The 70,961-nt window shown below is 38.4% G+C and overlaps 4 protein-coding genes, 2 long non-coding RNA genes and 1 pseudogene across 8 annotated transcripts in view; 2 read left to right on the top strand and 5 right to left on the bottom strand.

The window, feature by feature from the left end:
* LOC116709117 (mucin-17-like) overlaps positions 1-2,645 on the top strand; it is a 45,271-nt gene extending 42,626 nt beyond the window's left edge. The window contains exons 18-23 of the mRNA XM_032547464.1: positions 133-265; positions 350-489; positions 900-1,023; positions 1,198-1,356; positions 1,588-1,750; positions 2,019-2,645. Of these exons, the coding sequence (XP_032403355.1) occupies positions 133-265; positions 350-489; positions 900-1,023; positions 1,198-1,356; positions 1,588-1,750; positions 2,019-2,107 (808 nt within the window). The 3' untranslated portion in view covers positions 2,108-2,645. The remainder of the gene's footprint in view (positions 1-132; positions 266-349; positions 490-899; positions 1,024-1,197; positions 1,357-1,587; positions 1,751-2,018) is intronic.
* Positions 2,646-2,791: 146 nt separating this feature from the next.
* rtn4ip1 (reticulon 4 interacting protein 1) lies at positions 2,792-11,450 on the bottom strand. 2 transcript variants are annotated; one of them, XM_032547467.1, is made up of 10 exons: positions 11,334-11,450; positions 10,916-11,283; positions 10,071-10,222; positions 8,473-8,541; positions 8,092-8,216; positions 7,376-7,424; positions 6,681-6,817; positions 6,385-6,568; positions 3,312-3,404; positions 2,792-3,228 (listed from the first exon to the last, which is right to left on the bottom strand). In XM_032547467.1, the coding sequence occupies exons 2-10, from the start codon at positions 11,196-11,198 to the stop codon at positions 3,109-3,111; spliced, it is 1,212 nt and encodes a 403-aa protein (XP_032403358.1). In that variant the 5' UTR covers positions 11,199-11,283; positions 11,334-11,450; the 3' UTR covers positions 2,792-3,108. The 2 variants fall into 2 exon arrangements, with proteins under 2 accessions (XP_032403358.1, XP_032403359.1); XM_032547468.1 differs by having other exon boundaries at positions 10,916-11,291; positions 11,342-11,450.
* An 89-nt stretch (positions 11,451-11,539) lies between these two features.
* qrsl1 (glutaminyl-tRNA amidotransferase subunit QRSL1) lies at positions 11,540-19,821 on the top strand. Of its 2 annotated transcripts, none has more exons than XM_032547466.1 (11): positions 11,540-11,654; positions 12,550-12,709; positions 12,787-12,885; positions 12,964-13,060; positions 13,143-13,304; positions 13,381-13,556; positions 14,656-14,768; positions 15,210-15,402; positions 15,498-15,615; positions 15,717-15,922; positions 16,787-18,901. In XM_032547466.1, the coding sequence occupies exons 1-11, from the start codon at positions 11,631-11,633 to the stop codon at positions 17,002-17,004; spliced, it is 1,566 nt and encodes a 521-aa protein (XP_032403357.1). In that variant the 5' UTR covers positions 11,540-11,630; the 3' UTR covers positions 17,005-18,901. The 2 variants fall into 2 exon arrangements, with proteins under 2 accessions (XP_032403357.1, XP_032403356.1); XM_032547465.1 differs by lacking the exon at positions 11,540-11,654 and adding an exon at positions 12,269-12,375 and having other exon boundaries at positions 16,787-19,821.
* A 12,083-nt stretch (positions 19,822-31,904) lies between these two features.
* On the bottom strand, positions 31,905-33,097 carry LOC116709121 (uncharacterized). Its single transcript, XR_004336823.1, has 2 exons — positions 32,981-33,097; positions 31,905-32,478 (listed from the first exon to the last, which is right to left on the bottom strand). It is a non-coding gene; the product is annotated as an uncharacterized LOC116709121 (long non-coding RNA).
* A 4,626-nt stretch (positions 33,098-37,723) lies between these two features.
* LOC116708420 (uncharacterized) lies at positions 37,724-38,651 on the bottom strand. The gene is made up of 2 exons (XR_004336682.1): positions 38,516-38,651; positions 37,724-38,216 (listed from the first exon to the last, which is right to left on the bottom strand). It is a non-coding gene; the product is annotated as an uncharacterized LOC116708420 (long non-coding RNA).
* Positions 38,652-49,358: 10,707 nt separating this feature from the next.
* LOC116708539 (GTPase IMAP family member 9-like) lies at positions 49,359-52,421 on the bottom strand (annotated as a pseudogene).
* Positions 52,422-64,272: 11,851 nt separating this feature from the next.
* On the bottom strand, positions 64,273-67,708 carry mgst1.2 (microsomal glutathione S-transferase 1.2). Its single transcript, XM_032546249.1, has 4 exons — positions 67,586-67,708; positions 67,180-67,309; positions 66,740-66,831; positions 64,273-64,649 (listed from the first exon to the last, which is right to left on the bottom strand). Exons 2-4 carry the CDS (start codon positions 67,291-67,293, stop codon positions 64,403-64,405), a joined length of 453 nt encoding a protein of 150 aa, XP_032402140.1. The 5' UTR covers positions 67,294-67,309; positions 67,586-67,708; the 3' UTR covers positions 64,273-64,402.
* Between the last annotated feature and the right edge of the window lie 3,253 nt (positions 67,709-70,961).

Here is a 70,961-nt window from a genome sequence, read left to right as displayed (position 1 = left end):
TCCATCTAGAAAACTATCAACTTAACTTAATATTTCTCGTTGATATTCTTCCATGGCATTTCCATTGATATGTTATATGTAGCAAAACCAAAAATCAATGTTAAAACTAAAATAATAAATGTTATGTTTCAGCTGGGTGGCGTATGAGGAGACTAAGTTCAAAGGGAACATGTATGTCCTGGAGCAAGGAGAGTACCCTAACACAGAGGCCATGGGCCTCTTATCGTCAGACTCCATCATTCGATCAGTGCAGACAACTGGACATGTGTGTATTATCTTTAAAACTGAAGTGAAATGTCTAATAAATGTTTCACATGCATCAGTTATTAAGTAAATCTTTAATCTGCAGGAGTTCTCTCTGCCCTCCATCATTTTGTTCAGCAAAGTGGGCTGCAAAGGTCGCAGGGTCGCTTTGACGAGCGGAACGGTAAACCTGCTGCAGACTGGCATGGATTCACGCATACGCTCCCTGCTGGTGGAGGGAGGAATGTACGTAGAATCTGATTTTAAGTTGGGTGTTGGTGTAAATGCTAATTGCTCCTATACATTTGTTTTCCAGGTCCAGATAGTTATGGCAATTAAAGATCTGTCATTCCCTTTTGTCTGTACATATTTCCTTTTTTTTCTTTTTGTATCCTACTGTTCTTTCTTCCTATCGTCTCTTTTTATTCATTACTTCCATCTTTTGTACTTCCCTCCTTTTAGTTTTTTCCTGGTTCTATATTTTAATCCAGTCCACTAAAGAAATATCTGCTAGAAAGTTATCATGAGCTATATTGATATATTTTATAATGTTTGAAAATTAACATAAAGGACTAATAACTCAGAAAGCTGAGCCTGGAAAAGTCTTAAAATAAATACAGAGACTAACCTCACACATCTAATGGCGTTCTCTGCAGGTGGGTGCTGTATGAAGGAAACAACTACAGAGGCCGACAGCTGTTTATCCGTCCGGGTGAAGTGGGTGACTTTTGCAAGCACAGCAACTGGCAGCGAATAGGGTCCCTCCGTCCACTGATGCAGGTGTGGAAGAAGTGATATGCACCAATCAGAAACTGGCTTTTGCTGATTTCGATAATGAACAGAACAGCCACAAATCATGTTTTTGAGATGGAAGTTGTTTGGGGAGGGGATAATTTGAGTACTACTGTGTTCAGATAAATGAATCCCAGTCATTGTCATGTTTTCTTCCAACAGAAACCAATGTACTTCCGTCTGCGGAACAGGGAGACGGGATGTCTGATGACTCTGACTGGAACGCTGGACGACATCAAACTGATGAGGATCCAAGCTGTGGAGGAGACGGGAGGAGAAGAGCAGCTCTGGCTCTACCGAGATGGACAAATATCCTGCAAGGTACATCATCATCCTCCAGAACGACTAAAATATTGATGAAGCCTTTCGTCTATTCATATCAGTGGAAGATTCCAGTAAATTCAGTTTTAAAAAAAAAGAAGAAACAAAGGCGTGTTTTAGTAATTCCACAAGGAAGCAATTATTTTAACTATGCCTAATTTTGTGTTGTTTTTAGGCAACTCCGCTCTGTATTTTTGAATTTTATGCCAAATCCATCCTCTCTGTCCCCAGCTGATGGAGGAATGCTTCCTGGAGACGGCAGGTAGCGTGGTAATGTCAGGTACACGACTCTGCATCTCTCCAGAGCGAGGCAAAGACAACCAGTTGTGGAGTATCACCCAGGACGGACTGGTCCGCTGCCACCTTAACCCAAATCTCATCGTGGAAGTCAAAGGTCAGACACTTCCATCTCATCATTGTTTGATCAAAATGTTCATATAATACCCTTTATCTTTCAATAAATAGTTGTACTGTGTGTGTTTAAAACAAAACAAGTTCACCAGAGACCTTTATGTGCTGTTGTGGTGATTTAGATTATGTCTTAATCCAACAGCACCATCTCCTGGTCTAAAAATGCAGTGCAGCAATGACTAACTACAGTGTCAACCCTCAGCGTTTCAAATTGTGGTTGTTGTTTAACGCATATCGCTGTTTGTCTGCAGGAGGTCATCAGTACGACAAGAACCAGATCATCCTGAACGACTTGGATGAAAAGAAGTGGATCCAGAGGTGGATTTTAGAGATTCTGTGATCTGATGAGGACCAATTAGCCAGCTGCTTTTAAGCACGTCTGTCGTGGATATTTTCACCTGTTCATTCTTTTAGAGAAGGAAAACTGTGAGCTGGTGTTTGCTGTTTAGATGATTTAGATTTAGACGATAATGATCTTTTCATGTGGCGAAAACTCTGCCTTGTTCTGATGCTGCATACTTTATCACCTGTGGTACTTTTCATTACAAGAGTCATATATCTCTCATTTTCCTGAGGATATGAATGTATACATATCTTACTTTAGGATGTTGCAGAAGGCATCAAGAATACACTCCAGAAATGGTTTCTTTGCATAGATCAAAATGATCTTGTATAAAGTTTTTATATCTGTTTAGGACTTTTTGACAAACTGTGCCTTGTTCATTACACTGTACATAATTCGCCTCGATTGTACAGACTGATTTACAATTTTAAACAAAAATGCAATTAGAATATTGCCCCCTAGTGGTTGTAAATATGTGAGAAAACGTTTGATGTTACAGGCTGTTACAATAAAATAAAAATGATTTTTCACTGTTCTGTTAACTTCACCTGAAGTCAGATTTGAAGAGAATCTATTTTACAACCTTGTCTAATGTCAAAACTTTTTTTAAAAATGTTTACAATGGTGTGAGAAAATACAAAATGTTTAAAATGTCACATTGTTACAAAACAACAACCTAGCTGATTTTGCTAAATCTTTGTTTTATTTAAAGCTAAAATAATTGCACATTTGTTAATGCAGCAGAAAGTTAGAGTATGACATTTATTTAAGTGACAATGGCAGAAATTTAGAAAAGTGCATTTTCCAGACCTATTTCCTTATCTCTTTGTCCAAATGTCACACTGCAGTAGCAACAAACACCTTGACCTTGCTTAAGGTTTTGTGTTTTCTGCTGTAAAAAAAGTAGTGCAGGCTGCAGCATTTCATTTATTTTCAAGTAGTTTGTGTCATAATTGTTCAAACACATACACATTCCTGTTGAGAGTCCATTTTGTACATCAATATCCCCCTTTGCTGATTTCCACCACAGTCTTTCCTCGGGCGTGGCCCTTCTCTACCTTATCGAAGGCCTGAGGGACTTGGGAGAAACTGAACATCTCCTCCACCACAGCACGGATCTAACAGGAGAGCAGGAAACATGCATGTTCGTCATGTGCTCTTCCATTTATAACGTTGGCATGAACAAAGCGTGGCCTCATACCTGTCCTGCATCCACCATTTTTCCTATCTCATCCAGAGCTGGACCACTTGGTGCAAAGAAACCCCAGCGGTAGTGAACTCCTTTGACTAAATGCTGCAGAAAAACAGAATTGAGTTGAGTGTTTTTACTGAAATCCTTATAATGAATCATTAGATAGTCAAGAGTTACCTTTTTAATGAAACATCTTTTTAAAAAATATCTTTATAAATGCATGTATGAAAGGTTTGATGGGCTCAGTTCCTGCTAAAGCTTAGAATATGTACATTTTGATCATGACTTATGTTTCCCTATATGGACAGTTGCAAAATGTAACCAAGTAAGAAGTTTTGAAAACGACGCCACAACTTGCTTCAATTTCAATATTATACATGATCTCATGTCATAGACAAAAAAGTAATGGGTTAAAAAAAAAAACACACAATGCTGTGGAGAGATTTAAAATGAATAGTTTTGCAAGGCACCAGTTTGAGACAAATCCATGTATGTATCGTGTACGAGAAAGTACACAATACACATGACACGGAATAGCTACGGTGCTCATGACAAATGGGGCTGTACCATATCAGTGCTTCCCCTGAGAGAACGCAATGTCCAATTTACAAACCACAAAGTGTCACCAGATCAAATGACAAAAAGTTGTTTATGAAACTACTAACACATCTAAATGAGTTTCAAATGACACACTTGATACTTTGCATTGAAAAGCAGAATTTTCTAAACACATCAATATGTCAGGGCAAAACTCTTTACTTAAATGCAGCCAAATCAGTCTAGATTCAACATGAGAAGAACCAAATGTTTCTGTGGGGCTGTCCCAGCCACCCTGCAACACACGTCGTTATCACAATACAAAGGTTAGTGAGGAAACAATCCAAAAACAAAGCTTCATTCCAGCGGAAGTCGTTCAAATACTTCTTGGGAGTTTCTATTCCACTCATTTTCTTTTTTTTTTTTTTTTTTTTACCCCTCCAGGGGGTCTTTTTGTGGGCTCTAGTGTCCCTTATATGACAGTAGACTGGCAGGAATGGGGAAGGAGAGGGGGGAAGACATGCGGCAAATGTCGTCGGGTCCGGGATTTGAAACCCGCGACGGCTGCGTCGAGGACTCAAGGCCTCCAAATACGGGTCGCGCTAACCGCTACGCCACCACGGCACGCCTTTTTCCACTCATTTTCAACAGCTCAAGTCAAAAATCTAAAAAAAAAAAAAAAGAGTAGCAACATTTCATCAATCTTGTACCTGCTTTTATAAAGGTTTTAGTCTTATGTGTAGTTTTCTGTTGAGAACTCCCAGGCAAAAAAACCTTTTCAAATACTGCGCAACTTCCTGGTACTAGCTTGTCTTACTTTCAGCTCTGGTCTTCCTTCCTTGTTACCTTATAAAGAAGAATTTAGTGTAAATCATTTTTAAAGTCATTACACAGAACTCTGTCAGTCCGGAAATGTTTTATAATAAAAAATAAACACAGATCACTGTTGAAAGGTTTACAGACAACGTAGTATACAATGTCATTACAATTGTTCAATGACAAAGATAAAAAGCAAAACTTCACTTGATTAAAGAAACATCTTAGCATTATTGTTCCCCGTGGACAATTGAGCCTCAGAAATCTGCTCTGTGTAACTTAGTTCAACAAGAAATGAAAGCAAGGCATTTGGTTTTGTGCAAGTGAAGTTAGATTACAATAAATTCAGAAACAAGTAAAGGCCATCTAGAATTTTTTTTTTTTACATATGTTGTGATAACTCTTAAATTAAAGACAGTGTATTTTTTTCCCTTGTGACATACATTTTCCCTAAAACATCTACTTTCACAGAGGAAAGACAAATATTTACTGCTCTTGTGATAGCAGATAAAGAAGTCATTTTTAGCAGAATGACACTTTTGTATGTTTTAGTTCTACATTACACCTACGCATGTGAGACTCGCGTCTGATGAGCTTTAAGCTGGGTGGTGCAGCGAGTGAGAAGAGACGTAACGGTGAAGTACAGATATGCAAACTGCATGGTTTGATGTTCACCGCAGAGAGCAAACTGACAGGAAGTCAATGTGTGTGTGTTGCCTTGTTTTTAAGACAGGGTAAAGAGCATTTTACACCCCCGCAACAAATACTACGTTGCGGGGACTGACTGCCTGTCAGTCCCCGCGAACAGTCAACGTGCTCCTTGGGGGAGCAGTCGCTCATTGTTGGGAGCACAAAAAGTAGTGTTGTTTTGGGAAATGGGTTAGGTTTAGGACTAACAAATGAACAGAGTTTTAGGTTAGGTTAGGTGAGGCATGTACTGGTAATGGCTTGGTTCAGGGTATGGGGTAGGCTATAAAAAGAATAAAAAATGAATAGTAGTCAATGCAAAGTCCTTATCTTAATAGAGAGACATATGGATTTGTCCAAAACTGGACAGATAAAATGAAAGCTGCTTCTTCTTCAATGTGAAAGGAAATTGCCAAAATACTCCCTACAGTTTTTTTTATACACCATCTGTAAACTGCAATTAATCACACAATAAAATAAAATAAACATGATCTGATGCTTAAGATTTTTTGAAAGGCAATTTTGTTTACAAACACCATGATCCATCTCGGTTATAATTTCGGTTGTGTGCAATTTTTATTTTAGTTTTATTTATTGTTTTTGGTTGTTGTGTTTTATTTTGGTTATTTAAAATATCGTACAGTCCCAGTGTTAATCCCAAAATTATAGTTTTTTTTTTGTTGTTTTTTTTTAAGAGGGTGAACGGGATTAATCATGCTTTTATCAATATATTAATTGAAAATGGTCTCTAAACAGCAGTCACTTATCGCAATAATTACTGGCACAATTTATCATCAAGTAATATTTGTGGCAGGCCTACTAATATATTCTTGAGAATAATCCTAATTGATTTCTCTTTCTCAGTCATAACTGTTTTTCTGCCAAACGTGCAGCATCAAGTAGTAGCAGATCACTAATCTACCGTAAATATACAACTATAACATTTTTAATATTTTTATTTATTTATTTTCTTGATAGGAGTCGGTTCAGATAAAGAGGTAGTACAGTAGAGACTGTTTACATGTCACAGTGTCAGAAATACCTTGATGGCTTTGGTGGCGACTGTGGCAGCTGTCTGCAGCATGCCGTCAGCTACACCCAGCTGGTCTGTGTTCCGAAGAAAAGGTGTAACAAGAGTGACGTATTTGGCTCCAGTCCATGGTTTAAGCAGGCCCAGGGCCCATTGCTCAGTGTCACCCCCTATGTTATCAAGGACCAGGTCAAATCTAAGAGTGCAAGAAACAAAAACAGAGATAATGACTGAGGAGTGATCATAAAAAGTGGGACAGAATTGGTTCAGATAGTCAGAAAATCAAAGGTAGGTCAAAAGTGATTTACTTCTCAAGCGCACTTAGCGGCTCTTCAACAGGTCCAGCTGTGTAGTCGACCACATGATCTGCCCCGAGTCCTTTTACGAACTGCTCGGCATTGTGGGAGCAGGTAACTGTCACATGAGCTCCCCACGCCTTCAGCATCTGGACAAAAGTTTAAGCCTCAAATGGGATTGAATTTATAGGGTTTTTCCAGTTATTCCCATCACTCATAGTGCTTTTACACTGCATTCCGATTCATTCACCTTCATCCAGATTAGAAAGCAACATGGGATTAAATGCTTTGTCCAAGGACACATCAATAGGTGGCAACTCCATTGTCACAGTGGAGTTTTATCCACAACTATATCCACTTAACCACGTCTAAGTCATCCATTCATCCATTATCCATCCACCAGCTATGAAGTAAAAACTTTTCAAAACGAACAATTCAAAATCAGTCTACAAACAAAACAAATAAGAAGAAAATGATTATGCCTGTTTGAAAATATTGACCATTTCCTGATGAAAAAAAACAATGTACTATGCTGTATAATTTATGCACTTTTGTAAGAAAAAAATCCTAAACACTGGGAGTTTTAATTCAGATGCCGATCTGGACATTAGATTATCATCCACACAAAGATTGGAATATTTTGACATAAGAATCAAATGAAAATAATTAAATAAAAAATTAGCCCTCGTCAACATCTAAATACACACCTGGATTGCAAATGTTCCAACTCCCCCAGATCCTCCAAGGATCAAAATTCTGCAAAAAGGAGAAAGAGTGGACAAAAATACACATAAAAATGTTGATTAACCAATAACTGACAGGATTTGTAGCCTTACTGAAACTTCATTATTAGCAAAAACAGTTTTAAATAAGACAGAGGTCTGATTTTGAATAGAGAAGGCTTAAAGGGTGGTATTGTGTATTTTCAACCTTGAAATCTGGTTTTAGCTTTGAGAGACATAGCTTAACATAGGAACATAGCGCCATTTCATACCACAACCTAGTCTATTCAAAAATGCTGCATATATCCTTGAATGGCAGCCACAAGATATTCAAGAAAAATGCATGAAAGAATCAAAGCAACACTCCAGGTATGTTTTTAAAGATTGAATAAGAGTACAACATAAAATAAAGCTAAAGAAAAATACATAATACCTGTATTATGTACCAACTGTTGTTGTTTTCTCAGGTGCCCACAGTACTTATTTTCTGTCATCTTTACAATCATCACAGATGCTTTTCTGTTGACTGAACCAGATGCATCTGTCTAAGTTAATGAAATCAACCATACAAGAGAGGTCTTAGCTCACTTTAACTCCGCTACAGATCAAATTTACCCTGGCACCATAAGGCAACCTGACCCACCATTCTGTTTGCCTAACGTGTGACAGTCAGGCTTTTGTGTGTGTCCACGTTTCCTCACCGTTTATTGGCACAGTTGTCTTTACTGAGTCCACCCGTGTTCACCAGTGCAGACCAAGCAGTGGTCGCCACATAGGGGATGGCTGCTGCCTGTGTGTGACTTATTGACTTTGGTTTATGGGATATCTGAACAGAAGACACAAGAACACTAATTTCAGTGCAGCTTCCTAGGTTAAACTGACTTTAAAAAGAGATGGCTGTGCTCCACTTATTAACATTTCTAATAAGTTAACATACTTTAATTATGGCTTATTTATGCCTCCATGAAGAAAAAAAAAAAAACAGGGAACTGATTTCTCACAAAATTAGACAATATGTCAGAATATCTTAATAATAAGGTAATACGTTTATGTCAAGAATACTTCAGGAATTAGATTCATACCTCATTCGCACTAAGAACCACAAACTCAGCTAAACTGCCCTGTTTCCACGGTGGGATTGCTGCCCATACCTGAAAGAGAAACCCACCAACAATAAAAAGTAACAAGGAAATGCAGTAATGCACATACTGTAAGTCTTCGGTTACTGAAAACATCTTTATAATTGGCTTTTGATAAGTTATTTTTTCTTGTAACCTATCAAATTAGTCACTAGACTAATGACTAATTAGTCTAGACTTCACCTGAAGTTTTCCTTTCTTCTTTGAGTCCAAGTCAACTAAGAACTAGTAATGAATTTTAAATATCTAGGATTTTTCACTGATGTCAGTTAGACGTTTGGTTTAAAAACTTATGCCTGTATCATAGCTTTATTATGGAAAATCTCCTGCTTTTCCTTTGTTGTTAAATCAAAATAGTTGTCGAGTTGATTTACAATGAATATACTCCACATAAATGCATCTGCTTACTAGCTTTGCTTGTTGCATAGTGTATATCAGGGGCACTGAAAATGTATTATTAATTGTGATTACTGACACTAAAGTAAACTGGTCATCTTTACCAACTCATCTACTCAGTATGTATTTACATGCAAAACTATTCCAACTTACAACATTTTGAGAGTAGTGCTTTTAGGTTTTGGCATCTGACACTTTGAACAATCTGCAAGTCTTTTACAATTAATAAGAGTGATACACCACCTTTTTAAAATGTTTTTTAAAGTTTGATTTCCCTGAGATTGTTTATTCTTATTTTCTTTTAATGAAAATCTTTCACAGGATTCTGCTTGCTCAAAAAATACGAGCAAGCATATTTTTAGTAATAATTGACTATTATTACTGCATGTTCTACATGTAGCTGCAAGAACTTTAGGAGATGCAAAAACTTCCTGTGAGGCAACATATGAACCAGAAAAATGGTTTCAATTCATGGTGACATACCGTATTTCTGGTAGGAGGCTCATTCTTGCAAAGCATGATGGTGTTGTGATACGATTAAGTGCTACTTCTTTTGTCACACAACTCTATCTCCATCTGTTCTTACTAACATCACTTCTACCAAAAACTAACTATGTAATCAGAAACCCAATTTTCCTGTATTACAAGACATTTTTCCCATTTTATTAGTGAAATAATCTGTCAGTGGAACTAGTCTTTTATATATATATACAGTATATTAAGGATTTATTGATGAAGTCAGAGTTTAAAACAAACTCTTACTTCTACCAAGCTAGTTTTGTCTTATTTCAAGTGTACCAACATATTTGCACTAGAAACCAGACCAAAATTACTTAGCAAGATTTTGTGTTTTTGTAGTGAAGGAATTCTCATGGAAAGCCAAGCTATCGGTGACCATTCAAGAAAAACTAAATAAATAAAAATCACCCCCTTTTTCAGCTGTTCAAGCAAAAAAAAAAAAATAGTCAAGGTATTGGGACAGATGTTATATTTCTTCTATTTTCCATGCCGAACAATAACCTACACATAGATGAGATAAAGCTACTCATGTATTACAACTACATTCATTTAACACTGGGTTAACATTCAGAACTCTCATAAAAAGTTTTGTTTCTGTCCAAAACACAAAAGCTTGTTTTTCTTACCTCATCTCTCTCTCTGAAGTACTTCACATCCAGGCCACATTCCATAATGACACCAGAAACGTCTCTTCCCAGAATGAGAGGAAACTCGCTGCCTGTCTGTTTGATATTCAGAGGATCTCTTTTCATAGCCATCGTAGCAGAGCCATAGCCACCTAAATCAGACAAAGTCGTTTTATCACTTTAGAGGAAAAAACTCTTATTTACTACAGTGGAGACACGAAGACAATACCAAAACAATCTGGAACAGGAGTACAGTAGCTCAAAACCAGATTTTTCTCCCCCACATTTTTTCTATTACCACTGCAAAAATAAAGCCATACGCTCAAATCTAAGATGTGTATATTTTTCAGTTCAGGGGTAGATTTAAAATACCCCTGAATTCAGACACAAAAATGAACATAAGTTATTCCACAAAAAGAAGACAGCAACAAATCAATTTCCTTGGCAAAGAATGCAGGCCCTATAAACCAAAAAGTATTTAAAAAACTGTACAACATCAGAGGTATTCTGTTTTGCATGATTCTGCTGTCACAATAAAAAAATGGAAAAAAAGGTATATTAAAGATATAATAATCAAAGAACAAGGAAAAAAAAAACGAATGTAAACATTTTAACCAAACAATCTGAGGATTCTCTCAGTTTAGCCCACAGTCATGCCACTTTTCAAAAACACAAATTGTCATTAGAAGCTGTGGCTAAATATGAGTGGTTGATTGCTTAACTGAAAAGACGAATACAACCACAGGAAACATAAGATACTCAGTTCTGATGTCCTCTCTAAAACGGAACACAAGTTAAGGAAGTCCTCAAAGTATTAATTTTCATCGGTCTCGATTTAAACTGACCTCTCATGCTGACGTCAAGCGGGTTCAATCCAGCTGCAAACACCTTTATAATCACTTCATTGGGGTAATTGATGATGGGGAAGCTGGCGTTATTTGTGAAACGCAGTACGTCATTATTTCCATATTGATCAATAACCCAAGCAGGCATGATGGTCATGGCTTTGCTGGAGGTCCGGATCAGTCTGCTCTGGTTTCTTTGCCAGCCACGGAGTCTGTGCTCACACACGGATTTACTGAGGTGTCGAAACAACCTTCTGTGCATCAAATATCTAACACAACTCATGTTTACAGACTCGATACAAATAAAATGTTCGTCTGTTAAACGGAGAGCTAAAGCAGTTAATCTGTGCAGCTGTAAACTATTCTATGTTCTTATCTTCTTCTTCTTCTTTAGATTTTAACGGCAGCTTGCATCCATGTACTTATCTTTCAAACTGTACGTTATTATAAAACATGCATAATATTTGCAGGAAACGTAATAATTAAAATATTTGAACCATTTCAAAACCACGTCCTATTCTTCGGTAACTTTCTTCCTGCTACCTAACACGGCGAGTAACTCCACCAATCACAACGCTGTTTCTTCAGCAGCCAGCCAATCACAGACAGCGCTGTTAGCTGTCCATTGTAGACCCAGACATGGCGGCTTACAGGTAGAACACACTCTGCTAATGTAGACGTTAATTTGAAGGGTGACCGGAGAAAATCAGCAGATATGCTCGGACTGACATTGAAAGAGGTTAGTTGCTCATTTACCGATTCATCTTTTTATATTGAAAAAGGCATTTTTTCAATGTTACGTTGGTAAGAAAGAGATATGAGAGATAAAGAGAGATGTCTGGTTATAACGCACGGCACAAAAACAGTGAGCTTCATGGGATGGGTTTCGTGGACATGGCCAAAGAAACTGGATTAAAAAACTAATTCTCATTGAGTCACAGGTCTCCAAGTCCTGATTAGTAAATTCCGCCTAATTAGGTGGAGGTAACTTGCGTATAATTTACCTCCACGTAATTTGAAGCATGAGGTTTGCGTACAAAATCTCACCAATACATTTGGGAAGATTAAATAAAATATCCACTTCATGAATTAAAATGGAACAACGCATGACCTAATTTTTAAAATTTAAAAATATGCAAATTAATTTTCTATCACAAAAAAAATAACTCAAAGATGTAAAGCATAATCTAATTTATTTTATTTAAGCTAACTTTCAAAATAGCATTGAGAATTTTTTCTCCCTTAGTTTCAACATTGTTGCTGTTTGGGATTTGTAAGACAAGAAACGTTTCCAAATTTAGTCCTTTGAGAAAACCTTTTAAAACATTAAAAAACATTGTAGAAACATGTAGACCCAGACATGGCGGCTTACAGGTAGAACACACTCTGCTAATGTAGACGTTAATTTGAAGGGTGACCGGAGAAAATCAGCAGATATGCTCGGACTGACATTGAAAGAGGTTACATGGGAAATTATAAAACATACCTAGTGTAACAATTATTCAGATATATTGGGTTTCTGTTGTACATATACAAGAAAGTCCTAGAAATGTAAACAAAACACCACACTATAGAAATTAAATGTTTACTTGTGTAACTCCCTGCTTTAAGCGGTGTTTACGTCTTTCCTCCAGGTGTCTTTGGCATTCAGGGAGGGGAGAATCTCCCCAACTGAGCTCTGTAGGAAGTGTCTGAATCGCATCAAAAAAACTCAGCGCCTGAATGCTTACATCACTGTTACAGAGGAATTTGCTATGAAACAGGCTCGACAGTCGGAAGCAAGGCTGCTTCAAGGTGTCTGAATTACATGAGTTCTTATCTCATTTTGATTTTGGTCACAGGTGTTGACGCATTCATGTATTTTGTTCTAGGCATCCCCAAAGGACCCCTGGATGGGATCCCCTTTGCAGTCAAGGACAATTTCTGCACTGCCAATATCAGGACAACATGTGCCTCCAAGATGCTGAAAGGTTAAAGCATAAAATGTTTCTTATATACAGTATAGTCAAAATCAGTGCAGGTATGTTAAAATATTTTTCTTTTCATAGACTACACTCCGCCCTACAATGCTACAGTTGTACAAAAGCTTCTTGACCAAGGGGCCGTACTGATGGGGAAGACTAACATGGATGAGTTTGCGATGGGGTAAATCTAAATGCAGAAAATATTTTGGAAATGTGTGGTTTTATTTTTAAGTTAAATTAGTGTGGGTGTGTTGTCCTCTCAGTGCAGGCAGTACCGACGGGGCATTCGGTCCAGTCAGAAACCCGTGGAGCTACGCAGCCTCATACAGAACACAGGGGGGAGCAGCTTCTGACTCCGACTGGGTCATCACTGGAGGAAGTTCTGGGGGAAGTGCCGCAGCTGTCGCCTCATGCACAAGCTACCTGTGAGGATGCGCAGTGATACTAACAATGAAGAAAAAGTCGAAAAATATTCACTGATATTTGCAAATGTTTTGACAGGGCTTTGGGTTCAGACACAGGCGGTTCAACCCGTAATCCCGGAGCGCTGTGTGGAGTGTTCGCCCTGAAGCCCACTTACGGCCTGGTGTCAAGGCATGGGCTCATTCCCTTAGTTAATTCCATGGATGTCCCTGGAATTATTACACGCAGCGTCAGTGACGCAGCTATCGCCCTAGGTAGGGGACATTTGTCTCTTTCATTTTTAGGATGATGACATATTCTGAGAATAAAATAACGTTGCATCCACTTTTTATAACTGTAATTCAAAATAGGTGTGATCTTATTAAATCTGAGAAGAAGTTGTAGCAAATAACCTCCAATATGTTTTGCATAGCTTTAGGAATATTTTTACCCATGCTTCTCTGACGTGACATAAACACCAAAGCAAAGTAAATAATCATATTATTTAGTGAAACATGTGACTACAATATTACATTACAACATTACATTACATCTAAGAAACAGTATTGGTTCATCCTAAGTCACTTTCTACCAGATTCTGTGAGCTATAGCATCTAGGCTTTCAAAATATATACCAGGTGGGCGGCAGATCTCCTCTACAATGGCCAAATATGCTATTTGCATTCAAAGAGCGAATGCATTTCCATTCATGCATTTATTGTCTATACCCATTCATCCTTGCAGAGTTGCACACAAGTTATCACTAAATCTTGCAAAGTTTTTAAGGCACAAACGTTGTAAGAATTTTGACTTCTTAAAAGGTGAAAATTTATCAATTTACAAAATCAAATTTCTTTTTATTTGTTAATTTTATAACCACTGAAGGTAACGTACTGTAGTTACTTGATTGTGCCATAAAAATAGCACTTTGTGTCGAGAACATATAATACCACCCCTTTAAAAAAAATTGTGTATTTGTAACTTAAGTCTTGGAATATATTTTTTCTTAAATAATCATTTATTTAAAGCTATGAAAATTATGTGATTAAAAGCATTGCTGAAATATTAATCCGTATCTACAACAATACTCCTGGTTGTTCCATTCAGGTTTGTAGTTGTGATTGTAAAAATATGAGAAAAATAACTACATTAACCAGGTTTATTTAAAGTCGTAGTTTTTGGAGCAATATCTTTTGAAGTTGAACAGCGGAATATGCACATTTTGTTCGCATAGCTATAAAATCATGTAAAAATATGAATTTGATAGTACATTAACAAGAAACAAAAGAAAAACTATAATGAAATGTTATAATTTTAACAGCAAGAACAAAATAGAGCAGGTGTAACCTGGAACTGTGTTTACATGTCAAACAGGTGTCCTCCAAGGCATTGATGTTAGAGACTCAACCACAGTTCCTGCTCCATCAGCACTAGCAGAGCTTCCTGAAGACTTTGATGTCAAGAACATCTGTGTTGGCATCCCTAAGGTGAGCTAATATAGTCAATTAAACACTTTTATCTACAACTGCTGTACTGGGCATGAGACCTTTACACACCTATTGCCAACACAGACCTAATATTAAGTCGGTCTGTTTTTTCTCTTAAAAGTTGGACCATAGGAAAAACAAACTCAGAGACAAATACATAAACAGTCATGGTGCATTATGCTTTAATCCTAAGCTCAAATTTTCTATTAGAAAAAAGTCCCAGTTTACAGCTTTTACAGAAGTTGGAGAAAGAGCCACTACAGCTAACTATAGTCATTCTTCCATTCCATCCATTCAGTCATCCATCAAGCTTTACATCTCTGCATGTTCAATTTTAGTACCTACAAAAGTAGCTATAAACAAACAAAATGTAAAACAGAAAAAAAAAGTTCAGCAACCCTGAGCGTGTAACTTTGCTTGGTGTCTGCCATCATCTGTCAGGAGTACCATGCCCCCGGCCTGTCTGAGGAGACCCTGGCTCAGTGGAGTCGTGTTGCAGACTTGTTTGAGAAAGCAGGAGCCCGGGTGGAGCAGGTTTCCCTCCCACACACTCAGTACTCCATCGTCTGCTACCACGTCCTTTGCCACACCGAGGTGGCGTCAAACATGGCCCGATTTGATGGGCTGGAATACGGTACAAACGTAACCGTGTGGAGTTAAATGTGATGCAGGCATATTATGTGATGGTGGTGAAGTTTTGGGGGTTCTGGTGTTTTTCTCCTCTACCAGGCCACCGGAGTGAGATGAAGAGCTCCACGGAGGTGATGTATGCTTCAACCCGACACGAGGGCTTCAACGATGTAGTCAGAGGGAGGATTCTTTCCGGGAACTACTTCCTGCTTAAACAGTAAGGCTGCAAACTGTCTCCATAAGCAGCCTTAGGCGCCTACAGTGTCTGGCATCAGTACTTTACTCGCAAAGTGACCAAGGAGATGTCACACCTTTCAGGAACTACCAGCACTACTTTGTGAAGGCCCAAAAAGTCCGTCGGCTGATCGCAGACGACTTCCGGCACGTTTTTGGATCAGGGGTTGATGTGCTGCTGACTCCCACAACTCTGACTGATGCGGCCTGTTACCATGACTTCACACAGGAAGACAACCGAACTCGCAGCGCACAGGAAGATGTCTTCACCCAACCTGCAAACATAGCAGGTATGGAGTCATACCTTCTCTTTAGACTAGATAAGTGGCAGCATATGTAGGATGTGTGGGAGGATTTAAAACCTTATAGACTTTACGTTATGGAAACACACACAAACACGAGTGGGAGGTTTTTCAGCAATGGGCAGATTTTATGTGATAAACCATATTACAATTGCATTTAATTCTGAAGTGGAAGAAAAAAAAATACATAGTTATGAATTTATTTTTAAAAATATGAAAATGTGACATGCATTGGTGTTCAGCCACCTTTTCTCAAATACTCTGATTATCATCGAAAACTAGTAGTGGTATGGGATAACATCAAACTGCAAACCGTCTCCATAAGGAGACAGTCCATTTGCAGAGCAAACATGTGGAAGAAGCTGCTCCTCTTCGATATGTTCCATATTACCAATGAAACTGAGATGAAACTATTTAGCCAATGTGCAATACAATATCTATAGCGGAAAATAAACATTGCACATCATTGACACGCCATAACCACAGTGAAATGTGGTGGTGGCAGCATCATGCTAATTGTATACTTTTCTTGAGCAGCGCCATGAAAATTAATCTGAGTTGAAGAGAATTTCAGCTGATGGGGACATCTGTAATTGGAGAAAAAGCTGGTTCCACACAGTATTGACTCAGGCGGCTGAATACAAATGCTTGACAAACTGTTACTCTTTCATTTTGTAAGAAAATTTGGTAAGTTTGTTTCTCTCTTCTTCCACTTTACAACAATGTATTGCTTTGTGGCTGAATTATGAGAAAATGTGGAGAAATTTAAGGGACACTTGTAACTGGAAATGTAACGTTGTTGCAAAATTATAAATGGGAAATGGTCTCATCGTTTTTAATGTTTTAACACAGGCCTCCCTGCTGTCTCTGTGCCAATCGCCTTATCACGGCGGGGTCTGCCCATTGGCTTACAGCTCATCGGCCCCGCCCTGGAAGACAAGAAACTGCTTTGTGTCGCTCAGTGGGTCGAGCAGAGAGCGGACTTCCCATCCATCAGTGACTGCGATAACACTCAGGAGAGCAGGAAGGATCCAGGAGTGACCAGGAGGGAGCAGACTTCAGCCATCTGAGGAGCGCTTTCGATACTATCAAAACTAAAACAACTCCTGATATCCTTATAGGAAGTTCTATATGGAGTTATCGGATCACAAATTACAGATGCTTTATAGTGATAAAGTACATTAAATAAACTACAGAATGTTAAAACCTGACTACTGTTTAACTGGGATGTTGCATCACATCCTGTTAAATAGACATAATGTTAGAGCCGGCCATTCTCGTTAAGCTTGTATGTATTTACAGAGCCAAAGTTCTTCCATACTAGAGTACAAGTCTATCTTTAGAGCTCTTTTCTTTGTCGTTGACTATGAAATTCATTTTGAGAAACTCCACTTATATCGTACGTAGAGAACATAGATTTTAATCCTAAATACTTATTTTTTAAGCACAACTTAGTCGGGAATCACGTGTCTGATTATTAAAACACAGCAATGTGAATAGAAACTGAATTTAAAAACTTTTTTTTCTAATCTCTTGTTTTGATGAGGCAGTCGTTTTACAAAAAAACAAAAAGTAGCAGGACATTTATAGCTAATTTACTAATGATATATAGCCACATTACAAGCATTAGAATCAAAACAGAGATAAATAAAAAAAGGAGTTTCCTCTTCTAGGTAGAAACCAGACTTGCACTATTTTACATCGAAGGGTAATACATAAACATCTTGATTATAGATTTCTGGTTTATTCTTTCAGGAACTCCTATCAGTAAATACAAAGATCAAGCCACGCCACTGGCTTCCTTAAAACTGGAGGCCTCTGGAAACTGGAAACTATTTTCATCATGGAAATAACTTGTCGTGAATATAATGACTTCTATGAGGTAAAAGCAAATAAGGATGCTAATTTTATTAAACACAACACATCCAGTGTTGCACTTTTCATGTCACTGTTAGCAGCAGCAATGCTCTTGGATTTTTGCCATATAAAGCTCAAGGCAGACGTGTGTGACCTTCCTGTCTTCTTAGGTATTGTCTCAACCGCAGTTTGTCTTTACTAACTTTCATTCTCGTACATCTAAAAGCACCTAATCTTCATTATTTTTTTAGTAGGAAATGAAAAGCAAGTATACTGAAACGATTTTCTTCATGATTATATTGTTCAAGCCGGTTCTGATGTCTCCTGCTGGTGTTGTGCAACAACTTCAGTGTGACAAACTCAAACTATGTTCTCTTATTTCTTCAGAAACCAAAAGTAAAAGACATTTAACAATAATTTCAGCTTAAAGTCTTCTCTGTGATATGCATTTACAACAGTTTGAAAAAAAAAAAATGAAAAGGCTTTTGTTTCTAGGCAACATAATAGAGTGCCTTTTTAAATGGTAGCCCACATAAGGGTTAATTTGCAGTTGTGGGGATGAAATGTGGTGAGCTGTCTCACAGCACAATGATATATTTGGAGACAGACGTGACTATATTTATTATCTCAAAAGCAAAGGGGAGCTTCTTGAAAGCTGATTGGACAGAAGTACAGTCCTTTAATGGCTTCTGTTGTAACTCAATTGTTGAACTAATTATTTTCCTAATTTTAGTTGGCATTGTCTTTCAATAATCTGCATACATCTTGAGTTTTTTTTTTTCTTAGGCACAAACTTTAATATATCTTTTAGGGATTTCATGAGATAGTTGCTGTGATGTGGAACCAAAACATTTTTCAAGGAAACATTTTAAAAGTATGAAGCCCATACTCACAAATGACCATGACAAAGAGCATTTGTGAAAAATAACTTTTAATTCTTGTCCCAGATGCTTAGTTTGATTTAGATCTGGATTTTAACTAGACCATATACCAAATCTAGACCATTCCATTGAGTCTCTGGCTGTATGTAGTGTGTATATGGTGTGTATTTTGTTGTCCTGCCTCAGTTTTAAGTTTTTTGCACAACTGAATTAAAGCATGATACCGCCACCACTGTGTTTCATCATAAGGATGGTGTGTTTAGGACTTGTTTAATAATAGCTTCCCTCCACACGCAGCATTTTTTAGAATAAAAAGCCAAACTATTCAGTCTTCTTTTCACAAGAGCACTTAATATTGTCTCCAAAATTTACAATTATACACTGCTTTGTGTTTCTCTGATACTTAACTTCCACAGAAAAGTCTGTGGTTGTGGCGTGACTTGATGCAAAAAAGACATGCGAAATATTCTCACTGTGTATGTTTGGGTTTCCTGTTGGTTTCCACCCATCATCCAAAAAATAGAAGCTTCCCTAACTGCAGATCATGAGCTGACATTAGTCGTACATGTGCATGGTTGCTAGTGATCAATTTTGACTGCCTTTCTGTCCACAGTATAACCTTGGAATCCATAACCCTGAAGAGAAAAACATGTTTATTTATGTTACTTAAATACTTCCTGTTTTCCACTTCGTACATAAACAAGGCTGTTGTCATGGCTTGACCATGGCATATGTAAATGATGTCTGAAGCTTTCGATAAGCTGATCACTGGCGCTTTGTGCTAGAGAAGAGAATTTTATATAATTTTCATGATGCTTCCTAAGGAAAAAAAATCCCCAGTGTTCTTTTCCATGTGACTTGTACTCTTTCCTTTTTGCCGTATATGTGTGAAAGCTGGCTGGACATGTAAATATGTAGTCTTTTTTTTTAAAATTTTTTTAGTCTCAGTTTGTTTAAATATGAATACAGTAGTACTGCATTCCCAGCAGCAGTGAGTTCTAGTTGGTAACTCAACCCAGCCTTATTGAACATCTCTAATCAATGCAAACGTTGGGTCAATTTTGTAAAGAAAAGTGAAACATTCAGAATAATGCCAGCTTCAGCGCAACTTATTTGTGCCATAGGAGTTATAAATTGTTACCCTGGTCACCAAGAGTATGAAATAGATTTTTTTTTTTAACATCGGATTAAAGTGTGATGTTATTCCCTGAATCAAGTTTCATCTACAGAGAAAAAACATCACGTCCTGTGTTACTATTGTCTACTTCATTATAAGAAAATATTTATTTAGTATTCCTAAATAAAGAAAAGAGAAGTAGCAAATAACTGCATGAACGTACTGCTATTTAAATCAAAATAATTTTTCAACTACTGACCTGCAGAGTTGTATATTCACACTGCAATTAAGTGGTACAAATATTTCTCATTGAGCACCACAAAAGACAACCAAGGGACCACCATCTGTACTTGTACCGCAGTTTGAGAAAATAATGGGGGTATCAAAATTCAGGTACAGAGCACAGGAGATCCCATTGGAAACATGTTGTTTTTTTGTTATTTTTTTAAGGTATTTGGTAGAGAAGAATGGGCAAAACTTTCAGTCTGCAGATGTGGAAAACAGATGGAGACAGTTATATATTCCTTTATGTAATCAGGTAAACCCCGATGAGATCTAGATCTCATTTTCAAGAGGGACCTGAGCAAAAATTTGCAATACATAGCAACCTGGTTACAAGATAAAAACAATTAATACATATGCACAAGTATAAAACAATAAAACAATTTAAAAACAATGACACTGTTTCATAGAATCTTGTTGCCTATCTTTAAGAACTGCTCGAAATAAGTCCAGTGAAATCATTTCCGACATCTTAAGTTCAGACTGCAACTGATTTCACACTGTGGGGGCCAACACACTGAATGCCTGCTTCCCTTTTACAGTTCAAAAGCGTGGGACATGCAGAAGTTAAAGACGGTTCCACAAAGTACTGCCTCAGCAATACTATGAATGCCACACTTTTCAGACTAACTCATTTATCATTTTCCTTTCACGTCACAATGACGTCCTACTTATTGCTGGTCTTTCTCAAAAATCCTAGAAGACTTAATCAACTTTGTGTATGTCACGTGAAAATGTGAGAAAGTTTAATGATTGTTAATACATGTTTAAAAAAAAAAATCAAGCAGCATCATGTTCATCAAATGAAGACCAATTCTATTTCTGCATGCTAACAGAGATTATGCTAGTATGTACTTGTTGGTTTTTAACCTGTGTGAACAATACTTTGTGCTTAATAAGTTATAGTAATTAATACCTTGGTTGATTAATATGTATGAATTTGCCACTGAACAGGAGACATTGCGTGTTTTTAGGACGATTATGATGAGTACCGGTAGTAGTTCCTTTTTAAAGAAAAGAGAAGCAGGAAATACCTGCATGAACTTTCTCCTATTTAAATGTAATGCATTTTTTCAACTACTGATCTGCGGAGTTGTATATTTTTCACATACATACTTTTTGCCTCTATTTCTTTTTGGACATTAAGGGGTAAATTATATTTAAAAGAGAGTCTGTATTCCTCATTGAAAAACAAGCGTCAGTATGCATTGTTTCCTTGTTCACAAATGAGTAAATAGAAATATGCAAGGAAAGAGTAACTCTAGTACTTTTTGTACATCGTAAGTAAAATTTATATTGATATTCAAACTGTGGGCAAAACTGTCAAAGACTGTTATTGTTGTGTCATGCAAGATTGTGGTCAGGTGCGTCCTGTTTTCTTCAGCTTAAGTTTTAATTTAATCTAGTTCATTTTTAAATTCTAATGTACAATAAAGTACAAAAACAATCCAGGCAAACCAGAAACAGTTAGCAAATGTGCAGCTTTACAACATTTTCTTTTTTTTTTTTACAAATAATGGGGGGTATCATAATTTAGGTACAAGTTTTTGTGTGATATAATGCCAAGAAGAAACACTACCAGCAGTGATCTTAATGAAATAACTTTTACTATCCATCACTCTAAACCCATTTCAAACAGTTTAAAATCCACCAATCTACATAAAATACCATTGAAATTTAGTCGACCATTGATAACCAAATGAAATAAGTCGGTCACTGTTGCAAAACTCAGTTTAACTGAATAAAATCGAAGAAGCTGCAAGGCAGGAAGTGAAAAACAGGAATCCGAAACCAAACAAGGCAGAAACAAGACCAGCATGAGGTAGAGCAAGGATGTGGCAAAGCGAGCAATGTACTAAAGAAAACAGCACAGATGTCCAACACAATCTAGATTAAAAAAAAGTCACCCAAGAGCACAAAAAAATAGAGAAATAAAGAATAAAACCAAGGTTAAATCAACAAACCTAAATACAATTAAGGAAAACAATAGAAGATAAAACACACGTCATTTATCTTATTTAATGTAATGTGAACATATTTTCTAGTTAACAAAATCCCTTCAAGGAGCAACTTACTGCATACATCCTCCTTATTGTTAAACTTGGAAAAGATGAGTAAAAATCTTAAAATAAAAGGATATTTTTCTACAATAATAGTTCAATGGATAATGACCTATGTATTCATAAAAAATAATCTGGTGATTGGGGTCAGGCCATTATCCTGTAGCATTCACAGAAAACTGAGTAGAAAAGTTGTGTGGTGAACCAAAGATCATAAGAGAAGACCCAGCCTCAGTGGGGGGTCGATAGGGCGTCATATGTTGGTGCTTCTTCACTATTTAACATCAGATGATTTTGGTTGAAAAGTGTTTGATTGTATTTAATAGCATTGTGTATTTCAAAATTGTAATCAAGTAAAGGTCCTTGATTACAATTTAAGCAAAATTTTCAGTACTGAATGGGAAACGTCTAAATGTGATTTGTCCATTGTCCTTTCAAGTTACTTTTCACAGTAATTGAATCAGAAGACATACATATATTGTCTAATAGTATAACAGCATCCACCTTTCTGTTAAACCTATCTCTTTGCTCTATTGTTTCCCTTTTCGTAAAAACCGAAACTGTGCAGACTGACTGCTTACTTAACACTTGAATTGCAAAACAGATTTTTACATAATCTATACAAGTTTGTACTGGGCAGTTGTTAGAGATGTTTCGTAATGAACAAGGTTGGATTCTTGGTTTATTTGTTCTAAATGCAATTTTATGCTAAAACACATATGAGGTGAAAATTATCACTGAGCAACTAAGCAGAAAAATCATCCAAAGTTTTATCTAACTTGAGCATACAGCAGCCAAATGTTAGTTGTGTGGTGAAATATTCAAATAAATAGCTTTTTTTGTGTGTGCGTGCTCTCATTTTACTTTGCGTGTTGTGACAGACTCGACTTCTGCTTTGCAATTCTCCATGTGCATTTGTGTGCCTCAGTACTCGCAGTTCTGAACGTATCCCACACAGCGGCTCGAAGCAAGCACGGGGAATATTTTTAGAAAACTAACTCCATGTTTCAAAAATTTGCACAATTTCATCACTCTGTCTTGGATCTGATAAAACTGGTTACTCTGACACCATTTAAACCAGACTGCACCTTTCAGCAGAACACATTGATAGAATAAATGCACAACTTAATGATTTAAATGTGCAAAAGCATCAATCATTCTAATTCACAAGCTCACACATTGATCTGACAGCTCAACATAAGGATGTGGTTGTGTGATCTGTATTTGAAAGAATTTCCCAAAAGTTCACACACAATAGAAAATGAAGTGAAGCATACGAATAAGAACGAAACTGACAAAAAAGAGAGCCCATTTAAATTGGCATGGTGTTTTTATTTCCTTTCTTTTTTCTTGTGAAGTTGGGTTTAGAAATAATTCCACGAGTACAAGATTATGGCCATAGTCTTTGTTCTCATTTAACTTTTTCGTGAGTACCGTTTTATTTGTACAGGATGTGGTGATAGAACTTCCTCAATATGAGAATTGTTGCCAAGACACTGCAATGATACTCATCACTGAAATAGTACAAACTTTATCGTTCTGCTACTGACAAGTCTGTATCCTCCTCCACCTACTGAGATCACAGATGATGATTCATGCAACACTTAGAAACAATAGTGAATGCATTGCTTTACAATGCATTCTCTATCATTCACTACAGATTTAATCTGCAACCCAAAATTCAAAAAAATAAAAGACTTGCAAAATATAAGAGTCTGTTAGTTTATTTATTTAAGTGACCGTCTTCTGTATCGGTATAGGGCATACTGATAATGTCATGAATAATAGGCTGTGGCATGGGCCTCTTGGAAAGAAGAAGTCCCTCCTGTTTATGTTTTTTTTTCAGCATTTTGTATTTTTGTGTCTGTGTTTATGGACAGAAATAAAGAACACATAAAACAATAATGTGTTTTGTGGCTATGCTAGTATTGACCAAAAGAGAACACTGAGTTCAGTTGACAAAGATTTCTCAATTGAATTTTACTCTATTATGTACTTCTTCACTTGGTTTGGACCCACTTTTGTATTAAGAACTGCCATAAATCTTTGATTTCTAGGCTCAGAAATGTACCTAAAACATTCCTATGAGATTCCGTATTCAAATGCTTGCATCATACAGTTGTGGGAAATTTGTTGGCTGCACAATATCCTGCTCCACCACATCTCACAGGTGCTTTGTTAGACTGATACTGGTTCACAGTACCACATTGGAGTACTGTGAACTTATCCCAATGTAAATTATTTAAGAAAGGATAACTCCATAGTTTCCATGCTACCTAAAAGATTTGGGCAGTAATTCACCAACCTGTTATTTTTCAGTTTTGGAGACGTGTTGTGAAATGCAGGCTAAGTTTTCCACTGTTAGCTTGAAGTGGAGGACCAGTGTGGTTTTCTGCTCTCATTGGATAGTTTCTCTCTTTCAGAGCATTGTGTGTACACCTAAGAAATGGCTGTTGGTGAAATCCCAGCAGATCACTTGTTTCTAAAATACTCAGACCAGCTCATCGGGCACCAAAAAAAACAAAACAACATGTAACAACATTTAAACCAATTTTCTTGCCTGACTGGTGTCAAACTGTTCTTGACACCAGTTTTACCGCATCTTACTTACCTCATTCAACCAGAACAAAGATACAGTAAATGCTGGTTCTCAGTACTTTGAATAGCTGACAATCTGTAATGAAACTGACGTCAGTGTGAAACCTTCCCTAAAAGTGTAAAACTAGACTCCAATAGATATCAGAGTGTAAGTGGAAGGCTTATACTGGCTTCCTTCAGTTTTAAATCAACCATGTTTGTGAAGATAAATAGCTCACACTGGTTCCAAACCAACAAATGATCAGTAAAAGTAAGTGCCAAAAAACTGACTTCATAATAAATTTGTGGTCTGTACATCTGTTTTATATCTTCTGATTTAGGTTGTTTGGGCTTGCCAACCCAATTTTTGTAAACATTTTCAAAAATTGGCACTGTTTTAAGCTGTTGGACCACATTAGGGTTAACCCCTAAAATGGATGGCTCTAATACATTTTTGAAATCTCCTGAATAACATAACTTATAATAAGTGAGTGCACACATCTGCTTATTGTTTTAAGATGTACGTGTAGAATAGAACTAAATTTCAGAAATAGGATGAGTTGAACATTAATAAGTTTTAAATAGGAGACAAAAAAATCAGCTCAGTGCTGAATGCTCTGGAGTGTCCATCTGTCCTCCACTGCATTTCATGAGCTCACATCTACCCTACTAAAAGAGAAATGAGGAAGAAGAGGTGATGCTTTCAGTAGTTACGCACTAACCGCACAAAAACACCTGAATACACTCCAAGTTAAATGACTCTGTTGCAGGAATCTGACTGCGGCTTCAGCAATTCTCTTTTTCTTTCACTATGTGTGACTTCAGAGGGAGAAACAGAAATTCAAGATGAACACAAATGTCTGCTCAAAAGGTCTCTATGGTTTCTGATTTGGAACTGAGGATTGGGTAGGGTAGGGGGCTTATGGATCACGAAGCACGGGTCCTGATAGGAATCCAACAGATAAGAAGAGGTGGAGAATGGAGCCTTTGTGTGGTGATCAGAGCAGGATACAATTCCCACCCAGATTGGAAGTGGGTGCCGGGAGGAGGTGGGACAAAGAAAAGGTGAATTCCAGCATTCTTTCAAAGATAGAGAGACCCTTTGAGGCCCCCTCGACAGGTGAAGGAGGAGAAATGGTTCGGCAGCCTCATTATTGGGAATATTGCGAAGATGACTTCAACTAAATTCTCATTGTTTTCAAGTCACAAAATGTAAATTATGTAGGACAGAATACTCAAAATTGAAAAATCAAACTGAGAAACAGTACTTAAGGTGGAATTTTCCAAAGATGTGATGTATCTTGGAGATTCAACAATATTTATTCATATTACAGTTTGTATGCAAATCCCAACCATTGAAGGGAAGGACGAGTTAAAAAGCATTATTTTAATAGATGGCAAATCAGCGTTTTAACGAAAGGGTCACTTGTGTTTTGGAAACCTTAAGTACTACTGTCTCTCACGCCACACAACTGCCACTTCAGTGCACAGTGTTGAATGAAAGGTTTGCTCACATTACAACAGTTGAAGCAAACCCAGGGAGCCCCAGAGGCAACAGAAGCTAAACATCACAGCCTGCATATCTTTCACTGGCAGTTTTGGTTGATGCATCCACTTATGTCCTACAATAAGTCAGCAAGAAAACAATTGTCATTACAGCTTTACTCATCTGAAAGGATTTAAGGCACACCACTTAAAACTCAGAAGCAAATTAAACTTTAAGACATTTTGACCCACCAACACATAGAAATATAAGACTTTTCCAGAATAAGAACATCTTAAAGTCCATGACAGCACCAAGTGCTTGCTGCACCAACTGGAATTGCTGGATTGCTGTAGTCCATTAAAACCTTGATGTAGTTCCCTCCACAAAATTAAATAGGCAAACTTATTGAAAGATTTCCATTGAGGATAATGTTGGATGAGCAGATGACAACTTTCCAAACTGTCAGATTGTGGCATCAGACATAAAGTTTGGAAGCTGTTAAAGCCAGAGGAAGCAGCACTGATAGAAATTTGAAGGTTGAGGCTGAAGATGCAATGCCATTGAAAGCTGTGGCATTGGTTGAAGTGGGGGTTGTTGGAGCAGAGGTGGTTGTTGGAGCCGAGGTAGTTGTTGTAACAGAGGTGGTTGTTGGAGCCAAGGTGGTTGTTGTAGCAGAGGTAGTTGTTGGAGCAGAGGTAGTTGTTGGAGCCGAGGTGGTTGTTGTAGCAGAGGTGGTTGTTGGAGCCGAGGTAGTTGTTGTAGCAGAGGTGGTTGTTGTAGCAGAGGTAGTTGTTGTAGCAGAGGTGGTTGTTGTAGCAGAGGTAGTTGTTGTAGCAGAGGTGGTTGTTGTAGCAGAGGTGGTTGTTGGAGCAGAGGTGGTTGTTGGAGCAGAGGTGGTTGTTGTAGCAGAGGTGGTTGTTGGAGCAGAGGTGGTTGTTGGAGCCAAAGTGGTTGTTAGAGCAGAGGTAGTTGTTGGAGCCGAGGTAGTTGTTGTAGCAGAGGTGGTTGTTGTAGCCGAGGTAGTTGTTGTAGCAGAGGTAGTTGTTGTAGCAGAGGTGGTTGTTGTAGCAGAGGTGGTTGTTGTAGCAGAGGTGGTTGTTGGAGCAGAGGTGGTTGTTGTAGCAGAGGTGGTTGTTGGAGCAGAGGTGGTTGTTGGAGCCAAAGTGGTTGTTAGAGCAGAGGTAGTTGTTGAAGCAGAGGTGGTTGTTGGAGCCGAGGTGGTTGTTGGGGCAGAGGTAGTTGTTGGAGCCAAGGTGGTTGTTGAAGCAGAGGTGGTTGTTGGAGCCAAGGTGGTTGTTGAAGCAGAGGTGGTTGTTGGAGCAGAGGTGGTTGTTGGAGCAGAGGTACTAGTTGTTGATTGTGTCCAAACCACCTGCAATACAACATTACGCTTTATATGCAATTTAAAATTTTCCCCATGAACACTGGGCTCTATTCAGGATTAGACATTAGTTTGTATGGATGCATTAGACTGTGTCCTGTTCCATTGTTTTAATACCTCCTTTGGCCTATTAACGGTCTTCTGTTAAACTTGATGTTTAAAGCAGATAGAACTTTTATGAAAAAAATGTGCTGGAGCTAGGAAACGTCTAAAGAATCAAAGGTACTGAGCAGTATAAGAACACTATAAGGCAGTAGGTCACTTATTTTAAACTCACAAAACACAAATACAACAGGGGCTTAAATTAAGAATATATAAACTTTGAGGAAAATATTCCAATATTGAGAAGTAAATAATCAAGTTTGTCTAATAATAATAAACACTGAAATGTAAACTAACCTGTGATGACAGATGGAAAGTGAAAAGAGCAGCTGCAAAGAAACCGAACAACATCTTGATCAGCTTGGTGATTCCAGTAGGATTCTGTGTACTCCAATGAACAATGTAGGGGACTCTGCAATGTTTTAATTGCTGTGGGAACTTTCCAAGCTGGAAACCACACCTGTTTTTTCATGCATTATTCAAGGCCATCTGGATGAGTGTATATTTGTATTTTAATGTGAATACAAATATACACTCATATTTGACGGGGAGGTGTTTCTATGTAGCCTAGATATGGAAATATTCTACATCTCTTCGAGGATTGGGACAATATTATCAATTAGTAAAAAAATAATGTCACATTTTTCAAATGTGTATTTAATTGGACACATGGCATTGAAAATCAGGAAATTGAAAAACAAAGATTTTACTCAAACTGACTTCAGATACACTTTGCAGGTTTCCTCAAGCCCACTTGAGGCTCATGATGAGTTTGAGAAATTGTCATGTTAGTATGTGTTTTATCAGCGGAGCCACAAATTCTGCTCTCTAACAGAAAGGAGATGGAACATGTAAAGCAAGCCGTAAGTTTGTGACCCTAAGCTTAAAGGTACTGCAAACAATGATCCAAACAATACCAGCAAGTCCACCCCAAAATTAGAAACACACCATTCATGGTCAAAAACCAGGAATGGTGTGTTTTCAACCACCAAGGAAGAGTTAAGCCATAGCAATTGTTGCACCCATGAATGGCACTACCAGGGCAACAGTAAGTGCAATTAGTTTTTCCTGTTGTAACCCACTAGCTCAGGTTACAACAGGAAATAAGATTAATTACCATAACTACGTGGATGATGCACAACTTTACATTATGATGTCACTGAACAGATGACTGAATCATCCATTCACTGAACAGATGCTTAGAACAAATAATGTGTGGATGTGCCAAAACTTTCTCCAGCTGAACAGAAACAAAACTGAAGTTATTATCTTTGGACCTAAACAGGAACAATCAAGAACCAATGCACAGCTTCAATTATTACAACTAAAAACTAGTGATCAGGCCTGAAACCTGGGAGTAGTGATGGACTCTGACCTGAACCTTCAGAGCCAAATAAAGACAGTCACAAAGTTGGCCTTCTATCACTTGAAGAACATTTCCCAGAATAGAGGACTAATCTCTCAGCGAGATTTAGAGAAACCCATGCGTTTATCTATAGTCACATTGATTACTGCAACAGTGTCTTCACAGGCCTGCCTAACAAATCAGACAGCTGCAGCTGATACAGAACACTGCTGCTCGTGTTCTCACTAAAACCAAGAAGATACATCACACCAGTTCTAAAGTGCCTACAATGGCTGTTAGTTTATAAATCACTGAACTGTTTAGTGCCACAATACATTAAAGATCTGCTGTTGTTGTATCAATCTTCCAGTCCTCTCAGGCCTTCTGGTTCTGGTCTGCTCTGCATCCCCAGAAAGAGACCAGATGAAGAGAAGCAGCATTCAGCTTCTGTGTACCACAAATCTGGGACAAACTTCCAGAAAACTGCAAAACTGTTGAAACACAGAGTGCCTTTAAATTTAAACTAAAAACTCACCTGTTTAGAGTAACCTTTGAAGCATAAATGATTAAGAATTTAAAGATGGCACTTGAGTAAATGTAATGTTTCAATTGTTGATTCTATGTTGAATGACTTTGTGTTTTTACTTTGAAATGCCTTGTTGCTGAAATGTGCTATACAAATAAAAGTTAATTGATTTTGATTTGATTTTACTCATGGTCCAAGTTGACTTGGATAGCTTTTATCTCCTGCTTAAATAAAATCATTGAAAAACTGTTTTGTTTATAGTGATGTTATGTTTAGTATTAAACACTGCTCCTCAACACCCTTGCAGCAGTTAATGCTGTCATTTAAATCAGGTGTGTTGGAGCAGAGATGCATCTAAAACATGAAGGATAGTGAACAACTGAGAACCAGGATGAGGAAACACTGCTAATAATGATGCCCTGACCTCTGTCTTTTAGTTTCTTTTTTACCGCTGTCTCTGTCTGTCTAGTTATTCCTTATTTCAGCCTCCCTCATAGTGTAGTTTTCTTATCTTGTTACCTTAGGTTTAGTTCTTCTTTGTGTCCATGTCCATCTTTCTTTGGTGATTCTAGTTAGGTTATTTATTTGCTTAGTCCTAGTTGTTCTAGCTCTTATTATTTTTAGAGCAGCCTTGTTTCTGTCTTGGTACTTTCATAGTTTCCCCTCTCTTTCTAGTTTATCATGTTTTCTTTTAGTGTTAGAATTAGTTACAGCTCCTTTATATTACTTTCCTCACTCTTTTGTGTTCCCCTGTATATAATTGTCCTGTGCCACTTTCTCCCAAACCCCTCACCATGGTTCCTGCTTACCACTCTCCCCTACAATCAATTAGCTCATCAGCCCTGGTTATGTCTAGCTCTCTACCTCCCAGTATTTTAGCCTCTCATTCTCTCCCATTACTCATCTGATTCTTATGTCTACTCACCTGAGTCCTCTGTGTGTCCCTGTTTCTACCCCATGTCTCCTGGCTGGAAGTTCTTTTGGTTTAATTTTTGCTGTTACCTATGATCTTCTATCTTTTGTAAGTGTTTCGCATTTTTTCATTAAATCATCTAACTCAGTTGCTGTCTCTGCCTCTTTGCTTTTGGGTCCACACTTGAACAACCAACATCATGACAGTCTCTCTCCTAATCAAAGCTTTTGGCTGAGATTTTACTGCATCTAACTGTATACATTAACTGCTCTTTTTCATCCAATATACTGTCTCAGCTTATCTGTTTAGCTGTTTTTCTCTCCTAGATGAAGCCACTAAAGGTGCAACTACTGCCACCAACTTTTTACCTTTCTTGGTACTCATGGATCAGTGCTTCTGTGTCTTTTTGTGTATCTGCTCTGTCTTCTCAAACCTCTAGTTGGTCACTCACACTGCAAGCAACTGTCCACTGTAAATGCAACTGCAACTCCATGACTACACAACTTGCTGGATTTTCTGAGACAGACAAGCTTTTAACCAATTTGAATACACTGAACTTGACAGCACTGGTTTATAATTAGGATCATTTGGAATGTTCACTAGAAATCTGTCTGTGTGATTGTGCCTTGAGATGACATGTGTTGTGAATTTAATCTGGCAGTCATGGAATGCATATTAAAGGTCAACCAGCCAATCCACATTTGCAAGACTGAGAAACACATAAGCTGGAAGTTTCCAATAATGATAATAATGCATTTTATTAAGTAAAGAAATGGCTACAAAGACACAAATTAACTACACAAGTAAAGTGAGAAGGCTAACTTGAACAGATGAGATTTGCGTTGTGCTTTGAAGGTCAGAAGAGAGTCAATTTTATGGATGTCAGAGGGAATAGTATTCCAGAGTTGGGAAGCAGAGTAAGAGAAGGCTCTTTTCCCCATGGTGATGCAACCGACAGGAAGAACACTGAGGTGGATGGAAGAGGAAGAACGATGGGAACGTGAATGGGTGGTGATGTGCAGAAGATCAGACAAGTAAGGAGGGCCAAGGTTGTGAACTGAGTGTAAACAACAAGATTTTAAATTAAATTCTGAATGTGACAGGTAGCCAGTGAAGTCGTTTCCAACAATGCAAAGTTTCCAAAAATGAAAGATAAATGTGATGTAACTAGGAGATACAAAAATATTCATTCATATTACAGCTTGTTTGCAAATCCCAACCATTGAATGGAAGGATGAGTTAAAAAGCATTATTTTAATAGATGGCAAATCAGCGTTTTAAAGAAAGGGTCACTTGTGTTTTGGAAACCTTAAATACTACTGTCTCTCACTCCACACAGCTGCCACTTCAGTGCACAGTGTTGAATGAAAGGTTTGCTTACATTACAACAGTTGAAGCAAACCCAGGGAGCCCCAGAGGCAACAGAAGCTAAACATCACAGTATGCATTTCTTTCACTGGCAGTTTATTTAATGGTTGATGCATCCACTTATATCTTACAATAAATCAGCAAGAAAACAATTGTCATTACAGTTTTATTCAACTGAAAGAATTTAAGGCACACCTCTTAAAATCTGAAAGCATATTAAAGTGTTAAGACATTTTGACCCACCAACACATAGAAATATAAGAATTTTCCAGAATAAGAACATCTTAAAGTCCATGACAGCACCAAGTGAAAATCAGGACTTGTGTAGAGCAACTAGAATTGCTGGATTGCTGTAGTCCATTAAAACCTTGATGTAGTTCCCGCCACAAAATTAAATAGGCAAACTTATTGAAATATTTCCACTGAGGATAATGTTAGATGAGCAGATGACAACTTTCCAAATTGTCAGATTGTGGCATTAGACATAAAGTTGGGAAGCTGTAAAAGCCAGAGGAAGCAGCACTGGTGGAAATTTGAAGGTTGAGGCTGAAGATGCAATGCCATTCGAAGTCTTGGCATTGGTTGGAGAGGGGGTTGCTGGAGCAGAGATGGTTGCTGGAGAAGTGGTGTTTGTTTCTGCCCAAACCATCTGCAATAAGTCATTATGGTTTAAATGCAAATTAAAATGTTCCTTCTAGTAGTACTTTTATGAATAAATTGTGCTGAAGTTAGGAAACATCTAAATAACACAAGGTTATTGTATTATTTAACACAATAAATAACACAATATTTATTGTGTTATTTAGATGTTTCACTAAACATCTAAATAACACACAGCAGTGTTCTGTATCAGCTGCAGCTGTCTGATTTGTTAGGCAGACCTGTCCATCACATCCTTATAGTGATGGAAGATCACTATAAGGTCATAGTCCACTCATTTCAAGCTCATAAACACAACAGGAGCATAAAATTTAGTGCTTTGAGGAAAATATTTCAGATCAAAGTTTACGAATTCTAATTAGAACAAGCTAGTCTTCCTTTCGTAACTGAGGGTTAAAATTTCATGAAAGTTACCAGTCCCTCAAAAATGAGAAGCACCTAATCAAGTTTGTTTAATATTAATAATAATAAACACTGAAATGTAAACTAACCTGTGATGACAGATGAAAAGTGAACAGAACAGCTGCAAAGAAACCGAACAACATCTTGATCTGCTTGATGATTCCAGTAGGATTCTGTGTTCTCAAGTGAAGAATGGAAGGGACCCTGCGATGTTTTAATCGGTGTGGGAGTTTTCCAAGCTGGAGACCACACCCGTTTTTTCATGCATTATTCTAGCCCATTTGGATGAAAGTCTGTATTTTTCTTTTAATATGAAAGGTCTCATTTCCATATTTGACTGAGGGATGTTTCTATGTAGCCTACATATGGAAATATTCTGCATCTATTCCAGGATTCGGATAAACTTTGCAAGCCTCAAGTGGGCACGGTTTACATTTGCGAACATTTGAGAACTCATGTTAGTGTGTATTTAATCAGCAGAGCCACAAATTCTGCTCTCTAACAGAAAGGAGATGGAATATGTCCTGCCATAAATTTGTGTCCTTAAACTTAACAGTACTGCAAACAATGATCCAAACACCAGCAAGTCCACACCAAATTTAGAAACACACCATTCATGATCAAAAATCCTCCAATGTGGTTGTTCAACCACATTCAACTACCAACAAAGAGTAAAGTCTTACTATCTTAGCAATTGTTGCACCCAAATATGGCATAACCAGGACAACAGTAAGGGAAATTCGTTGTTTAGCCATGGTCCACGTTGATTTGGATAGATATGTTCCTCTGTTTAAATAAAATCATTGAAAAACAGTTTTGTCTATAGTGATGTTATCTTTGATATTAAACCCTGCTCCTCCACATCCATCCAGCAGTTAATGCTACCATTTGCATCAGGTGTATTGGAACAGAGATCTAAAATATGAAGGACAGCAACCCCTGTGGACCAGGATGAGGAAATACTACTAACCCATTCAATCCCAAACTTTTTCCCTATACCTTGCTGCATCATTACTTTAGTGCAACATTTGCACTGTAAAGTACACATTTGACTATCTGTATATTCTAAACCAGGGGTGGGTAACTCCAGGCCTCGAGGGCTGGTCTCCTGCAACTTTTAGATGCATCTCTACTTCAACACACCTGAGTCAAATAATGAGGTCATTAGCAGGACTCTGGAGAACTTGACTGCACTTAGGAGGTGATTCAGCTATCTAATATATCCAAGAGTTGCAGGACACCGGCCCTTGAGGACCAGGATTGCCCACCCCTGTCTAAACCAAAGTAAATTTGAGAGCTTATGTGTTTATGCATAATTATATTGAACTTTGGTCAGTTGTAGTGCCATCACAGCAACATAGATCATAAAGATAACTTCTAGAGTATAGGTCTTCATTATTGAAAATCATCAACATTTGTCAGTCACACTGTCATACAGTAATAGACTTAGTCCAGAGGTCTTCAACTCCAGGGATTGAGGGCCAGTGTCATACATCTTTTCCATCTATCTGCTTCAATTCACCTGAGTCAAATAATCAGGCCATTAGCAGGGCTCTGGAGAACTTGACTGCATACTGAGGAGGTGATCCATTTGATTCAGGTGTGTTGGACCAAGGACACAATCTGAAAGACACCTGACCCCAAGGCCAGGAATCAAAGGCCAGTTGTATGGCTCCTTCTCACCATTTGGTGACTTTGGTATTCTTCAATTTTGGGTTATTTCATCCCTTCCATGATATTTGCAATAAAGCCTTGAATTTCTCCCAGGCATGGGTGGTGCAAAAGCAACATCTCTGGAAATGATTCTTGCATTAACTGACCAGTAAATGGTTAGTCAATGCAAGACTGACCACTAGATCACTTCTTGTAATATCTTGAAGAGAAGTGTCCATTTGAGATCTATTTCCATGACCTACTGACCTTGTGCCAAACCTTTGCATAGCATAATAAGCCACAACCCATGAGAAGGTGAGCAAATTGGTCATCCCTCCTATGACACATCTGTAAGAATCTCTAAAAGGTAAATGGCCTGTACTTGTATAGTTCTTTATCAAGTCCAAATGACCTGAAAGTGCTTTTGACCACATTTAGTCATCCACCGATTCACACACATTCACACACTGATGAGAGTAAACTACTATATTGAAGCTATAGCTTCCCTGGCACAGTTTGAAAGAAGCAAGGCGGTCTTACACTAGCCTTACTTGTGTAAGACTGCCTTACACTGCTTGTGTAAGGCAGTCTTACACAAGCAAGGCTATTTGGTGTCAATAAACTTCGCTACCTTTGTGCTGGTTTGTGAAGCAAACCAGTACAATTTTTAAGACTTTAATTAAAATGTTTTCAGAAGTCATCAGAGATAAACTTGTCACTCTACATTAACAAAATCCAATGGTATCAACCAATTGTGCCAAGTTTGTGCAGCTAAATATTTTCATAGCACAGTTGATTGATACATTTGTTTGATTTGAAAATGTTGGGGACTGGTTGACCCTTAAAACATTTATTAATATGTTTAAAATGACAACAGTGCAAGCAATTTTTATGCCGTACAAGCCAGGACAAACATTTGACACTAATTTAATTTGATTTAGAGAAGAAGGGGGGGGGGGGGGGGGGGGTGAAATTGCACTCAGGTTAAATACACTATGCACCAGCAACATCCACAAACAGCAATGGATGACAACACCGGTGTACTTGGTCCTTTGGGGATTCATTTTTGATTTCAAAAAATTATGTGATGGAAAATGGAACGCTGGAAAAGACCATTTTTGTGTGTTTGCCCACCACTGAAGCTACTTAAATCTAAAACACCATACCAGCGCAAAACATCTTGTCCCTGTAATGAAGGTCTTCATTACTGGGATGAAAACACTTAAAAGGGTGTGTTGAATAAGAGACAGATACAGATTGAAGTATTTTATTGTTTGTGTGTTTTTGTGCAGTGGCATCTCAGCTGGAACTGATGGTGTCCTGTTAAAATAAAACAAACAAATGGATGGGTCTTGTAACTGTTTGAAATACAATGAAATGTTGTGTAAATGTGGCTTACCTCTGTCTCTTCCTCTGCAGGGTGTTCAGGCTAAAAGAGTCCCCAGGGGCCTGAGCACCTTATAAAGGTTCCGGAGGAGACCAATGCAGATGGAAGAGGGGGAGAGATAGAATGATGCATTTTAGAAGTTTAATGATTGGATTTATATTTATAAAAAGGTATTTTTAGAAATGAAATGGCTGCTTAAAAATGAAGAGCGTTTGTTAATATTGTGTTGAAGATTTGGTTGTTTTGTCAAGATTGTTTGTGTACATGTATTTTGTCCTACCCTGTTTCTTGGTGGGGTTGTTAATTGGAGCAGCCAGGAACTATAAAAACCTGCATGTTGGCCACATTGCAGGTTGGTTAGGTGTGGTTGCTGCTGAGACCCATGGCCGTTGTAAGCAGGATTGTCTAAGTGTTAAATGTTGGAGAATAAACACCCGGTTGGTCTGCACTATTTCTCTGCCTCAAGACTCTAAACCAGCCGCTAAGGGCTATTCTAACAATCCCCAACGCTATTATTAGCGTCCACAATCCACATTTCTATTGAAGTATTTCTTCAAAGAAGATACATCAAAGATGAGCAATTTCTGAAACACTCAAAAGCTGAATGGGTATAACATTTGTGCCAATCTGATGGTTGAATAACTTAAATAACAGCTTAAAAAATAAATATATTTGCTGAACTCATATGTCTATTTCTTCAGTAATCTAGCTGCAAAAAGGGTCTGGATTTTTTATTATAAACTGTGCTTATTTTGCATATATATATTTTGACTTAAATGTGATTGCTGACCCAGCAATTAACTTGATTAAAAATTTTAAGTTTTGTTTAGAAAAATAGGAATCCTCATTTAAGAGTACAAAGCTAAAGATGTTTTAGAATCTGCCATCACAGCTGTATTACAACTCAGTTCACATTTGACCAATCTATACAATGCAGTTTTCATGTCATTGTCACATGGTCCCTTCGTCAGGGTGACACGACAAGTTTCACCATTGAAATAAACTCCTTTTCTGTCGCAGTTTTTGCATGACTACTGCTCCGTCAAATCCCTCCTGCTCAGCAACTAAATTGCAGGGTATTAAATTCTGGGATGGAATAAAATTCAATGCAGTCCAACAAGCAGCACAAAAGAAAAGCACTTTTCACAAGCAATAGGCACTAGTTATCTGGTTAACTTCCAGTATAGCCCTCAACAACTGTCACTTTTTTCTGTGCCTCTGATTGAACCTCTTCTGCCATCAGTGCAGGTCCTGTCAGTTGCAGTCAAGATTGGGGGTTGGGGAAGTCTGTCGAGTGACTCTTGTGCAGTTTAAAAGGAGGTAAAGTCAATGTCAGACTTTTTGTAGTGTATGCACCATAAATATTGTCCACTCCCCCCAGCAATACACAAGAGTTTCAGCCAAGTTCTCATTGGCACTCTGGGGTAAATAAAACTGAATCAGAGTCAGATGGACTGCAAGCTGACCAACTTACAAATGTTTAGCTTTTTTAAGTTTTTAAGTAAGCCTACTTACCCAGTGAGTGCCTACACCCAGTAAGTGCCTACTTACTTGGTGTGCCTCAGCCCCAAACACCATTGCAATTTCACCACATTAGTCAAACATTGCGATTAGTGCTTTGGCAAATTTGTTTTATGGTTAGCAGAGATTCAGACAAGCAAACTGCAACAGAGTCAGGTTAGGGGAAAGGGGGGGTCCAAAGTGGCAATTTTAACTAGCAGGATTTGAGCCTGCTGTCTCATTTCAGCAGCAGGACCTGAAATGTCTAATTTAATCTCAGTGAATGAAGGCAGACATTTTACACCTTTATTTACTTCAAGTTTCACAGCGCTTAAATAGATACAAATATTTGCAGTGAAGTTGATCAGAACTACTTTCATTTTAAAATCCTCTTAATAGATACACTTTCTCCCACACCCACAAACATTTCTACACAGATTTAGTATTCTTCCCGATTTATAGCTCATAAGACACCCAGAAAGGATCAGGACGTCCAGTGAAGAAAAGGGCGAGTCCTGCTTTGGTGCGTAAAACGGATGAAAGAAAAAAAGTTCTTTAGGGAACTTCATCTTGAGGCGGTAGACTTTTGCATCCGCTGTCCATCTGGGTCCACAGGACGGGTGGAGTTAGTCGCAACCCCGGGACCAGTCGTGAAGGAGGACAGCCGCTAAAGTCAAAGGGAGCAGGAGCAGCGGGACGGCGGTGGTCATTCCACTCATGCTGGCGGTGTTGGTTGTGACAGGGGGTTTGATGGTGGTCGCGTTGGCGGCGTTTGCCTGGATAATCTGCAAAAACGGCAGCAAGTGCGTCAAGATTTAGTTCGTGCAAATCACAGCTTCACGTAGTTAAAACATAAACCAAAACACCGATCGATTCGAGATCAATGAGGAGAAAGTAGCTCTACTTAAATCCAGCGTAAAATCAGCAGAGAAAGGTCTGATGGTACTACTGGCACATTAAAAACGGGGTACCGTTAAAATAATAAAGCCTGAAAGAAATGCCACGCAAACATTCCCGTCAGAATAAGAACGCCAATAAAAATAGGAGAAATGTTTTCAAGGAGAAAAAACCCCCAAAAACTAACCTGGGATGAGATGCAAAAAGCCAGCAGCAGAGCTGACAGCAAGGCGACGGGCAAATTATTCATCTTGCTGTTTGATGTTCTGGCAGCGCTCACAGTTTGCGCGTAAGTGATTCAAACAGGAGATGCTGCTGAGCTTTTTATACTGCAAGTGACATCAGCACCATCATCATCAACACAATCCTCTGCGTTACCCTAACCCATGCTGCGTTCAAGGTTTTATGGAAATTATAAAATCAAATGATATTATTAATTATAATAATATATATTTAGCCGCAACTTTAATGTTTTCAAGATAAAATATGTTGATAAATAAAACCAAGAGTTTATAATCTACATGACTGTGAATGAGCTGTGTCGTTTTCCTAATAAAAAACAGCTTAATAATGACCATCACAAATGCAGGAAAATTGTCCTACAAAATCTCCAATAAAACAATAAATAGTATTTAAAGTGTATTCATTAAATACACACATTCAATCAATCAATCAATCAATCAAATTTTATTTGTATAGCACATTTCAGCAGCAAGGCATTTCAAAGTGCTTTACATCATTACAAACACAGAAACACAATACAATATAGAATCAATCATTAAGTCAAGTTCCATCAATAAATTTGTAATTGATCACATTTCAAATACAATTCTAAACAGGTGGCTTTTAGTTGAGATTTAAAAGAAGTCAGTGTTTCAGCTGTTTTACAGTTTTCTGGAAGTTTGTTCCAAATTTGTGGTGCATAGATGCTGAAAGCTGCTTCTCCTCGTTTGGTTCTGGTTCTGGGGATGCAGAGCAGACCAGAACCGGAAGACCTGAGAGGTCTGGAAGGTTCATACAACAACAGCAGATCTTTAATGTATTGTGGTGCTAAGCCGTTCAATGATTTGTAAACTAACAACAGTATTTTAAAGTCTATTCTTTGAGCTACAGGGAGCCAGTGTAGGGACTTTAAAACTGGTGTTATGTGCTCTATCTTCCTGGTTTTAGTGAGAACGCGAGCAGCAGCATTCTGGATCAGCTGCAGCTGTTTGATTGATTTGTCGGACAGACCTGTGAAGACGCTGTTGCAATAATCAATACGACTGAAGATGAACGCATGGATGAGTTTCTCTAGATTTTGCTGAGACATTAGTGCTTTAATCCTGGAAATGTTCTTCAGGTGATAGAAGGCCGACTTCGTAACTGTCTTTATGTGACTCTGGAGGTTCAGGTCAGAGTCCATCACTACTCCCAGGTTTCGGGCCTGATCACTGGTTTTCAGTTGTAATAACTGAAGCTGTGCATTGACTCTAGATCTATAACTCTAGATCGTTCCTCTTTAGGTCCAAAAATAATAACTTCAGTTTTGTTTCTGTTCAGCTGGAGAAAGTTTTGGCACATCCACACATTTATCTGTTCTAAGCATCTGTTCAGTGATTGGATGGGCTCTGAGTCACCTGGTGACATCGTAATGTAGAGCTGTGTGTCATCTGCATAGTTATGGTAGCTAATATTATTTCCTGTTATAACCTGAGCTAGTGGGAGCATATAAATATTGAATAAAAGGGGCCCTAGGATTGAACCTTGGGGTATCCCACATGTGACCTTTGACCTCTTTCATGAAAAGTTTTCAATTGAAACAAAGAAATCCCTGTTCTTTATGTAGGATTCAAACCAGTTAAGCACTGGACCGGAGAGTCCGACCCAACTCTCCAGTCGATTCAGTAATATGTCATGGTCAACAGTGTCAAAAGCTGCACTGAGGTCCAACAGAACCAGCACTGTGGTTCTCCCACAGTCCGTATTTATATGGATGTCATTGAACACTTTTACGAGGGCGGTCTCTGTGCTGTGGTGAGCACAAAAACCAGACTGGAAGGAGTCAAAGAGGTTGGTTATAGTTAGGAAGCTAGTTAATTGTTTACACACAGCTTTTTCAATAACTTTGCTGATGAATGGGAGGTTGGAGATCGGCCTGTAATTCTGCATTAGTGATTTGTCCAGATTGTTCTTTTTTATCAGTGGTTTGATTACTGCTGTTTTCAAAGCCTGGGGGAAAACGCCTGACGAGAGCGATGAGTTTACTATTTGGATCAGATCAGCAGCAATAACAGGCAGGACTTTCTTAAATAAATGTGTGGGTAAGACATCCAGACAGCAGGAACTGGAGCTTAGTTGACTTATAATTTCCTGTAGGGTTTTATAATTAAGTAGTTGAAATTGGGTCATTTTTCCTGTATTTGTTTTGTTTGGGCACAGCATTTGTACTGACTTTATAGTGGATGCACAGATTAATGCTCTGATTTTTTGAATTTTCTCTGAAAAGAAGCTGGAAAACTGGTTGCAGGCAGCAATACATTGGAATTCAGGCGGTAACGTCACAGGAGGGTTTGTGATTCTGTCAACTGTTGCAAATAAAGCTCGAGCATTGTTAATGTTTTTGTTTATGACATCTGCAAAGAAAGCCTCTCTTGCATGTTTTAGTGATAAATGATAGTTACGTAGTCTTTCTTTATAGATGTCACAATGAACGTGGAGTTGAGTTTTACGCCATTTTCGTTCTGCCCTACGGCAGAGTTGTCTTGCAGATCTAACTGTTTGTGCATTCCTCCATGGAGATTTCTTTTTACCAGACACAACCTTCATTTTAATTGGGGCAATGGATTCAATAATATCTGAGACTTTACACTGAAAATCATTTACCAACTTATCTACGTCATTACAGCTTAAGGGTGAGGAAGAAGAGTAGATTTCATTAAATGTTTCTGCTGTGTTTTCAGTGAGAGGACGTTTTGTGATGGTTGCTGTTTGTCCAAGTGGGTTAAAAGATAAAGAACTTTCAAAGATAACAGCGAAGTGATCCGACAGGCGACATCAGTTACAGAGACATTGGAAATATTCACACCCTTACTGATAACCAGGTCCAGTGTGTGTCCTTGAGTGTGTGTTGCTTCTTTGACATGTTGTGTTAGACCAAAAGTCTCTAAAATATTAGCGAGCTTTTATGCCCCTCTGTCTTGGGGGTTGTCAACATGAATGTTGAAATCACCGACAATTATTAAACAATCATAATCAATACATATAAGAGATAGAAGTTCATTCAAGTCAGTAAAGAAATTTTCCACAAAAGTTGGAGTTTTGTATAGAGTTACTGTCAAAGTTTGTTTGTGGCCTTTAACCTCAATTCCAAGATACTCAAAAGAGGTGAAGTGACCCAAAGAGATTTTACTACAATTTATGGTATTCTTAAATATTGAAGCCACACCTCCTCCTTTTTTGTGTTTTCTACTCTCACTGAAGAAATTGTAGTTAGGAGGCGCAGATTCAATTAGTACGATCGATTCATTATTATCATTCAACCATGTTTCTGTCAGAAACATAACATCGATATTATGCTTGTAATCAATTACAAATTTATTGATGGAACTTAACTTAATGATTGATTCTATATTGCATTGTGATTCTGTGTTTGTAATGATGTAAAGAACTTTGAAATGCCTTGCTGCTGAAATGTGCTATACAAATAAAATTTGATTGATTGATTGATTGATCATGGAGCGACCCCTGCTGGAGACACCAGAGTCCTGCAAACATGGCTCCTTCTGATTGGGTCAGCTTTTCACAGAATTGATCAGAACATCTATGCAGTATGGTGTCTCCGTTACCATGGTGACAGATGTCAGCTCTGCAAGAACGTCTCAACGGTCCATGGACCAGTCAAAACCTCTGGCAGGGAGAACACATTAGAACCAGTCTGAGTGGAGCTGGCGAAAGGTTAAACATCATGAAACTAGGAGCAGAACCTGAAACAGAACCCAAAGCAGAATCTGGAATAAAACCTGGAATAGAACCTCAGAACCTATTAGAACTTCTTCATCGTGCCTAAACAACCAGAGACCAGATGAAGAACCAGACAGGTCCAACTGATGACTTTAGGAGCAACTTTATTTCAGATGTATGGTGCATCAGAACCAACTTCTCCTGGTACCAGGTAACAACTGAGCCGGGCCGGGTGGGATCACAGCTTTCATGGTTGCACAGAAAGAAGGAAAGAAAAGGAATATTTAATCGCTGAAGCAAAAAGAGCAACAGCTCTTTAAGGTTTTAAAGTTTAAACCTTAAAGTTTAAACCTTAAAGTTTAAACTTTAAGGTTTAAACTTTAAGGTATATGGTTTGTTAGGGGTTGCAGCAAAAACAGCTGAACTAGAAGCTAAAATATGAAGCCCCACCATGCAACGCATTCTGGGTTCTTTTAAAGTCCATTTCTGATGTTCAGAACCGTGATAATACACATTTCTGGCACCTAGCAGGAGCTCAACAATGAAATCAGAAGCTGAGCTGTGATTTCTGTCTTCAAAACAGAGTTTGAAGACAAATAAAACAAAATAAAACTTGGTTAAAATATCAGACTTTTAAAACCAAATTCAAGCCCCTTCAGAGAAGCATTAAGATAAAACTCCATCCTCCAACAGTTATCACTGAGATGACTTTTTAAAGCTGAGCTGAGTTCATTCCAATAACATGAGTTTATTGGAATGAACTCATGTTTATTCCAATAAACATGAATGAACATGAGTTCATCTGTTCCTTTTTACTCCTTAAAAAGTAAAAGGAGAGAAAATCTGTTTAAACATTTACTTTTAAGGCCAATTCCTGGTGAGCCGAGCAGCATTGAGGCAAAACTCCTTCATTCAACAGAAACTCAGACGAGTTTTTAAAGCTAAAAAATTGAGCTAAAACACAAATCAAAATGTATTGAAACCTGGTTGAGGTAAGAGGCCACTGAAGTTAGGGTTAAGTCCCAGCTCGATAAGACGTTCCTAGCCAGACTTTGACTAGGTCAAAAAATGAACGGGAGTCTATGGCAGCTACATGAAAGGAATGGGCTAGGACCACCAAACATGGCGAGGACCTGCAGAGGGTTGGAGGGAGAATACGAATCAAGTTTGGTCAAATGAGCACTTTTTGTACTTCACCAATTTTCCCTTCTGTGCACCACCCAGGTCCGTTTAACAGTTTCAGGACCTGACCAGCACCCCTCAGCATCATTTGCTTGAGAAATAATGAGATTTGGTTAAGTATAAAACGGGCTTTAATGCCAAAAATGATCAAATGTTACAAACCATGCAAGTCATAGAAATGGAACAGAAACAGAGAGACGTTCACCGTCCAGCACTGAGTGTCACATAGCTCACCTTATGGGTGACAGTAAGTGAAGCAGATTGTAGAGCAAGTTCTGCTTTTATTCTCATTCTGCTCCTTCTCTAATTATTCAGTTTCAGTTTATGTGTGATTGTCAGTCTTATGTGATATGGTTATGTAAGCAGCAGTTTGTGTGTAAGCAGATAAAAGACAGAATCCATAAAATAATTTTTGAGATATTTTGAGTGAGAAATTGTTCAAATGAATGGGAATCAATGGTAGCTACATCAAGGGAACAAGCTACTCCCACCAAACTCGGTGGGCATGTGGGGCCCCTCCCATAGATCACTTCCACTTATACTGTTTGAGTTACTTTAAGTGAGAAAACTCATTTTCTGGTTTTCTTCCTATATGCTTGACCCTAACTGGACAAATTTCTTCTGTTCACCAGAAGATTCTATCAATACTAATATTGATATATCTGAGGGCATTAAGTCCATTGAAAATATTTTCTATAAATATTTCCTCCTTATCTGTAGAAGAACAGATAAGGAGCTACTCCAACTTTTACAAATCAATTAGGGGAATCATTTTTTCCTCCAGATCAAGGGCACTAACATGGGGAAGAAGTTTGAACCCACATATGCAAACATCTTCATGGAACAATGGGAAACAGAGGATTCAGGAAATGCATTTAAAAAACCATGTTCTGCTTCAGATACCTGGATGACATCTGGAGGTCTGGACTCACTCAGAGAAAGATTTTAAACATTTCACTCACACACTGAACACACAACCCATCCATCACATTCAAGTCTAGCTTTAAAGCTGTAGACCTTTTAGACACCACCACATACAAAGACTCACAATTCAACACCACACATAAATTAGACATCAGTCCATTTTGAGCCCACTGACCTCACATGCTCTCCTCTATAAAACCAGTTATCACCCAAACACACCTAGGCAGGCCTAATTAAATCACAATTACTCAGATTCCACTGCATTTACTCAGCAGATTTCATGGAGTCCTCTTCAAGGCCGTTCTTCTGAGGGGAAACTCCAGGACTTTCTTGAGGAGATGTAGAGCTTCTCTCCTTGAGTCCAGATAACCGGAGATCTCTCCTGTTCTCCCTCTTCTTACCACATTTTCATCATCTGTCTGCCAGCTCATTCACAACATCAAGTTCCAATCAAACAACTCACTGTTACCAAATTACAGAATTATTGCAGCCTACAGCAGGAATAAAAACCTATAAGACTATTTGGTCCATGCCTGGGTTAAACCATTAAAGGAACCGGGGTCAAAGGTAAGGGAGAATCTTTCCAACCACTATTTTGGATTAAAAACAAATTTAGTAACAGTTTACAAAACTGAACAATCTGGACACCCTAAAATCAAAACCTGTGTTTACCTAATTGGATGAAAAAACCTGCCCAATTGAATATGCTGGTCAAACGGGAAACCATTCTGACCCGTTTCACCAGCAGATCCAATATTATCAATCAGAAGAACAAACATGTTCCCCTAATTCACCACTTCATAGATCGTGGATGGACCAACCCGAGTTCTTCTGTTCTCCAGCAGAATCTCACCAGGTCCACAGCTGAGTCCGGCGTGCTGAGAGACTCTGGATCTCCAGACTCAGAACGCTGGTACCGGTGGGCCTGAATGAGCAGCAGGACAGCTGAGGGGATTCCTAGCAGGACTGACCGTGCTCTGGGGGTCGGGGTCCAGTCTGAACCCTGAACCCCAACCCAATAAAAGGAAAATATCCCTATGCCACATATCACAGTCAACAGGACCCTAGCCCAGTGTGTGTGTGTGTGTGTGTGTACAGTATATATATATATATGTATATATTATTTATATATTTTTTAAAATCAATAAACAATATTTCTATACATATTACAGGCTATGTGTGATCCAAACTGCACTCTGATGAAATTGAACTCTTTTTAATGACGATCATCCGATTGGCCAATCGTCGCTCATCATGGAGCGACCCCTGCTGGCGACACCAGAGTCCTGCAAACATGGCTCCTTCTGATTGGGTCAGCTTTTCACAGAATTGATCAGAACATCTATGCAGTATGGTGTCTCCGTTTCCATGGTGACAGATGTCAGCTCTGCAAGAATGTCTCAACAGAATCTGGAATAAAACCTGGAACAGAACCTCAGAACCTATTGGAACTTCTTCATCGTGCCTGAACAACCAGAGACCAGATGAAGAACCAGACAGGTCCAACTGATGACTTTAGAAGCAACTTTATTTCAGATGTATGGTGCATCAGAACCAACTTCTCCTGTTAATATTAAATTCTAAATAATTTATGTAACTGCACCCCAAGCAAAGAAATGTAAATAGGCTATATACAGTGTATATATATATATATATATATATATATATATATATATATATATATATATATATATATATATATATATTTTTGTATGTCTGCAAATCTTTTTTATTGATTTAATCAGTAAGTTCACGTAACCATCAAAACCAAATGTGCTTGCTTTTGCACAGTGCAGGTTGTTTCAGAAAGACAGAAGACTTGATGGTGTGGAGCACCTGCAGTTTCACTGGTCTTGTCTGATCACACAAGAGGTATAAGTGAGCTCTCTGCCATAGCGTGTTTCTCCAGTTCTCTATTGAAAGACCTCTATGCTTCACAGATGGCTTAATTTTCTGCTAAAGATTAGCAGTAGAAAATTTATTGTTACTACCAATAAATACTTTCTTATCTTTTCTGTGAATTTAAAGAGGTTTCTCAAGATGTGTCCATTTTAAAAGTAAAACTACTGTATATGCATACATTTGTCTGTACGCTAGCATAGTATAAAGTCATCAATTTGGCATGAAATAACTGTGGTAATAGTTATTATAAAACAAAAGTTTAAAAGATGCTAAATATTTTTTGTGAAAGAATTTATTTGTGACGTTGAAATAGTTTGAGTTTAGCCTTAGTAAAATCATTTGACGAAAAAACATAGTGCTTAAAGACATTATGAATGTCCCAGTCCAGGGTCTTTCTGAATGGAGTTTGCATGTTCTCTCTGTGCATGGTGGATTCTCTCTGGGTACTCTGGCTTCCTCCCACAGTCCTAAAACATGACTGTCAGGTTAATTGGTCTCTCTAAATTCTCCTTAGGTGTGAGTGTGTGTGTGCATAGTTGTTTGTCCTGTCTGTCTCTGTGTTGCCCTGCGACAGACTGGCAACCTGTCCAGGGTGACCCCGCCTCTCGCCCGGAACTTTAGCTGGAGATAGGCACCAGCACCTCCCGACCCCATTAGGGACAAGGGTGGTAGAAAATGGATGGATGGAGGGATGGCATTATGAATGACTATATTATGATTAGTTTTTTAGGTAAAATTATAATTTGTAGTATGACTTGCTTTACATTTTATTGGAAACATATGATGATGGTCTTGTGTATCTTCTCTTCCAGTGTATGATCACAGAATGGATGACCTGAGTGATTTCCTGAGCCAAAGGAATATTCCAGAGGAAACTATCGAGACCATGCTGAGAGAGAAGGTACTAAATCAGTATTTCAAAAACTACAGTTTTTTTTAAAGCATGTGTCTAGCAATGTTATCTAATTTAATTCAAATAATTTGCATGCAATTCTAGTTCCATTTTTGTAGTTTTAAAGAAATTATTTTTTATTGTCCTTGTTTAGATTGATACCAACGTCATCCAGCTCATGACAGATGAAGAGCTAAAGAATTATTTGCCATCATATGGAGACCGCATAGCCCTATCAGGATACTGTAAAAGGAAGGAAAATGGCCCCCCAAGCAGTCGCAAATCAAAACTGTTTGAGCGCCTTAAATCAAAGCTGGGTAAAAGAAAAACTGCTCATGAAGATGGCTGTGGTATGGAAAAAGAAGAGCAATCTGAAACAACTGTAAAGAAGAATGCTCTGATCCATTCGTATCTTTTGTGGAAATCCATTATACTCCATCACAGCATCAATGAAATAGCCAGCAATAATGTGAGGGTCACTATTAGTCTTATTAGCTTCTAGCCAGATCATTTTCCTCGAAAAGCCATCTATGCATCCATTAATACATATCCCATAAGGCTTTAATTTGTCGTACCCATCGATGTGCCAGACATAGTTTGGTCCCCGACTGACATATAAGCGTCGTCTCAAGCGATTTTGTGCACGCAGGTCAACCCCGTTGGGATCCAACAGGCGCATCAAAAGACGTACTGTTTCCCTGTCTGTGACTATGCCAGCCATCCAACATTTCTGGTGCATCCACCTGTAGCCGTGCTGTCTCCCAGATCCATGTAGTTGTTGCTCAATAAAAGAGGCCACTTCTGCAACATCTGTCTTATTTTTTCTACGCCAGAGACGCTTCTTTTGCAGTCTTCTCTCCAGCGTCCGGAGACTTAATTTAACATTATGGGTTTCTTCCAAAACTCGCAAGATTTCAAGATTAGTAAAACCACTTCTGAAGTATCGCTCAATGATATTATCAATATCCATTTCTTTCTATCAAGTTGAGCATATCTCAAGCTATAGGGCCAACTCAAGTTATCTCATTATAATGAGATAGTATCTCAAAATAATGAGGTAGTATCTCAAAATAATGAGATAGTATCTCATTATAATGAGATTTTTTTTTTTTTTTTTTTTTTTTTACAGAGTGGCGGAAACGGGCTTCCATACAATATATACATAAGATTAAAAAGAAACTGAAAACCAGGATCAACATGGTGAAAAATTGATTTTATTTATGGAAAACAATAAAACAGAAAGCCAAACTGACATAAAAAAGTAAAACAAAAAAAAGTCAAAGTCAGTATATCAGAATAAATACCACCCACGAAACCTCAAATTCAGAAGCTAGTGTGCTGAGACCATGAATCAAACATCATTAATGTGAAATAAATCAATACGAAAGCTATACAGTTTTGTTATATTTAAAATAGAAAGACTTTTATTTTCATGTCATTTTTGTCTTTATTTCTAATTTGTAAGATGTCAGAATGTTACAGTTTTTAAAATCAAAGGGAAAAGTGGAAACAAAATGTCGGGATCTTGAGGTTTGTCAGCTTTTCTCCACTAGAGGGAGCCTGAGACCTTCTGAGGGCGTGAGTCGGCGTCTGCACACCTGTCCTCCATCTACTCATTTGGAGGCATATAAATGGAGGAGGATGCTGACACTTCTCTGCCAGAGTGTTAGCCTGTAACGGTACCGGCTTACCTTGAGCTACTTCTACCAGGATTTGTTCCCCAGATTCTGACCCTTCTTGTCTCTGTGTTCCCAGCTACCCTGGTCTGGAGCTATCAGGTCATCAGTCGCCCTCGAGACGGAACCCTCACCGCCTTGAGCCTTACCTGTCCGTCCTCTGCCGCCGCCTCTGATTTCGACTCTCAACCCGCTGACCAGCCTCTAGACCCTCAAGGTCCTCTCCCGGTCCAATACTTCCCCCCGAACAGGTATATCCTCAACCTCCACCAAACGGCAAATTCCCTGGGTCCTGACTAATCATCTCTGTCCTCCCGTAGTTGCCCTGAGATCAGCCAGACGAACCGGGATCCTAATTCCTTTTGTTTGAATTCACTGTAAATAAATCACACTATTGTATTTCCTGTCTCTGGAGTGTTTCTGCATGTGGGTTAGAAAACTGGACACCAACATGACACAAAATCACAATCTTTCATATTAAATAGATGTACACAATAAAACAATGATGTGCTCCCTTGCCAATCTATTCATCACTGGACTAATGTTTGTGACTTGATTTCAGAGACAATGTACAGTTTCCCAAGATCCCCAGATTTGGATCCCTTAATATTTAGAGAATTCTCAATATATGGAACAGGATTACACACAGCTGCAGTACATAGTTGTAGTTCAACAGTCTTCCAGACAATTAAAAAAAGATTCATACTCATATATAGCATTTCCTTTCAGGAATAAACAGAAAGGTAGCATTTAATTAGACAAATCTATTTTTATCCTATCAAGCATGTTTGTTTACTGATTTAATCTATGCAAAATCAAGTTGACAGAAAAGAAGCTGTTGAAAGCTCTACGTATTTCTACATTAATCAGAGACAGACTGAGAGCTGAATTGACCCCTCTTGTGTTATTGAATGTGACAGTTTTTGCTAACTGATATTGTCAAAGCTCCAACAGCAGCTCCGACTGCAGCTCCAGCAGCGATCCCGACTGCCACTCCGATTGGTCCGCCACACACACCCAGCACACCTCCAATGGCGGCACCGCAGGTCGTGGCCACAGCGATTGTTGGTGAGGTGAGGAATTCATTTGACTTCTCAGCTCGTCTGCGTGCCTCCTGGTGGTAGTGCATGATCACCTTGGTCTCCTTCTGCAGTAAACGGTTTCACTGTATTTGGCTCTGAGCTGGTCCAGCTCCCTCTTCTGCTGTTCTTCTGTTTCCTTCAGTATTCGCTCAATATGGCGGCCTCTGCTTTTTCGAACATTGCATTTGGCCGCAACCATCTCTTCAATCTTGTCTAAAAGCAAGTAGGTCTGCTATGGATCTTTGATCTCATTGTTGAAGACGTGGTATCTGCTCTGGCACTTGTCAATCAGGGCTCGCAGGTCTAAGCTCTCTGAAATAAAGTTTTCAATGGTCTGATTCTTCAGCTGGTCTCCATGAGTAAACAGCACCATTGTGTACCTCTGAGCATCTTCTCCAAAGGTGTCCTGGATCATCTTGACGGTATCCTTCTCCTCCTGCGTGAACCTGCCCAACTCAAGAACCACCAGGAAGGCGTGAGGACCCGGAGCGCACAGAGAGATGCACATCTTGATTTTCTTCAACACGTCCTCTTGAGTAAAGTTTGTGTCAAACAATCCTGGAGTGTCAATAACGGCCACATTGCAACCGTTAACGACCCCCCTGGCTTTGTGGCATTCTGCCGTCAGGGAAGATGGAGACAGGTCTGACTCAAAAGCCTCCCTCCCAAGGATGGTGTTTCCTGTGGCACTCTTCCCAACTCCAGTCTTCCCGACTAGAATAATTCTCCTCTCCCTTGGGTCTATTCCGCTTGTGAACCCTGTTGGATAGAAATACACCATTCATCATAACAGTGCTGCACTGTTGGCTGCACTGTGCACACACCAGAAGAAAACTGATCTTCAATGTGATAATACTCTGCCAATGTACCACCAGAAGTAACATGTTTTATTTAGATGCTGTTACAAATGCTACATTCATTTATCAAGTGGATAAAATGTATCCAAACCAACCTGGTCCATGTGCAATCTAAACCTAATTTATGGTTTTGCCAGCCTTGACGACAGTAACCATCTTCAAGTACTGCCAATAGCAAAGAATAAGTTTATTGTCTCATCGGCCCACAAGATCATTTTTGCCAGTTTACCATTGACTCTTGAAGAAATTTTCAGTTTCTGCTCTCTCTTGGGAAGACACTATTTTGCAGGTTAAAACAATTAACTTTTTATCAGTGACTACCTTTTTTTTTTATCTATTATTCCTATTTATATCCAGGTATTATGTTTTTCTTTGTAGGTTTTCTAGCCTTTTTCATATTGTCAGGTAGGTTGATTAGTAACAACTTAGGTGCATCAAAGCAAAAATGAATCATAATTCTGGGTCTTTAAAGGCTGGATTTAAAATAAGGTATATTTTAAATGTGATTCATGAGGTTTGTTTTTCTCGTTATTCCTTCAGTTTAGCTAATTTTATAACAACCTTTTTTGTTTTGAGTAAACCTTGTTTGTTTTTCTATCTATGAGCTGGATCTTCAACTTACAGATCTCTGAGTCACTGCCACAAAAATGCTGTGTCATGCTTAGCTTGTGATGTTTTTTTTGTTTGTTGTTTTTAAACAGAAAGAATGTCTAAAAATAGACTCTAAATCTGTACATTTGGCAAAAAAAGGCTTCACTTTCCTTTCAGTTTTTCTGCTAAAATTTTGAGGTGTACTCCTGTTTTTTTGTGTTTTTTTTTCCTTTTTAATTAGCTTAATAATTAATAATCTCCTTTTTTTCCTTGTGCTTAACAATTAGTAACAATAGTCTGGATAAAACATACTTATTTCTCTAAAAAAGTGAGTTATGCTCTTTTAGCAAAAACCAAAAAAACTATTTGGAGTTTCAATTCAAACCATTTTTTTTAGATGAACTTTAAATCTCAAACAACTGCTAAATTTATCAACTTCCAAAAGATAAATCAGACAGCAATATTTCTTTTGGGTCAAGAAATAGTTCACCACATGATCTTCAGGTATGTCTGCAGAGCATAGTGTTGGTAAAAAGTTAAAACATGAACAATTAATATATTTTTAGATTTACCATTAAACCAGCACAATTAATTTCAATCAAAATCACAACTTTTTTCAAGCTGACATACTGAAAGTACTGCTGAGATGGATGCATTTGAACAGAAACCAGAAAACACATTCTGAGTTAAGAATGTCAGCCCGACCCTAAACCAAAGGCAAATAAATGAAATTCCTCAGAGTCTTCTCTTACCGGCAAATTTTGTCCCGGACATGTTGACAGTCCCAGCTGTTCCTATCGTTCTTTGTCTTTTTTTGAATGAGCCTGTCTTCCTCACACCTGAGCTATCTTATACCTCCAAGTGGGTGTTCCTTTTTAGCTGAAAATATGCACGAATAAGTTGAAGTCAAAAGGAAAAAACAAAAATTTAAAAAAACCAAGAGTAACCAGATTTCGATAAAGTTAAAGCTCCAATTTTACGCCTAAAACCTGGTGGGTTATGTTTGCCTCAGGTCAGCTCAGACTAAACTGGGCTGAAGGATCGTCTCTTGATCTGTTGGTTTGTAGAGCTGAATGAGCTGAAAACATTCCTTTCTACAAACTTAGCACAACATGAAAATCAGGTTGAAGCAGATGTTTGTGAACCTTTCAGCTCTGCAAAAACTGAACAGGGAGTCAGGCAAAGGTAGGCTGGGGGATACAGTTCTGTAATGTTTGCAGGCATCAATTCTGTGATGAATCCTCTCCAGCATCTCAATCAGGTTGACACCTGGACTTTGACTGAACAGTTGCAACACAATGATTATTTGCTTCTTCAGTCATTTGCACACGTCAGTTTATACTCTGACAGGTTTTTCCACTGTGTAGTTGGTTTGTCTCATGAATCTGATTGGTGCAGCAGCATCCAGCTGCAGAAAGCATGCAGTGAAAACTGTTTCTCTTGTCTTCTTTCTGAGGTAAATCTCACCATATTTAGAAGTTGGACACAGAAATTTAGCTTGTTTTCTGAAGCAGCACCTGCAACTGTTCCCTTAATTCTGGTCAAGCCACATCAAATAACGAAAAAAATGGTGATGTATTGTTTGACACAGGTGTAATAGGAACAGGACGAAGCGTAAGGGGAGCTGAAACCAGATTAGATTAATACTACTCAGCTCAGTGCAATGCCTGCAAATCACCACAGGGTGCCAGTATTTGCTCAGGATCAATAGGCACATTAAGTTAAAAGTGATGCAGATTGTACGTTGTAGATTTAATGAAAGATTCTTTTTTACGGGAAAATTTTGCATTTGTTTTTTTTTTAACAGTTGTTCTTGTTGAAAAGAATAGCAATCACGGACATATTGGAAATTATGATATTGATTTCATTATTATTCACTTATTTCTTCTTCCGTTTGGGTAATATTATTTATTTATTTTCTTATTTATTTATAATCTTATTTATCCATTATTTTAAGTGTTATTTTCTACATATGTCTCAGAATGTTTCAGTGATGAATATATTTTGTCTACTTTTAGTTCCTTTTCGTTTTTTTATTTATTTACTTTTGAATGTCTATTTTATTTATTTACTATTAAGAATCCATTTTATTTATTTGTAGATTTGTTTTTCATTAAATATTTTCTTTGTGCATTTAATAAATTAGCACTAGTGTTTCTCTTTTACGTTTACAACCCATGTCATTAATAACTGTTTATTTCTGTTGTGCCAATTCCCAGCAAATATTATTTCAAGGCATTTTATAAAACAATTTAATCAAGGAACATAAAATTCATTGATCCATTTATATAGATTCAGTTGAAGCATGTGTACCTGTAGCTCCTGGGTAAAACATCAGTCCTGCCCTCTTTCTTTTACTGAATTAATTTTCCCAAGAGATTTTATCCCCAGTGGAAATCAGATCTCCCTGATGAAAGCAATCTAAATGCTGATAGTCTCCTCTTTGCACAGCCTTCTCTTTGCGTAATAAACATTTACTTCACACTGATGAGTTAAAGTATAAAAGGATTTAAATTTAAAGTCCCAAGCATGGAAAAAAAATGCTCCTCATGGTTTCAGAGTGAACATTGCATTGAGAGCAGCCAGTTATAATAATGAATCATTAGCATACTGTGACATTTCACAGCAGTTGGTGTGTGTTGGGGACCTGCCAAGAATCCGAAGGCTTTCAGACTCACCTTTCACTGTGATTTGTTGTTTTCTTTTTTTTTTCTTTGGACCTACACCTACACTTTTCTTTGTTTCTCTTTTTTATGACTTTAAATACTAAATCCTTCAGCATGTTATTCTAATGTCCAATTCAGCTCAAATGTCAGAAGGGGTTGACGAGGTAGTTGGCTGAAGTTTTTTCATGGAACCAACCGGAGTCCAGCCGGTTGAATTCAGCTCACTTATATTTGTCTTTCTGCTGCCTGACAAGAGCACAAAAGGAGCTGCTAGGCAGTCTGTACATTAAGAAAAGAATCAGCATTTTCTTTGCAGACAGAGACTATAAATAACCCACAGAATGTTTCTCCCACCACCTTGCTTTACTGCTAGCCTGGTTTTTACACAAAATGGATTTATTATTAAAATCTTTGTCAAAAAGCAGAAGATTTCTTTTTTGTTTTGCCAAACAAAATGACAAGTCCCACAAAATCTTATACATGCTATTCTATAACATCAGATCTTTTCTTGGTAGAGCATTAGTCAGCTCCCTGATGAGGGGTTTACTGAGGCGGAGCTGACTGAAGCACTGCTCCCTCTGGGAGGATGCCAGGAAAGTGAAAATCCTCTGAGTATGGCAGGTTTTTCCACATGATGAGCCCAAGAATGCTTGGTCCAACCTGCTGTTCTCTCGTGTCTCTGCTGCCTGAAAGGAGAAACACACTGCATATAGAATAACACTCTAAATCTACAAAACATCAACTTTTTATAATTAAGTTTACACGTACACCATTTATGAAACTCTGGTTTAAGCAGTTAACTATTTTCAATTCTGAATTGCCACCATGTTTCTAACATAATATAATGATGCTTAAAGAAGTTGTGGTCCTGTGAGATAAAATGAGCTGCTATGCAGAGGTTGCAGCTCACGCCTCTAACAACTCAACATGCTAACAACAGAACTACTTACTTTTGGTACAATCACATCTAAGTGGCAGTCCTTCTAACTACTCCTTTTCATTCAAAACTTTTATTCATATCAACATGTGACATGTTCATTTTATTAAGCTGTAAATTAATGAAATAAGCACATGTAACACTTTTTCTTATGGCTCCTCCTGATTACCCTTTATAGACAGTTTTTAGTGCCGTTCATAACAATTTTTCATATTTACAATCCATTATCTGTTGTGTCAGATTATTCCCCCTGATTCTTCAATACAACCCTGTTTTCCATTTCATTCCTCTTCACAGATCCTTATCGTCATACGTATATAAATATTTCTCTGTATAACACAATGTTTTATCCATTACATCCTCCTCATCACTCCTTGCAATCCCCTTTCATGCCAATATAAATCAATCTTTATCATTCTTATCACCCCTCTTCTCTCCTCATTCCTCCTAATCACACTCATCCTCCTACAATCTTGTTTTGATCCCCTTAGTGTTCTTAACCACATTTATCCCAAACCTTAATATCGGTTTTTGCTTCCTTCTCTTCATCCCTATTCCTCACATTTGTTTTTCTCGTCTCTCTGATTCAGATGTATTTTAATCACACTAATCATCCTTATTCCTCTTCATGTTTCCTGTTCATCCCAGTCGTTCTCTTCATCCCTTTTTAGAGACAGTTTTCAATATTCATTTGGGCCCTCATTTATGTTTACTGACCCTCATCAAATGGCATTCATCCATTTTTATGATCAATCGTATAACTATTAATCCCACTTAACCTCTTCATCACCATTTTTACCTCTTCTGATCATATTCTTTCCTGCTATTTCTCATCTTGAAGCTGTTTAATAACCATAATGCTCCTCATGCCTCAATGAGGCACTCTATTATCCCACTCATCCTCATCATCCGTCTTTATTGTGCTTAACCTAATTATCTTGTCTACAGCCATTTTCATCCCACTCATCTTTTTATATCAAACATCTCTTCCCTTTATTTCTCATCACTTCCTGTTGTTGAAAGATTTCAGTCATTCCTCTGTAGCGGGGCATTCAGCTGAGCGACCCTCTGACTCCAACCAATATTTTCCACATCGTGGCTCAAATTTATCTCCTGAGTTTTCAGCCCTTTTAAGACTGACCTGTAATGTGTTTACAGAGACACAGATGAGTTCATGTGGATGCGTTATGGATCCATTCCTACCGCTGTAAAGGCCTCAGATTGATTATTGAGTTGTAGCAGAAGGCCAGCAGCAGCTTTCTGTTTGAATTATGTCGGTTGCCTCAAGGGAGCGTTAAGTCTTGTGTTTGCCTCTCAACTTTCTCCACTGCCCCTTCTTCAAATCCTAATGCGCTGGCTGGTTTCTTTTTCTTTCCTGTGCACTACAACAAGTCAGCTGAAGTTGATGGCCGTCGGACCCAAAGAGGCGAAACAAAGACAATAATTGATGACACATAGGTGGCAGTTTTGGTTTACAGCATGTTGGATTTAGCATATGCAAAAACCAAAACAGAAAAAGCTAAAAATATGCAGAGTACATACTTAAACCTTTAGATTTTTACAGAATACTGACAAAAGCATACATTTCTGATGCAGAGACCTTACTACAAATTTTGTGTATTTCTATTGAAGAAGTAGTTCAGGCCTACTTTGTGATTTACAAAAGTATTGCTATGCCTACATAGACTACTAGGTGAGCATTGAACTTTGCTGCTAATTTTCAGACAGTATAATCAGAGTAAAGTTGTTGCTATCATCTTTCTTTTCTTTTTTAGAAAGTCCCTTAAGAAATATTAATATGAATGTGCATATTCCTCCTACAGTTCAAAAATGTCTTAAAACTTTTCAGGGACACTGGGGTATTTTTTGAGAACAGCTCTTAGCTGAACGTGCGTCATCTCAAATGTCCCAGATGGTCCTGCATCAAAAACCTTTGTTCCTCGATAGCTGACAGAACCGCATTGAGAGATTACTTCAGGAAATTTAGTCAAGCTCGACATTGCAGAATTACACAGATGCCGTATCAAACTTCACTGTGAAAAAACCCCCAAAAAAACAAGCCTTATGTTAACCCTGTTCAGAAGTGGAGTCCACTTCTCTGTTCTCAGAGGGATCTGGGACAAACCATCACACAGTGGAAAGCAGACTGTGGTCAGATAGATCAGCGTTCCAGCTTTTTGTTGGAATTAACAGAGCAGAGAAGAATCCAGTCCCAAATCCAGGCTCTATGGGCTTCTATCAGTGCCCTTGGCAAAGCTCACTTCCAATTCAATGTGTTATGGCGGCACTAATAGAGAAAAGTCCAGTAGGGATCGTAGAACAACAAACGCCTTGAGGAACAAGTCTTTTTCAATCATGTAAATGCTATTTTTTTATGCAGGTGACCACATTTGGCACACATGTCCAAAGGCCTGAGGACGAATACAACATAAAGATATTTATGTTGTAACTGTTTACTCATTGAGGCTTTACTATCCTTTGTTTTCTAAAACCAGGCTTTGTTGGAAGGATTATTTTTTTAATCTCCTCAGACTGCTGCACCCTGAACCTTCTCTCACAGTAAAATCAGCAGCTCTAAACGCACTTATAGCCCTTTTTATGAGGTTAATCGTTAGTGCAACATGTGCATGGGCGTGCTGTAATTGGCAGATTCACAACAGTAACTTCCAGCATGGGCAATAGAAGCATTGAGGCTTCCCTCTGTTCCCCAGCTCATGCATTCAACATCCACAAGGAGCTGAGCTTTATTAACCGAGACCATCTCACTCTGATGTATAAATGCAGAATTAAAGACCTGAGGAATAGTTTCCATGGATGTCAGCTTCTTAAGGGTTTATGTGAAATTAAACACAATTTCACACAAACATTTGAATCATAAGATTCAAACCATAATCCTCATTAAACATTAAACCTAATGTGTAGAAAGTGTAAGCAGATTAACATGTGTATTTAAATAAAGTGAGAACAATGTGATTAATTTTAATAAGAAGAATGTTTGTCCTACATATTGCATGTTAAACCAGATGTTCATATACTGCACATCTGTTGATGTTGGATTCAATTGGGTGATGAGTAGGTGAAAATCATGGTTCACATTAGGAGATCAGAAAATAAGACAATTTAATTTGTAATTCATCTCATAAAAATGTTTAAATGTCCTTTGGTCCATCATCCATCCATCTATTTCCTTCTTTCTAGTTGAGGTGACATCATAACAGCTTCAGGACAGTAACCCAAGCATCACTCTTCTACACGGGGCAGGTGATTTCCTGCCCTAGAGAGATACCCTTCCAGTGGGATATGATCAGATAACATCCAACCAGAGGCCTCCAGAAGGAATTCTGATCAGATGAGCCATCTTAGGCATTGCACACACTCAGCCGGATTTTTATAAAAACAAATATCTCTGCCACATTGTTTAAAAATGATTACATTTTACACACAGGATCGGTTTCAAATAAGATTTCATCTACACACCAATCTAAACCTGAGGATGGTTTTAAACATGCTGAAGGCATTGGGTGCAGTGTAGAGCAAAGCTGAAAGCTACGTCAACCGATCTGACTGCTTGTTAGGAATTAAACATGGCAGCAGGAAAGTCATTTTGTATAGACAGATATATAGACTGAACTACTTTTAAATAGCGTATTAGAATATAAAGTTATTAAAACACAAGACAATGTCGATTGGGAATCATGTTAAAGCAGGTATGTGAATATATCAGCATATTACTTGTCACAGATTAATGCATGGGACTCCAAATCTCTGTTATCCCATATACACACATAAACACAAATAGTTTTCTAAAATCTCCTCTTTGGTGGAAGTTTTTACAAATAATAGTTTTTACTGAGTTTTACTGTGGATGAAAGGTCAAAACACATACATATTTATTTGTTTTCCTAGATATTTGATGACGTGTAGATTAGGCTTCAGGTAACTGCTTTCATTCTCTTATCATTTGCCTCTCTGGTTTAGTTCAATACTCCCCAAACCAACACCTACTGTATGTTGTCTCTTGTAACTTTTTCTTTTAACAAAGAAGCAAACCTCAGACCACACTCTCCATCTCCTGGGAAATCCCAGGCCATTCAACTCAAACATCCCTCTCTTCTGCAGCAGCACCTCGCATCCAATGTGGCCTCTGGCCAGAACATACACATAATTCTTGCAGTGAGTTCCGGGTTTGTTCCTGGTGCAATTCCCAATGGAGCATGCTTGGAGAACCTCCAGTAGGCATCCAGGAGCCATTCTGATTACAATTAATCACCTCAGATGAGGCTCTCTCATAGGATGCAGCTCCTTATCTTCAAGGCAGAGCCCAGCCACCCTGCAGAGGAAGCTCATTTCAGCCACTTCTGTCCAGAATCTCGTTTCACTTGTGATTTTTTTCTAAAGACAATGGTGAGGGTTGAACCATAGATGGACTACTGAATCCCGAGCGTCATCTTTCAGCTTGGCTCCTTTTTCGTCACCACAGATTGGAATAACATGCTCATCACTGTAAGATATCCAGAAGAGGAACCATGCTAACAAGCAAAATAAAAACTAGAAGTGCAGAGCTGAAACAAACTGAGCCGATGATATTTTAACACTACATTTAATCGCCAAATTACCAGTTTTGGCTGGTAAATATGGTAGATGGGCCAAAAGGGAAAAGTAAGTTCCATGTTCCCCTGCTGAGACTGAGACAAACAGCACTGCAGCTACCTGTTCCTTATTGGACCAAATGGACCATAATCAAGACAAATGTGGTCTGCTGCTTCGATTACATCCATATGGCTGGGGGCTTGTGCAGACTCTCATGTTTCAGCTCAATCAAATCAATAAGTTATTTATCGCCACCAACACTCCGATGATGCTGAGAACGGTGGGGGTGTGCACAATTCATTTGGCCTCTCAATAATCAGAAGTGTTTTATGGCTTTCCTCTGAACAGCAGAGCATAATTTCCCACTGAGCAGAACTGCTGGGGATCCTTCATAGATCTCAGAGCGGTGAGCTGTTTTACAAGAGTGATCGGAGCCTCATTGGTCAATTTCATTTTATTTAAAAGAAAATCCATGCTCAAAGCAATTTCAAATAAAACTTTTCCTGGGAAACAAGACTTCTGTTTTGTCAGAGGAAAATAAACATTAGGTCAGCAGCAGTTAGTCAAACAGTTTGGCTTACGGCGAGCTCCTAACAGGGTGGTAAACTATCTCAGCCCTGATCAGCCTTTGAATTAATGAGAGGAAACAGTAGGAGGGGGGAAACTGTGGAACAGTATGCAAATCTGTTGCTCTGCAGCAAAAATTGTTTTCACCCAAAGCTTCACATCCTCTTTTGATCAGAAACCACCTATAATGCTAATCATGTTTTAGAGTCAGTTACCATGGTGATATGAACAGGTAGGTGCAGATGCAGCTTTTGAAAACGTAATCCCCTGGAAATGTGTCACATTACAACTTCAAAGTATTTTAATGGGACTTTGTTTGACTAATCAAAAAGCTGTTCAGATTAAAATCTTAATAGTGTGGCATGCATTTTTATTCAGCCCTACTTAATCTAACACTCTTAAATAAAACCCAGAGCAACCAATTGACTTATTTTTTGTGAATGTCTCAAAGGTTGTGTTAGAGGGGATGTGTGACAAGTCAGGGAGAAAGTTATGAAGTAGTTTAAAGGGCAGTAGATCCTTAAAACAAGTTTAGGAAATCTGGTGGAGTTTGTTTAAATCAACATCAGAAAAAAAATGTAAGCGTACAAACATGCAGAAGAATTTGTCATGAGAACTGTTAATAGTCAGGCATTCTGCAAATCTGCTTTTTATGGGAAAGTGGATAGAAGCTATAAATCAGAGATATATAGGTCTTACAGCTGCAACTGCATCAAACAGTGTTTGTATAGTAAACAGTCCCCTTGAATACTATTTTCTGAATAAAATGCATGCCAAACTTTTCAGACCTTTATTTAAAAAAAAAACATGTGTAGTTTTCATTCCACCTTATAACTTTGCATGTTTTTTTTCCTTTACCACATACAGTTCCAATAAAATAGTTTGTGGTTGGAATGTGTGAAAATGAGCATGACTAGTTTTGGAAGGTTTAACCAGAGGTGGGGACTCGAGTCACATGACTTGGACTCGAGTCAGACTCGAGTCGTTAAAATCACGACTTGAGACTTGACTTGAAAAAATGCTCAAAGACTCGGACTTGACTTTGACTTTCATGCCATTGACTTGGGACTTGACTCGACTTGAAGCTGTTTACTTGAAAAGACTTGATATTTTTTACTCAAAGTCTTAAAATTTAAAACACATTATTTATAAAGTGGCGTCATTAATTAATTTCACTCATTCCGTATCAATATGCGCAGACCGTCACTATGTTTTTCCTCTCTCCTTATGTATGTATGTGTACGTAGCTGCAGCACAACCAATCAAATTAACAGGATTTGGACGTTTAAAAAAACGCGGCAAAGCTACAGAGCTCAGGAACGAAATACGAAATAACCGCTCGAATATGCTTCCGCGAGTAATTTCTTTTGGCTACGTAGGTTATGAACTTTCGACTAAAAAACGAACTGCAACTTGTAAAACATGCAAGAAGAGAATATCGGATGGAGATGCCACGACGTCCAACTTTGTCCGGCATTTGAAGCTTCACAAAGATCGGTAGGTGGCATTTTTCTTTTGCTGTAAGATAGTTGACTTTAGCTAACTTCGGGTTAGCATGTGTACTCCGGGTTAAATTGGTGATGATTTACCATAAATCCGGTCCTTCAAATGCCTCCACAAATAATGTGCACCGTGTTAGCTCAGGAAGCCGGTGGATAGTGAGCGGGGCTCCGGAACAGAAAGCAGATTCTGGACCTGAACACAGGGAACAGAGTCTCTCTGTCCCATCATGATGATGAGCCGGGTCTAGTATCATCTAAGGATGGTTGGTGTATTTGAAGACATCTACGTTGGGAAATTATATTGACAATATATTGTTTACTGCAGTCAGTGCATTAAGTCAACTGTTTTTGACTTAATGCACTGACCGGCGTGACTGTCACATGTCGCACAGAACCCATTTCCAAGTAGTATAGCTTTGCTGGGAAAAAAAAAAAGACCAAATACAGTGACTGTCCCAAATAAATTTTGTGTTTAGAATATCTGTCCCATATTTACGGAGGACTGAAACTAACATACTTAGAAATAAAAGCAGAAAAATAAATGCACCAGACCTTCCTGAGTTTACTTGTGATAACTTCATTTATACTTATTTCATTTTTTGAAAACTATGATTGTTGTAGTGTTGATGTTTATTTATGAATAGAAGGAGTAAACTGAAGTCAAATGTAATTCATGAAAGGCTGTAATTTATTTTCTGACATCTGTTTACTTCTGACAGATTTGAAGAATACCAGACGAATAAGAGGATCACAAATGAACCTCAAATACATATTTTAAAAAGAACAAATGGTCTATTATTTGAATTTTATGTATAATTGCAAATTATTTAAAAAAATAAAAAATAAAAACGACTCGAAATGACTTGAAATTAAAGGTTCCTGACTTGAGACTTGACTCGACTTTTGCCTGTCTTTACTTGAGACTTGACTCGGACTTGAGGACAGAGACTTGAGACTTACTTGAGACTTGCAACACAGTGACTTGGTCACACCTCTGGGTTTAACTTCACGGTGTTTGCTCTTGTTGTAATTTGTTTGATTATTTTTACTGATATCCCCCTGACTGAGACCATTACCTGAAAAATATCAGACCATTTGTTAAGACAAATCTATGGAAACATTTCTGAGGATTCGGAATCTTTAAGCACAGCTAAATAAGCTATAAACTCTGTCTGCTCTGCTACTAAATGATAAGAATTGTGCCAAAAGTCTTATGACAGGAAGAGTAAATGAGTGCGCCACACACCCACTCATTGTGGGTGTGGGTTAAAACTGACGAGCAACTTGTACAAAGCCAGCTAGCTACAGCACACAAACATGGAGCTAACCATGCAGACAGCTCCACTAAAAACATATCTAATTTACAGATAAAGTTGCATTTTTCTATAAAACCATTCTACAGGAAACAGCAAATCTGTTTACAGTTCAGAGCTTATCAGTAGCAAGCAGCATTATGGTTATCAGTGAGTTGTGAAAACAAGAGCAAAGTTTAACTTCAAATGGATGAATGAAGTTTGGACCTGATTTTCTTTACTGCTGGCACTTTTCACTAGATAGAAAAACAATATTTAAAATCACCAACACAGTGCCTTCTTTTAAAGTTAACTAGGCTTATATTCTGTATCCGTACATCTGATAAAGCAGATCACAGCCCTGAACTGGGTTTAGATCATATTTCTCCAATAGTTAAATTTTTTCAAGTTTCTACATCACAATTACTTATGGGGTACCACAGGGTTTAGTGCTTGGGACTGGCCTATCTGAAATTATTGCACATAACGGAATTAATATCCACTGTTAATTTTACACATTTATTGGACATATGGGGATGGGCATCATTTTTCACTTGAGCAACATTGCCAAAATTAGAAGTATTCACTCCATGAGTAAAAAATTGAACAAAAAAATCTAATAAAATAGTCTAGATTACTTTGAGGTTGAACTATTTTAATTCTGTGAACAAAAAAAAGCTTCATGCTAAAGCCAATCATTAAATATTAAAATATAAACCTCTGAATACTCAAGTTTCAATCATATCAAAGATCTGCTTGTTCCATGTGTTGCAAACAGAGCACTTCACTCCCAAAACTGCTTTCCCAACAAGCAAAGTCTATGAGATTTACTTTATTTAGGGTGACCAGACGTCCTCTTTTTCCCGGACATGTCCTACTTTTCAGACCTAAAAAGATGTCCGGGGGGAATTTAAAAATCGTCCGGGATTTTGGTCAACTGCAAATTACGTAATCCCTGAGCCGCGTCAGTGCGGGCAGCCCTGTTCTTAATCAGAAGATGGCTGTCAGTACGCCAACAACATGCGAAAGCGCAAATGTATGTAGTTTTCCCGCTTTTAGACTTTCTTTCCAGCCCCCCGCTCCAAGGTGTTCTGGTTTCCCCAAACCCCCCCCCGCTGCAGGTTCTCCTGGCTGTCCCAGCCCCCCCCCGCCCCCCGCTGCAGGTTGTCCGGGTTTTCCCAAAGTAAAATATGGTCACCCTACTTTATTCTTTCTAAGCACTTTTCTTCCCACTGCAAATTTTACACTCTCAGCTCTACATGTATACATTATTCACAGTTATTGCAGCCATTAACTTGTGTTCTGAGTTTTTACTATTGGGAGAAATGATGACTCACAGACAGTCAATGCAAAACTTTATTTGCTCTTTCTCATGCAAAACCCCAATATTTAAAGGGTCTGTCAGGTGCAAAAAAAAAAAAAAAAAAAAATCACAGAACTCTCACGCAGGAAGGTGAGGGGTGTTATGCTTCCTATGGGACGAAAACTTTACTGAGCAGGTTGTAAGCCATGGACAATGTGGTCAACATTCCTAGCATGTAGGAAAGCCCTCTGCTGGGCTGGGGAAAGGCCAGGATGTAGGCAAAACTGTGGAAGATCCGAGAGGCTGTGAATACACGGAAGTGAATCAAAGCGGAGGAGAGGTCGGGTCCAGACAGGGCGTAAAGCAGACCGATGAAGAAGAATGGAATGATGTTCTCCAGGTCGTTGCGGTGACACCTGCAGGATTAAAAAAAAAAAAAAAAAGTGATATATCTTTTCAACACTACAGATTATTTTCAAGCATTTCATTTCAACTATTTACATTCATAAAGGATTTGCATACAGGAGCAAATCCTTTATCATTTCAGGAAGTAGTAGCAGGATCTGGTAATGGCAGTTGATGCCCTATTTGTCGCATAATGCATGTGGAAATGTACTTTTTCTTCATCAGAACAATTTATAAGATTAAATAGACCTTTACAGGAAGACTGCGCCAACATTGCTTATTTTCTGGGAGTCTGATGCAAACTGCCGACAGTTTCTGACAATTTCTGTTTTACTGTCAAAAACTGGTTTGTCAGACACAAACCAGTTTCTGGTTTGCCAGACACAAACCAGTTTATGTTTTACTGTGAGAAACTGGCTTGTCAGACACAAATCTGTTCCCCGAGGGACAAACACAAGCAGAGTGGCGTGTTGCCTTCTTATCAGAGGTGACTAAGAGCATGAAACACAGTGCCAGCTCCACGGGTCACTGTGAGGCTTTCAAACTTCATCTTAAGAGGAAGGAGGAAATCATGTGTTAAACTAGGAACACCAACAGGCAGTGGAGGATGTCCCCCAATGCTCCGATTTTTAGGAGCTGAAAAATAAGTCATTAACACATAACACACCTGGTGTGCATGCATTGGCAGGTGCTTTTAATGGCCTGTTGCATAATATAAAAGTACCATTTTGAAATCGAAGTGGAGAATGTGCGAGCAGCTCCCTCTACAAACATCTGCATGAGTCAGCAAAATCAAAAACACAGTAACTGCAAAAACAATGATTAAGAAAAACAGTCCAAAGGTAAATATGAGAATGCCACACTTGAAATATGTTTAGGAATGATGGAAATACATCTCATAAGTCACTGAGTCACGGTGATATTCACATGGTCTAAAAGTATCAGTTTCTCAGGAGGAACACATTATTCGCAGTAAGATGCAAACAAATAATCTCTCAGTATTCTTTTCTTTTTTTTTTCTCCGAAGAGTTTTTACGGCGCTAGTGGCTCGTATTTTTTCTACAGTAAGCTGACAGGAAACAGGGAAGGAGAGGGGGGAAGACATGCGGCAAAGGTCGTCGGGACCGGGAGTCGAACCCGCAACGTCCACGTCGAGGACTAAGGCCTCCAAACGTGGGGCGTGCTGCGCCACCACAGCACGCCCCATCTCTGAGTATTCTTGACTAAGTAAATAATCACCCCCGCCTTTCTCTTACTGGAGGTCAGATAACAGAGGCAACATGTTCTGGAAGGAACCCAGCCATTCCTCTCCACACTTACACCCTGCAGCTCCTCCTGAGGAATCCTGAGGGGTTTCCAGACCAGAAGGGATTTAAAATCCCTCCGTGGAGTTCTGGATGTGCCCTCGGGTATCCTTCCATTGGGTTTGCTGTTGGAAAACGTCCACATGGAGGAACAGTTTAGGTCTCATTGCCGTAGATAAGGGTTGGAGCACACGGTGGATAGCCGAGAAAAGCCAGAGCTTCACCATCCAGTTTGGCTTCTTTACCACAATAAAAAACAGAGCAATGAAATCATTGCTGCAGAAGAGCCCTGATCTGTACATCTATCTCCTGCTCCATTTTACCATCACTCGTGTGAAAAAAACCCAACAAATATTGGAACTCTTTTGTAGATTCACTTCTACACTGCAGGGAGCATTCCATCTTCACAGATTTAGAAATTTGGCCTCCCAAATCCTTTAAGCCAAAAACGCTGACACAGCTCATGCTGCATTGATCCAGAGACTGAATGGATGGTTCGCACTCCTACAACAATTCAAAATAAAGTCCCTAAATAATGCTTTTATTAAAGCTAACCAAATCAGCCACATTGACCTGATCTCTGTGTGTGCACTTGAAACCATCCAGGTTTTTATTACAGACACATGAGAAGAGGTCTATTTTATTGACTTTTTTTTTTTTTTTAATGTGTTGGAGTTTTATAAAGGAAATATTTCTCTATTAGATTCCCTCCTCCACTCCTTCAAGTTGAGGGATTTTAAAACTCCAGTCAAGAGCCAAAACTATCCAGAGCAGGTATAAAAGGCAGAGCGTCTCACCTTTGAGCTCGCTCCACATCTGGATGACTCCTCAGCAACTTCTTCTTTTCGTCGTCAGACTTTCTGGCAACATCTTCTTCGTTAGAGAAGGACTGAAAGGAGAGATGACGTGCACATATTTCAGTGTTTTATATCTGCTTTCCAGGAATTCCAGAACCAGCAGCAGAAAAAAGGGAGAGCGCACTTCGAGTCGAAACTGTTGCAAAAAGAGGCCGAAACATTTTTTGTTATTGGTCTTCACTTCTAAAACTTTTGCGCTGAATGATGAGTTTTGACACGTAGGGTGACAGCAGACTGGACCGACTGGTTTGCAGAAATACTAATATCTCACAAACCATAGTGACTAATCACGATGGTTCAAGTTTTTCCAATGGTAAAACTTAAAACCTTAACATAAAGAAACTGTTCTAAAAGGACAGTAACCCATTTGTGTTACTTACCCCTCTGGTGTAGCGGAAGTACGAGGTCACTGGACCCATTAGCATCATCTTGAGCGTGACAATAGCAGCATGGGTGACGAAAGCCTGGAATACCTCATTGTCCATTGCGGCCATTTCTACAGATTAACACCTGGTGAAGGTGGAAGAGGAGGCAGCAGGGTGTTGCTTTTATCTGTAAAAAGCTGTTAGACTGAAGCTGTTTTTCATGTACTGTCAACACCTCATGCAGCAACTTTACAAAGACCTCATGCATTTACACAGCAAATACAGTCACCAAATGCTTGAAACAAAACAAGCTTCAGTGAACCCGCTCACCATTATACACTGACCCACATCAAGTTCATAAAAAATACAAAGCAATTAGGGAACAAACAAGCCAAAAGTCATAAATCATGAAAAAACTTACAGTGTTCCTACTCTGTTGTCTCTTGGCGGTGACTCTGCAGAAGTGGAGCAGTCTGGACATGTTGCATAAGGACACCTCCCAGTTCACACAGTGGGTGGGATTCAGTTACACTTCCTGTTTGCAGCTGGCCTGCTCAATTTCTCAGCCAATGAAAACTTCTCTTAGTGCAAAGACACACATTTTGAATTTGAACTTTTAGGTTTTGTGCTTGATTATTGTGTGAGAGTGACCACATAATACATTACAAAGAGTTTTGTTAGTTTAAAAGATTATTTTCTAAATAAGCAAAAAAAAAAACAACAAAAAAACAAAAAAAACATTTTCACTGCATTTGTCACCCAAACTGATCAGTAAATGTTTTTTTTTTTTAACTCTTATCATCAGTGGAGGTATATATCTTTGAAAGTGCCCAGCTGGACTCAGTATAACTCTAATTAGCAGGCTGGTTGTTATCAAAGAGAGAGAGACATTACTTTCTCCTTCTGCTAGCAGTGCTTAGCTTTAAAAAACAACATGCAGCCATAATAAATTTGTATCAAGCTGGCCTCACATCTAAGAAACTGCTCCAGTTGATTGAACTGTTTTCTGGATCATCAAGCTGACAGACATAGCTACATGTTTAAGGATGACCAAGCAGGCAGAGCAAATTCCTGGATCATCTCCCTTCTGACAAGGGAGCTGTAGATAATCATGATGTGGCCACTTCAGAAATTGCCCAGTATTTGCAGTAAGTGAGTGATGTAATGCCAACTGGACAAGAACTCTAGCAACTTGTCTAAGATAACTGTTGAGGACAGATTGAAATTCTCCCAGAAATGCAAGGAAGGATTCCAGAAGACTGGTGAAAAGTTATTTTCCAATGAACTTTCTTCTGATTGTTTGGGACATTTGGAACATCTTTTGTCTGGGGATTTCATCTCATCCAAGAGGCTGGGCTTCCTCCCAAATCTGAAAACTAACGCAAAAACATCCAGGTTTCTTCTAAACCTGGTAGGTGACGCAGGTGAGTTCAAATTTATTCAGTACAGATGATAAGATGGAACTGCAGATAAAAAGTCTCTAAAATTTTAGTTTAAATATCTGAAGATACTGATTTAGTGACTTCTTCATCCTCACTGGAAAAATTAGACTTTACTATCTGTTTTTATACTGGTGGCCACTGCTCTTTGATGCTCAATTTCAGTCTTAAACAATTTTTTGTTCACGGTTGTGCTCTGATTCTTTTCTTTAATGTCTTTTTCCGTGATTCACAATTTCAAACACAGAATCAAATATAATCATTGTGTGCTGCAACTACAAACATGATTGAAATGCAAAAGTTGTAAAAATGATGCCCTTAAAGGTGAAGGAAACTCGGAGGTAGACGCTCTCCATACTGAACAGCTTCTTGCCCTTTGGGCCAATCAGAGGCCTCCGTCTTGTGATTGATCTCTGATGCTCTGTGAGAACTAAGGGGAGGGAAAATTAATGCTGTTACTAGTTGTAAGAATGTTCATGCCAAAGGGATCTATTCCTCCTGCCCATTGATCTGACGCCTGCAATGAATTTATTTCTCAGTCTTTGTTGAAAGACCCCACTACTCTATCTCATCAGCAAGGATGGATTATCTGCTGGAACAACACATAGGGTCTCTGACTCTCATTAGTAAATGATAGATGAAGTTGGAGATAAGATCTCTTACATTTTTACTACCTCATAAGATCTCTTTAAAACCTGCACCGGGTCTCTAAGGTATATAGAGAAGGAATAAAAACACAAAATTACCTCAAATATGTATTAAAGCAAATATATAAAGTGGATAAAGTGGTTTGTTTGTCTCTCCTTGTCTAAATAAACTGCATTGTATCTTCCTTCGTACTCTGTGCCTCCTCAGCAGCAGGAGGTCTAACAGCCCTGAGATGTTTTGGAGCTCAGACTCTCTGGTCTGTTTCCAGAACCTGCAGCCCCGGCGGCATTTCACTAAGACAGCAGGACCCAGACAATCCATCAAAATTCGTCCTCCTCTTGTCTTCAGTGCTCAGGGTGTTTCCTGTTGTCACTACAGGATTTAACAGTCTTGCTCCTCTGTGTCTCACTGCAGATGGGACAGTCTGAATATAACTTGATGCCCTCACAGGGCTTTATTACCTGAATGTGCTCAGACAGCGGAGAGGAGCGCAGGTCCAAATGCTTCGGATTCATTAACGATGGCACTGTCCCAATACAGTTAATTTAGACATTTCACAGCCCTGTTTATCTGTGTTAGAAACTGGTGTAAGGAACTTTAGATAATTAAAAATAACAGAACAGATTTGCTGTTATAAATCAAATCTGCACAAAAATCTGATGTTGTTCAGGATATTGGATTATTTTTAATTTAGAAGGTAATAATTGTCTTATTTCAATTACATTTTAACACGACTGAGCTTCCAGTTCAGTTCAGTACATTTAGAAAGTGATATTTCGCAATAAACAAACAGGTCCAACTCACATCCAGTTGTTAAAAATCCAATTCAGTCAACATTCAAGCCAGATTATTCCAGTTATTTATTCAGATTTACATCAAATTGAAGTCTAATTATGCCAGCTGTTAAAATGATATATGGAAGCCCAGTCGATTCCATCGAGGCACTGGCTTAGCATCAATCTTTCTTTTATTCTGAACAAGCACATGGCAACAGTGAATAGGAACAACTTCCTTTTAACAGAAAGAAGTCAAAACCAGGCTCAGCGGGAGATCCACCATTTGCCATGACCTGCTAGGAGATGAAGTTGCACAGAAGTCCTGAATCAAGAGAATCTTCTAAAAAAAAAGAATAGTACATAAAGTTAGTAGAGTAAGGTGTTTATGCTAGGAACAATACTACAAATGCACAGTATTGGCAAAACGTAAAACGGTGATATTATCATTAAATTATTCAATATGCATTTTTATTTACCAACATTCTCCTCATTTTTCTCTTTTGACAAAAATAATGACCACAACACTTTCCTTGATCTTAAAAATCTGAGCCACTTACATCTACATCACGTGAGAACATAAAAGACAGTGAACATTACACTTAAAAATAAAAATAAAAAAACTGGTGATTACAAAATGTATCCCACTGACAGCTGCAGATTAGAAAGACCGAATCCAGACCTATTCCACAATCTCAGTAATTCAGCTCATAGCTGCTGCAAAGCTGCAGACTGACATGCTTCCCGGCAGTAACAGCATATTTCATGTCATTGTTCTGTTGTTACAGTGGGAAAGACGAACACAGTGAAATCCTGTGAGTGTCTGGCAGAGCCGATTTCCTAAAGAAAGGGGATCAACCTCAGAATGTCACTGAGGAATCTTTAAGCCTTAAAAGGATATTTCAACTTTTCCACAGGTAACACTAACTTTGTAATT

The sequence above is a fragment of the Xiphophorus hellerii genome, chromosome 19 (assembly GCF_003331165.1).
Source record: "Xiphophorus hellerii strain 12219 chromosome 19, Xiphophorus_hellerii-4.1, whole genome shotgun sequence".
In the NCBI taxonomy this organism is placed as follows: Eukaryota; Metazoa; Chordata; class Actinopteri; order Cyprinodontiformes; family Poeciliidae; genus Xiphophorus; species Xiphophorus hellerii.
The sequence above is the reverse complement of the archived record's forward strand: the minus strand, read 5'-3'. Positions and strand labels throughout refer to the sequence as shown.

What these genes read in the sequence shown, in the direction of transcription:
- rtn4ip1 (XM_032547467.1), bottom strand. Translation starts at nt 11,198, where the DNA reads ATGAGTTGTGTTAGATATTTGATGCACAGAAGGTTGTTTCGACACCTC. An exon ending in GCTTGACGTCAGCATGAGAG is followed by an intron (nt 10,223 to 10,915) that starts GTCAGTTTAAAT and finishes TGTCTGATTTAG; the next exon opens with GTGGCTATGGCTCTGCTACG. An exon ending in GACAACTGTGCCAATAAACG is followed by an intron (nt 7,425 to 8,091) that starts GTGAGGAAACGT and finishes TCCTTTTTGCAG; the next exon opens with AATTTTGATCCTTGGAGGAT.
- qrsl1 (XM_032547465.1), top strand. Translation starts at nt 12,352, where the DNA reads ATGCTCGGACTGACATTGAAAGAG. An exon ending in TCGGACTGACATTGAAAGAG is followed by an intron (nt 12,376 to 12,549) that starts GTTACATGGGAA and finishes TCTTTCCTCCAG; the next exon opens with GTGTCTTTGGCATTCAGGGA. An exon ending in TGACGCAGCTATCGCCCTAG is followed by an intron (nt 13,557 to 14,655) that starts GTAGGGGACATT and finishes CATGTCAAACAG; the next exon opens with GTGTCCTCCAAGGCATTGAT.
- mgst1.2 (XM_032546249.1), bottom strand. Translation starts at nt 67,293, where the DNA reads ATGGCCGCAATGGACAATGAGGTATTCCAGGCTTTCGTCACCCATGCT. An exon ending in ACTTCCGCTACACCAGAGGG is followed by an intron (nt 66,832 to 67,179) that starts GTAAGTAACACA and finishes CTCTCCTTTCAG; the next exon opens with TCCTTCTCTAACGAAGAAGA. An exon ending in GATGTGGAGCGAGCTCAAAG is followed by an intron (nt 64,650 to 66,739) that starts GTGAGACGCTCT and finishes TTAATCCTGCAG; the next exon opens with GTGTCACCGCAACGACCTGG.